This window comes from Telopea speciosissima, chromosome 2, assembly GCF_018873765.1.
Source record: "Telopea speciosissima isolate NSW1024214 ecotype Mountain lineage chromosome 2, Tspe_v1, whole genome shotgun sequence".
NCBI classification, from domain to species: domain Eukaryota; kingdom Viridiplantae; phylum Streptophyta; class Magnoliopsida; order Proteales; family Proteaceae; genus Telopea; species Telopea speciosissima.
The window spans coordinates 13,124,425-13,196,513 of NC_057917.1; the positions used below are offsets into that span (position 1 = coordinate 13,124,425).

The following is a 72,089-nucleotide window of genomic DNA, read 5'->3' on the forward strand; positions in this document are numbered from 1 at the left end:
AGCAGCATTGCATTAATGGTAGAAAAGGGAATGGAGAGTGGGTGAAGAGAAAGAAAGATTTATAAAGGGAAAGGACAGAAACAGGATGAATTTGGAAATGAAGCCTACCTGCAACTCATCTTCCCCAATTTCGATTTGGGGAAGATGAGTTGTAAGGGTGATTTTGCCAGTTCACATCATATTTTTAACGTTGTTAGTCATGAATTGACGGAATGGGTGTATTTGTTAACATTTGTAAAGCTCAGCAGGTATGCAGAATTATCCAAAACGGGGGAGGTAAAATTATACTTTCGATAAACCTCAGGGGTGATATGTGTAAATTACCCTTAATACAACCAATGGATCAGAAAAGAAATCCAAAACAAATAAGTAAAGGAAGGCAATTTTGTCAAACCATTTAAATCCTTGTGTGTGATTGTTTGTTTACAATTTCTATTCTTTTCAGCAAAATTTTAGATACTCAATTTTCTACGATTCCCTCCTTGCGAAGTGGATGTTTCAGTGTTTGATAGTAATTAGTGTTGTAAATGGATAACCAAAAATCCAAATTCGATCAACATCCGTATCCATTTAGAGATATTCATATTCGGTTAGAGATATCAGGGTTAAAAAAAACTGAATACTCTGATAAAAATCCATCCAAAAAAGATTCGAATACTTAATAATAAAAAATTAAGTATATAATGATCTTGAGGATTTTTGAAGATTCAAAGGTTTAAGAATATGAGGAAAAAAGAATCATGATCTAAGAGATATGGATTGATAGTGAATTGTATCCTTGGGGGAGGAAGATCCAGGTTACACAAAGCAAAGATTAGGGCTGCAATAGGGTTGGATCGGGTTGGGTTGGGCCTTTTAAAACCCCAGCCCAACCCTGAGTACTCTTAGGTAGGCCCAGGCTCCAACCTTGACGCGCCCTCAGGGTCAGGCCGGGCTGACCATGGGGGGCGGGGGAGTAAGATGCATGGGCTGGCCAGAATAGGAAGAAGAAGCTAGGAAGAAGAATAAGAGAAAGATGATGAAGAATAAAAAAATAAAAAAAATAAAAAAAGAAGAAGACAAGGTCAGGTTGGGCCAGGCCAGGCCAGGATCGAGGCCTTGTCAGGGCTGGAAATTCCCAACCCTGACCCGCCCTCAGGGCCAAGGTATCTCAACCCAGACCTTGTTCGGGCTCAGAACGGGCCTAGGCCGTTAGGGCCAAACTTGCACCCCTAGCAAAGATGTAAATGGATGGTTGAAAATCTGAATTCGATTCACATCCGAATCCATCTGAATCTGTTTAGAGGTATCCATATTCAGCCTGGGAATATCCAGATCCGATCCGAATCCAATCTATTAAAAGGCCTAATAGTAATCCATCAAATGATAAAATGAAAAAATAAAAGAGTCCCAAAATAGGTTACCGACATAGGCACTGACTTGAAGATCCCTTCCCATTTTTGATAAGGGATCAATAAAGCAACTTAAGATTCTATGTATGTATAAGGGATCGATAAAGCAACCTAAGACTCTCTGTGTGAGAGAGAGAGAGAATGAAATGTGTTTTTGGATCCTTAAAAGCAATGACACCCATGCGTGGGATGTTAATCTTCATTTCCATATTTTATATTGGAGAAAGTTTTCCAACTCTTTGTGAGAGGGGACACGATCTTGCATGCTTACACGGCTTAGTATGAAAATTTACTTTTTTTATATTTGTGAAAACAAAGAAATCTGAGTAATCATCCAGTCAAGTCAACCACGTGTGATTCTCTCTTCCAACTTCCAAGGGCAGCTGGAATGGAATTGAAGGCCGTAACCCATTCAAACTTGAATCTTGAGAGAGAGAGAGAGAGATCCCTGTTCAGATTACAGAACCCCAATAACTTGCACTTGGTCTTTGTCTCTGTCTCTGGACCTTTCTTCAGTAATGGGTTTCGGCGTATCTCTATAGGAAGAATATCCCACGTTTCTATTCTATACTATGCACCCAACCGGTGTATGCACGTATGATGTTTGATAAAAGTATTTATCTCCTTTAGAACAAGTCAGTCGTCGAAAAATGGATGCTGTAAAACACACAAAAGAGAATTAAAACACAGTTCAAAAGGTATATTAGATTCCTCATAGAATTGGAAGAATGGAACAATTTTTTTGTTTTTTTTTTTTTAAGGAATAAAGTTAGGGGGAGTGATTGGGTTCTTTAGGTAATTAGGGATCCATCAAAGAGGTAGAGTATCTGGAGAAAAGAAGCGAAGCAATCTACTTTCCCTCCAATGGAAGGTTCTATTGTTGCAGTATGATGTCTTTATATTCCGTCGCTTGCATAAGTGGACTGATGCGGTAAGCAGATTCTAAAGGGCCATTAATAGGCTGTTGACCTCGAGGTTATATAAGTTTTTGGTAAATTATATGTATTGAGTCATACTATAAATTTATAGCAAATGTGTGTACATAAGAACAAGCGGTTGTAACCCTATTAATAAACTCTATTGATAGTAAAGTAAATCTCATCTTATTATCAACATAGACAATCTTACCGAACCATGTAAATCGATCATCTTATATACATGTGTTCACGTTTTCTCTAGTAGACAATCTTACCGAACCATGTAAATTGATCATCTTATATACATGTGTTCACGTTTTCTCTAATAGACAATCTTACCGAACCATGTAGTAATGAAGGAACAATGCCAAATTCCTACATTACTACTAGTGGCCCAATTCAGACAATCATTTCTTGGTGAAACATGCATGAGTGGGCATGGTGGGTTTGAACTTTGAAGCTGTAGAAAGCAACTAAAATCTATATTGCACCAGCTTTGCTCAACAGTGTTTCCCTCTTACCTCTTTTGTTAACTTGTGGGTTGGGCTAGAACTCAGCTTGGCCAAGCCCAATGGTTCAGCACTTCAGCCTACCCTACTCTATCCTATTCTATGATGGTGGAGCTAGGGAGGGCACACTATGTCACCACTGCCCTACCCTCCTCTTCTTCTCAATGCCGTCTCACCCCATCCTCTATTCTATGGTGGTGGAGGGAGGAGACATTATGTCACCACTACCCCCACCCCTCTCTTCTTCCTCTCAATGCCGTCTCACCCCATCCTCTGCAATCTCGCCTCACCTCCTACCCCTTGTTTTTTAATCGGTATCTACTCTATCCTATTCTATGGTGGTGGAGGGAGGAGACATTATGTCACCACTATCGATCCCAACCCCCTCTTCTTCCTCTCAATGTCGTCTCACCCCATCCTATTCAACCTCGCCTTATCCCTTCTCCCTTTTTTTAAATAGCTAGGTACCTACTCTATCCTATTCTATGTTGTAGAGGGAGGAGCCGTAAAGGTGTCAAAATGAAACCGAAACCGTTGATCAAAACTGAATCAAACTGTTTACACTGAATCCATAAAACTGTTTAATAAATGGTATGGTTTTTATTTTAAAATTGAGACCGCAGTTAAACGGTTTAAACTGAATTGAACCATTTAAAGCGATGGTAAATCGTTTGAACCAAAACAAATATTAGTAAAAATGTAATGGGAATAATTAAACATTAATAATCACAATAAATAATTAATTAATAAATCTTTAATGGTACAAATAAACAATTATTTAAAGAAAACATATAGGAATTCAATTCATACTTCTATTTTTCAATAAAAAAAATTAAAAGACATGTAATGGAAAGTAGCCGTTAGAACAAAAAAAAGTTTTAAAAACTCATAAACCGTTTATAAATGGTTTTGGTTTCAACATATGAAACCGTTTATTAAACGATTCGATTATGGTTTTACCAAAAAAAGCTTGCACCGAACCAAACCGTTTAACACCCTTTGGAGGAGGGAGGGGGAAGATGAGAACCAAGAGGTTTGAACTAGTTTGAACTCAAGTCCTCCTAGTAGGGTGAGCTTATACGCATCACACTCTACCAATTATGCTAGGCAGTTGTTCTCCTCACTCTCTACAACTCCAACCCCTATTCTCCTTCCCAACCCTGCCTTCTACAACCCTGCTCCACCCCTGTTATTCCTCCACAACCCCCATACCACCCCCTGCAACCCAGCCCCACCCCTTGTTCTTCCTCCCCACCTTACCCTACCCTGCAACCCAATCCCTTGTCCATGTATTTTCTAACAATTGAAACAAAGGGTTGTTTTTTTTTTCTTTCTTTTTTTATTTTTTTCTTTTTTTTCTTTTTTTTTTATAGCTAAATAAAAGACTTTAATTAAAAAGAAAAGAGCAAACATTGTTTGATACAAGGATGCATTGTTGATTATGTCTGGCACTTAAAGCTAGGTTATGAGGTAAGAGAGAAAGGATATGTTTTTTTGACAATATTTACTTTGGTTCTGAGAGTGGAATGTATATCCCATAATAAGATGAAGATCTCTCATGGCCACTTCAAAATATCTATTTTAAGCCAACGAACCAGGTCTTCGCAATCTGTCGAAATCTTCAAGTTCTTATCTATCAAGCCTTTGATACAATTTATATTTGAAAGAATGCCTCTCATAACTTTTGCTTCTTGTGTTGTTCCTGTGAAACCAAAGTCCATACAAGCCAGGGTAAAAGAATGATTTAAAACAGCTATACCCAACCAGCTTGACCTGTATCATGTGAGAAACTTCCATCACAAATCAAAGATCACTTCCGGCCGTATGCTCACCAAGTATTGCTCCAGAGATGGTTTGTAGGTATTTGTTGGTGATGGTAGTGGGGTTGATATGGTATTTGGTTGGATTTTTAGGTCAGAGATCCATCATTTGATATCTTGCATGAGTTGGAAAGGGTTGGGTATTTATTGAAGAAAGGTGCATTGATTTCTAGTCATCCATATGAAATAAGATATAATGGAGAAAATGGATAAAAAGAGTTTTTTTTTCCATTATGTTGGTCTGGTTTGAGAAAAGTATATTGGATAAAAGATAAATCTATGAGGTGTTCAGTTCTAAGTCCCAGGGGTCCTGCCACCCAAATTTGTTTAGAGAAACGACAAAGAGATAAAAAGGTGTCAAGGTGTTTCTTGATCTGAGTTATACAACACACATGTAGTATCAATAGTTAAAAAATGGTGAATGATATCCTTAGTTGGAAGACCTTTATGTAAAAGTTTCCAAAGAAAAACCTTGAAATGTGGGTGGATGGGTAATTTCCAAAGTAATTTCCAGAGAGGGGATGGTGAGGGATGTGTATTGGTCATCCTTTCAATCAGTAAACTAAAGCCATTACAAAGGAATTTCGCGGCAATTTTTATGGTGAGAGTCTCATTCTTTGAAAAAGAACAGAAAAGGAAATCAGAAGTGATGGTGTTGAGCAATAGGAATTCCAAGAATAAGGGAAGAATGGAAAACGGGAAAATGGTATTAATAAGAGGGGTACTCCATGATCGGTTGATCATTAGCTCCGAAACAGTGGATAAAGTGGTGAGAGACTGTACTGGTGCAGTAATATACAAATTTTTCCATTTGGGGATCCATGCATCATTCCATATTGAAATGGAAGTACCATCTCCAACTTTCCAACAAGTAAGATTGCGAAGTTCTTATCAAAAAAGAAAAAGTAAGATTGCAAAGTGATGGAAGAATCGAAGAGATGCATTGTCAAATCCAGGAGCCTCTCTTGGGCTTTTAATTGTTACAAAGAGGGTTGGAACGAGAAAACGTATTTGACCTTTAAAAATTTTTTTCCAAATGCCATCAGGTTTTGTGAAAAATCTCCAACCCAACTTCAGAAGAAGGACCTGATTATGTACTGAGTTAGAGCAAAATCCTAAACCTCCCATTGATTTAGGCTTGCACATGGTAGACTAAGAGTTAGAGAATGTTTTTTCTCTGGTGAGGAACCTCTCCAAAATCGAGCAAATAAAGAGTCAAGAGATGTGCAAAATTTTTGGGGAAAAAGGAAGCAACACAACAAGTATGATAGGATTGAGCTTAGGATAGATTTAACAATTTGAAACAAAATTACCTCCTGGTTGAAAATTCAACCAGTTGTCATACCTCAGGACTCCATATAGCAAATATTTATATCATCACAAGAGAAATCCCAATAAAGGACTCATGGTACACCCCCCCCCCCCCCCCCCACCGGACATAACATTGTTAATTATTGATCAATATTTATTAGCAGAGAGTTGAGACCCTTTTTGTTTCCTTATAAATTTCTATGGCTTCAAGGAAGTGAAATTAAATCAAAATTATAAGCAAATCTTTTTTTGTAATCATAATCTAACATGATTGTATAATTAATTCTAAAAATCATTTCATATTTGATTATTAAATTCTACTATATCTTACAATCAAAATATTTTGATAAGAAGAAAAATAAAGATTTCATTTGAAAAATAATTAAAATTGAGAAAATTATACGTACACCCCTGTACTGTGTTTAATAGAAATCAACCCAAGGTTTCAAAAAGTGAACGAGTGCACACCCTGTAGTTTCAAAACCCTGCTAAACTAATTGACCATTAGCCATCCAACGTTAAGTGATAACGTGGCATTGAGGGTGGATGTGAAATGTCTCTTTTACCTTTTCATAACAAGGAGTGGGTGAAGAGATTCCCTCTTCATCCATCTTCACCCACTCCTTGTTATGAAAGGGTAAAAGGGACATTTCAAATCCACCTTCAATGTCATGTCATCACGTAACGATGGATAACTAACGGTCAGTTAGTTTAGCAGGGTTTTGAAACTACAGGAGGTGCATTCTTTCACTTTTTAAAACCTTGGGCCGATTTCTATGAAACCCATAGTATAGCGGGTGTACGCGTAATTTTCCCATTAAAATTTAATATAATTAATAGAATCATGAATGCAAAAAAAAAAAAATCCATTCTTTTTAAATTGATTTCATTTCCCTTTCCTTCCCTCTCATTGCAACCAAGCATATGGTTACATCTGATTGTAAGAATAATTGGAAAACAATGTTTTCATTGGGATGAATCGTCCGAGTCAAGTCAAAATTTTGGAAAACCGAATAAAGAGTCGCGTAGACTAGGTCAAGGAAAAAAATGATAAGACTGGATCATAAATCGTCCGAATCAAATAAGACTCAGTATTGTACCCGATTCATGACAAACTCGACGAGTTTAATCGTTTTTAAAAAAATCATAAATCCAATTCACTTAGAAATGAAGTTGAGTAAAATAGTAACTCCATATTCTAAAATAATAAAAAAATCTTAACTCCTCTCTTCTCTTGTTCAATAGTATAAATTCAAACTCAAATTGCATTGATAAACGATTTCCTTTTTTTTCTGGTTTTCTCATTTTTTTTTTATTTTTTTATTTTTTACTAATTTATGTATATTTATTACATTAAAAAAATAAATAAAAAAGATATGACTTGCTTTGCCCAGATTTAACAAGACCAAGTCACCAGATTTTTCTTAAAGACAAATAGAATCAAAAAACCTGATTTTCCAACTATGGTAAAAAGAAAAAAAGGAAAAGAAGTGGATTAAATTAATAATAAAATATTAATTAAAAAACAACATTGAAATGGAAACTTTATACTCATTACGTAACACAATTCTAAAACTTTTTTTTTTTTTTTTATAAGAACAAAAAAAAAAACAAAAAATATTGCCTTGTTGCGTGTCCCTGGACGCATACACAGAAGTGCATGAAATTATTTCACCTTCACCTATGAAATCAAATATCACTCCCATTTTGATGCCACTGCCGCACACTTTCTTTGGGAGGGAACACTCCCCCAAAATATACATTTTAAATAGGTCACATGATCGATCCATCGTGGACCCTGTTGAGAGCTCCTTTTTTGTTACACAAACCATAACTTGCAGCACTGTCAGTTCAAAACAACCATCGTCCGTCTGTTTAAACTCCATTCCAAGATCCCTACCAGATTCTATTCACATGAACCCACCAGTTTGCAATGGTAATAGAAAATGATATCAAATCAGAAGCGTCTGTGTTGTATCATGATGGAGTAATTGTCTGTACAGCCCTGCACATCATTTTTGTTCCACCAAAATGTCATCCATGGTTTTAATGGTGTAGATTTTTTTCTACGCTACTCATCAGATAAAGGAGTACATATCCTTACTTCACTGCAATCAAGAAAAGAGAACACAAAACAAATACGTATAATTCCATGAATCAGTTCAAGTAACCAGCTTACTTTCTATATTAAAATTTTAAAACTATGGTAGTCTAAAAGAAGGAAGAGAAACGAAAATAACAATTCCCAGAAACAAGAATTCTCAAGTGCAAACAAGTACCCTACATAGATACAAGCATCTAAAACAGCTTAAAGAAACAACTGCAAAACCACCTTAGTAGCGCTCATAGGAAGATGGCCGCCCTCCCCTGCCTGGGCGGTCATATGGACCTGACCTTTCCCGGTACCCTCCTCCCCCATACCTAGTTGGGCCACCGCTCCCATACCTGTCACTGCCTCTTGGGCCACCAGTTCTGTCTTTTCCATACGTATTCTGTGGGATTCGGTCAGAACCCCCATACCGATCACCAGCAAAGCGATCCCCACCAGAAGGATACCCGTCACTAGCATAGCGGTCACGGCCCCCATTTCTGTCTCTGCTGTCAAAGCGGTCTCTATCTCCAGAGCGTCCACCATCATAACGATCATCAATGTTGCGATCATAACGGTCCCCAAAGCGATCCCCACGACCACCACCACCAAACCTAGAACGGGAAGAGAATCGGCCACCACCTCCAGCTGTACACTCTCGTGCCCAATGCCCTGGGCGTCCACACTTGAAGCAGTCAGATCGTCCTCCAGCCCTATCTCCACCACCATAGCTGTCTCTGCCACCAGATGAGTAGCCTCCACCATAGCCATGCCCAGTATCATCACTTCCCATCTTGGGCTCAGCCTTGTTCACCGAAATGACCCGACCACCAAGCTCCCTTCCATGCATATCTCTGATAGCATCTTCCATTGCCCGGTGATCTGCAAAGGTTACAAATCCAAACCCACGAGGACGCCCTGTATCTCTATCCAACATGATCTACAAAATACAATGCAAGAGACAAAAAGAAAGCAACAGTACTAAGGCAACAGTGAAAGCATTTAACCAAAGCAGAAATTACAATAACAGTCCAAGAGTTGCTTGTTCTTTTCCCATATTTCCAGGATAAAATTTATGTAAGATTTTATGGTTGTGCTAATGCATTTGGTACGTAAATGGACTTGGCCAATACTGGATGACGCTTACCTGGAGTCATCTGGGTGAGGGAAATCATAGCCAAAGTCAACTCAGATGAGTCTGGTCCAGGTAATTTACAGACCACATAAATATAGGCTGATGCGTAAATCCATATGCATAAAGCCATAAAGTATACATTATGTTCCACCCGGAACCAAGAGCAATACCATAAAGAATACCTTTGAAAGTGAAGAATGACCATATTTTTCCTTCCCCTATCTCTCTCATAAAAAATTAATGTCTACAATATTTCTACATTACCATCAACCCAAGTTTTGACAACCTCATCAAAGTCGATTCAACCTAAAAATATTCAGGGTTTGCCCAGAGGGAAGGTGGCTTCGATCATTTTTTATAAAATGCTATGGGATGAAAAAAACACAAATCATTAATAGAGGAGAAAACTGTTTTGAAATCACAATCACAACTCACAAGAATTTTTTTTTTAAAAAGGGTGTACCAAGTGCACGATGCTCCCGCCACTGCAGGGTCTGGGGTGGGCCATAATGCACACAGCCTTGTATCCTAGTCATTCAATGCATGGATGATGGAACAGTTCAATAGACTTGGTATATCAGAACCCCAAAGAAACTTTATTGAATCACTTTCCCAAACCAAGAAAGCACTATCCACCTAAAACCACAGTCTCAAATTGAATTTAGGAGATTTGAATTCTACTTAGGGGTTAGAGGCAGTTCCATAATTATGGGCACAAATAGAACAGTATGGGAATATTACTCAATAATAATACGTCCATAAAAGAAGGGATATGGATGGAGTTATGTTAAAACCAAGAAATATAATGTTTTTTTCACAAAAAAAAAAATTAGGTAATCTGGACTTTAACCAAACAGGGAAAAACAAGTGTAGTTAAGAGTAAATGATTGCAAATTTCAGAAATATAGAAGAATTGGCCAGTGAACGAGGACTGGAAAAAATAGCTCTAACCTTCTAAAATTAAACAGATTGCCTGGGCCTAGCGTGTTGATTAAGTCGGACAAGAGAGAAGTATTAATGGATTTGAAGGTGCAATTGAGACTGATTGCAGAATATTAGAAAAAAGAGCAGGGTTATCAGATCTGATACTATAGGCAATATAATCCTAAACTAATAACAGAATTTAAAGGGAATGTTCAACGCTGACAAGGACTAGCAATGAAATTTCAGAACAAAAGGTAGAGAGATGAGAAAAATTGATAGGACAAAATAAACCTCAGAAAGCCAGCAGCAGAGAAGAAAGACTAAAGAAAAAGAAAAAGCATAGAACAACTGACCTGGAGAAAAAGTCTATTAAATCAGAGAAGAAATTGTCACAAACAACAACGGTTCAGTAGCTAAAAGCCATCATAAATCAAAACTTCAACAATTCCAACAACATGAAATTAATTTGGATGGATAAATACTGTAATACTCAAAATGTAAAACCCAAATCTAATAACTCTTGAAACAAGTACTAAACTAACACCGACTAAAAGACTCGACTCCTGACAGTATCAACACAAGGAAATACCCCAAGCAACAGCTAATGACTCCAATTAACAAACCCTTATTTTAATACCTAAAATTATGATAATACCCCACCGAAACATAAATTAGACAAGAATTGACCGAGACTAAACCGTTGCTCTTTATTAGGCATTTAGGCCCAAGACATGGCCCACCAGACCTGTATTTTGTACCAAAACGCTTGGGCTTAGGCTGTCATAGTTTGCCTCTCTTATCAAGCCCTGCATCAAAGCAATTGTACAGTATAACATAATTAACATTGCAAGTATGCAAACACTATGAACAGTGATCTCACAGACAGAGATCCCTGAGATGGAAAACTGAACTTAAATTGAATCCAACCAACGGATAAGTCTGAAATTTGGATCAGACCTTAACCTCAGTGGTTTGTATCAAAGCCATAAGGTTTCACAACAATCCAAAGGCTGCTTTAAAAGTAATTTTGAAAATCCCAATTCTGAAGTAGAGAAAACTGGGAAAAAAGAGAAACTTTGGTAACTCAAAAACCAGCATACAGAAGGACCATGAACAATGGTCGAGTACTGTTCGTGGGCAGTACTTTGATTCCCAAAGTTTCAGGGAAAAACAGATCTAGAGTTTGGATTTTATGGACCAAACAATATAAGCTGAAAACTAACTAAAAAACAGGGTATCCGCTGGTTGTTTAAGTCAGTCAATAAAGAAGGAATTAATAGCAAGGGTCAAAACCACTATTAGAAGAAAGATCACAGACTAAGACCCAACCAAAATCAGACTTCAAATCAAATCTGAGAAATAGCAATTGATTGATGGTAGTAGCTCTACCTGCAAATCGCAAAACAGGGCATAAAGATAAGTATTTAGAAGTCAGGTTTCCCACCCTCGATCAGAACAGAATCCCTCTGTCTGAATTGGTTCCTCACCACTGATTCTCTCAGTTATGTAGCCAGAGCAAACATTCTTCTTCATTAATCAAAACATAAATGGCTTCAAGCCTTGCTACTAGGAAAAGTGAAAGCAAACCCCTACTATGAACAGGAGTACTAAAATGCTGTTACAACTTTGCTGAAATAAAAGCCACTGATAACTAACTATTCCTACTTGGACTAGGAATGAAAATAAGCTACTACTAAGTCTAATCCCGTATGCCTACATTATACCCACATTTTAGGACCATTAAAGTGGCTCAACACAAAGAAAACACATGGAATCAAAGGTCCAATGCATACATAACCCAAACCAAGGCTTACTATCCACTAAAATAAGCCCTTTAGGTGTTATCTGCATCACATAGTGAAACAACAAAATAATGTCATATTTCCAGATATAAGTCAGAAAAAGCTAACAAGAACCTTAGTACCTTACAACACACACAAACTTACAATGGATCCTCAGCCAAGTTCCTCCAAGCCAATACACACACTAAGAGAACCATATCATCAATCAAAACTACCACACCCATGCCAATGGTGGGCATCAATGTGTATCTGGAAATACCAGCCATCAGAAAGGAAACTCGAGAACACCAAAAATGCAAACAGAAAAGGACAGGTTTCAGATAGAATCAGTTGTTTTTATCTTCAAGAAACAAGAATATCTACTTGCTAGGAGAACAAAAGAGCTAAAAAAGTAGAAAGAACAGTAAGTTCGCAATAAGTTCATAATTATTAACATCAGCTGAAAAAGGGAAGGTACGGTAAATAAAAATCCGCCCATTCTCATTCTACAAATGAACAGAAAATTAAAAACCAACCAAAAATTGCGCAACATATTTGCTACAAATAATTGAAGGAATGCCTATTAAGGTTAACTTGGAAAAAAAAACAAAAATGCATTGGAACTTGTTTGATATTTGGCAAAAGTTCTTACTCTAGATAGCAGGATCTGCACAGCTGAACATGTCTGTCATATGACATTATACATGAAACTGTGATCTCAACTCTCCAGTGAATTAATGTCCATGAACTATAATAAAACAGACGTCTGGACAGCACCAACACACTAATGTATCGCATCTCTCTAACATAATTTCAAATAGCAGCTTAATCTGACAGACACAAAAAATTGTACTACTTCCTCAATGTGATTATGTTGCAATCTTTTCATCTTGCACTACAGCAATGCAGCAAGACATGGAAAGCTGTTTCCACAAAATCCAATTTTTCCATGCTCCATGATCAGATGGACTAGATGATGCAACTTTCAAGAATTCGACAATTTTTCCATGCTCCAAATATTCAGCACCTTTCAAATAGCATGTCTCTATTGAAGTAACAGAACATCTTTCAAACATATGCACCATCTTCCAAACTTAGTGGAGCCAGGACACTGCTATCCCTGTTCTCATCCCTTTCAAACGGCAGCCCTACTTAATGGTATCATCTTAAACAGCCGAACCTCCTCTTCTCTCAGATTGATTCATAAAGCCTATCAGTCAAACTCTCCCATCTGATGACAACAATCAACAAATGCTAGGAACAAAACTCAGGTTCACAACTGAAATTGTTCTATCAGCATATCACCAAATAGCACGACATTGAATGAGATATTCTCCATCAGCAATCTGTAAGGATACTTGTAAAAGTAATGTGGAATCACCATAGTACAGTTTATTGCTTATTAGAAGAAGCCGAACTGATACAATTGTAACCATTCTATTTCTTGCAGCAATTACCAATCGTTCCCCACCACATTCAGAGGAAACATTGAGCATTATTAGCCTCAAGAGTTCCAGCAACAACCTACAGAAGTGCAAACTAGAACAAAGCATGTAACAAACCAGATTGCTTGCATGGAGACAGAAAAGCAGGAACTGTAGCTCTTGCCACAAAGAAGCCGCCAATTGAAGAAAGAAATTGCAGAAAATATATGGTTGCCATCAACAAGCATAAAAAACAGTCACTGCCTCGAACACACTTGTATCCTTTTATATCCAGTATCTGAACTTCCCAATAACTTTGGGTGGACAGCCAACAGAAGACATTTCTTACACAAAACAAACCAGAAAAAAAAATCAAAAGGACACTTTTCAGGTAAGCATACGTAACAGGTTTTTCAGGCATCAGGAATTGGGCATATGAATTGCTCTGCAGTTTGACGGAAATGGCTACTGGATGAAATCAAAATGTCATATAAAGTACAATTCTTCGAGGAGACTCCATAAATGGTGGGACATCACATGCAATTTTGAAGCACTAAAAAGAGCCCTTGAACTCTGGAAATGGATCACCATACAAACAATGTCTAAGGAATGACATCTAGCTGCAGATCTTGTTCATCTCAACATATGCAACCATCTCATCGCTGTGTTTCAGTGGAATGTATAAGCTAACATATGACTGGCCTTCAACTTCAAACATGAAGGACTTTCTAACGGACTGAAACAAAAATAAATAAAAAATAAAAACTAGATGATATTACCACAATGAATATTTATCAAATAGTTTCTGCAATCAATGCTCTTTAATTCTTTCACTGTTGGGTCCAGAGGGCCTATCTGTGTGTTAAGAAAGTGACTCACAACAACAAAAAAAACTTCTCAATGTTTGCTACATCATTATGTCAAGCCGATCCAACTCTTGTCTGAAAGCACTGAATCAGAATTCAAAGCCATATGATTGGGTTCCCTTATGCACCAACCAAAGCTCAAAGCTCATTTCATGAATAATTCTTCCAACAGACTTCAACCTTATCAGATAACAAGCATCTAACCATTGCTGCGTCCAGAAAACACAATGCTAAACATATCTAGATATCATCCGTTGACGCTGATACTTCCAACCTTTGTGAATCTCAAAAAAGAAACATCTACATAAATTGCATCACACAAATGATCAAGCTTCTCAACTCGATGCCATCCAACTAACCAAATATCTCTCACACAACCCATCTAAGGCATCTCAAGAGATCATAACCAGAATCCCACAAAGAGAAACAAAAACAAGAAGGGTAATTAATATAATGAATGTTGAAAAAGGGGAAAAAGTAAACAATCACAAACATCAAGATAAACCTATAACAAATTACACATTTAAAACTATAAGTCACATGAAGTAAACCAATTTATACACACACACACACACACACACATATATATATATATATATGATAATTGAAAATATATTTGTGAGATTATTTCTGTGATCATGTGCATTTCCATATTTCAGTTGGATTGCTTTTGGGGCCGATAGCTTTCCAGACACGAGACTTTTGCAGACTTCTAAAATAGTGAAATGAAGTAGCATGGTATTGAGAAGAATGACAATTCTTTTTCCCATATCATTATTTTTAATTTACTTCAAATAAAAACTTTTATTTTTCTAAAAAAAAAAAATCTGACTTTTAATTATATGTTAACAGTACAAAAAATGAGGGATTGTGAATTGTAAACCTCAAACCTCTTATTATGTTATCCTAAGACCTCACTTTAGTCTTTAAACCTTGATCTTCTCACCATTAGTAAGAGAAATCCCCTCCCCAAAAGAAAAAAGTATATCAAGGAACAAGGAGCTTTACCAAATAATTTTCCATCTAACATCAAATAGTTCGAGTCGAGAAACAGCCTCTCCGCGAAGTGGGGGTAAGGCTGCATACATTATGACCCTCCCCAGACCCCCCCAGTGGCGGGAGCCTCGTGCACCATGTACACCCAATTTTTACCAAATGGTGATGCAGTTGCAAGACTGGATTGATGCAGATCGATCAGATCTGATGCAAATTGATCAATGGATGTACAGGTGATGGGCTCACTTATGGATTGGAGGTAGGAGATGCTATCTGAAGGATAGATTTTTTATTTAATCTGATGTCAAATCTAACGGTAATATTTCAAAAGATTTACCACCAGATATCAAGGAATATTTCCAAAAATAAAATAGAATTAAAGCAGCCCAAGTAATGGAGATGGATGTGGTTCAGTTGAGAGGAAAGAGAAGAGGGGGTTAATGGGTGTTATGGAAGAGGTAAAATAGGAAAGCATTCTAAGATTTAGGAAATTGATGGGAGGAAGAGACGTAACTACGTGAGAGAGGAATAATAGGAAGCATTGATAAGAAGTGGAAAGGAAATAACCAAATTGTGAGAGGGAAGAGAGAATCTTTCTAAAATAATAGGATTTGAATTAACCAAACCAATGGACAAGAGGAAAGAAGAGAAGGGAGAAAGTCGATGGGATGGAGGGAGAAGAAAAGCGAAGAGAGATGAATAACCGTGGTGGAGAAGAGGGGAGAAAAGAAAAAAGGCGAGAGAGAAAATCTCTTAACAAGCCAAGGGGCGAAAGAAAAAAGGAGGGAGATAATTAACTAGCATGGGGAGGAGAGAAAGCTTCAGCCATCAATGGCAGCAACCAACTCAATTCATTCCATTAATTCCATAATCATAGAGGGGATTGATTACATTACTTATTTATAGAATAGAAATAAAATCCCCTAGATTGCCTCAACTACTAAGACTTTCCTAACTATGCAACTAAGGACTCTAAATTTCCCAAACTAACTCAAAAGACTAACTTAAGATAAGATAAACCCCTATCCAACTACCACCAACATGGGCCCCACTATAAAATAATAACTTCCATGCACCCCTTTAAAGTCCCCACTCTTGGGCTTTATATTTCAGCCCATTACTATAATAAAACCCAAATACTGGGACCCAACACAAACTAATACCAAAACCTGGTCCAAATTTAAACAGGGCCTGCATTAGACCTCAATATCGATATTTAGAGAAATTTTCTTTTTTTATTCGGGGTATTTTTTGCCACTTGTTTACCCAACGATAGGAGTTGTAGGAGATAGAGTTTGCGTTTAATTCAGTTTCAGTTTCAGGATACAATTAGGATTGTTTCAGTCTTTAGATTTGAATAGTAAAAAAGTTATACTCAAATGTGGCTGTATTCTTCTCCTATTCTCTGTTCAAGTTCTTGCGCTGTTGTGCTCTGAGGTTACGTGCATGGCTGTTTTCTTCTCCTATTCTCTGTTAGACACAGATTCTCAGGTCTGATATCTTTATTTTTCCGAATTACTCCTTGCATTTCCTCTTTTATTTCTGCCCTCAATTTCTGTTACTGTTCCCCTATGTCCGTTAGGGGTTATTATTGGGACTGAGACAAAAGCTTGCAGACCCACCAAATAAAACCTGTTTGCCCTGATATTTAGGCAAAGTTTGTCATTCCTTGTCCGATTCAAGCCCTTGAACTTCATTCCCAAAAATCCCCTTCTATTGGGGTTCATTTACCTGCAACCAACAACTGTGTCTGAAACTACCGCCTGGTAGCACTTGCAGCAGTTCTATTTGATTTCCTGGCCTCTATTTTGAGTGCTAACTGTGTGTAAACAATAGGTCTTCAAGATTCCAACCTTCCCCTAAAGTTTAAGCTTAATCAGAATCCAAACAGGTGAGTTCTCTCGTCAGAAGTGGGAACTGGTTACTGCTAGTTGCATGCGTAACGTGAGGAAGATCTCTTCTTATTTGCTACTAAAAATAGATTTTATAGTAATTACCCAAAGCCCCTCCAGTTTTTACCCCCTTTACAATTCATCCCCAGATGCAGTTGCTCTAGCCTGGCTAGACAAACTTCACCACTTTGGAGGCCTCAACCAAGAACCGGTCTTAAACCAGTTTTCTGGTCCGGCAAGGGTTGGCAGATTACATAGGAAATTTATTTCCATTTAATAAATTCTCTTTGTTTTAGAAGGTTCGGTAGTTTCTTTGTTTTGAGTCATTGCTTACTTTGGTTAGTTTCCTCTTTTAGTTGGTTTCCATTTTTGCTAGGTTTCTATTTTGGTGTAATGGAGTTCTTTATATTCATGTAATACGTAGTGTGAACTCAGATTTGAAGATTAGAAAGAATGAATTGAGTATTTTGGTTTGAGAAGCCTGTGTGGCTGTGCGCGTGCGATTCTTTCCTCCCCTCTTTCTTAGGTGATCTCTTCTCTCCCCCTGCTACTCCGATTCTTCCGAGTTCCTCCTCTTCTGCCCTAACCAGCCCTCCACCATCCCCACTTCTAAGACAAAGTCCATATTGGTCTTGTTTCTTAAATTTATTTATGATTTGGTCCTAAGTTCTGTTTGCCTTACCCAAGAAGTCCCAAAAAGTCCTGAATACTAACAGAACCGCCGCAACTCATTCAATTTGAGTTAATTGTCACTTGTAGGCTCATAGCGATCCCAATTTAAGGACTTCAAAACCCGGGATCGCATTACTTGGTATCAAAGCCGAATGTAATCATGACAGGATCCTCTCACATTACTAATCATGAGCTTCACAAGATGTACAAGGAATTCAAAGAAAACCAACAGAGGAATGCAGCTAAACTTGATAAATTCATAGAAGACACAAGTTCATGGCAAAGACATTGGCTGAGCGGGAACAAACTCACAAGACTTTCACCGAGATTCTTGCCTCTGTGAGGAGATTTGATAGGCAAGATGATGCAGGGCTATCTACACCAATTCCCAGTTTTGTACCTTACAGATTATGGATACATCCTCGAGACAATAAACCAAGCCAGTTCCTCCCCAGGATGTCACATGATAGTTCTCAAACAGGAAGAGATAACAACCCCAGCCAGTTCTTCCCTAGGATGTCACATGATAGTTCTCAAACAGGAATTACAGCATCAAGGTCTAGGTTACAAAGTTCGACGGCAAGAAGAGATCCAAAATTTTTCTTGATTGGTTGACTAAAGCCAATAGGATTTTCGCCTCCAAGTCTTTTTCAAATGACAAGAAGTGCAAGTTTATCCTCATCAAATTCACTGGGTATGCATGATTATGTTAAGATGATGACTTGCTAGTAATTGGGAGTTTAGGATAAAATTGTTCCTCCTAATTTTCAAAAGGTCCTCTTCTACAAGATCGTCAACTTCCATCAAGGCAATAAGATGTGGATACCCACACCACGGAATTCCACAAATTATCCTCCAGGTGCAAATCCATGAGACAGATCAGCAAGGGTATTGAAGTACATCAATGGGCTGAATATAGAGATACGGCAAGAGCTTGCTAACAGGGATTTTAGATCAATCGATGTGGCAGCAAAATATGCCAAAACACCCAAAGAAAAGTATAATCAAATTGAAAGAATAGTCAAGACTTCTTCAACCTACAGCTACACCCAAGACCAAAGAAAAGAAGATTGAGGCTTGCAAGGTTGAAGAAACGAAGCCAAAGGTCCCCAAGAGTAACGAGTAGCTGAAAAACATTGTGTCATAATTATGGTGAGAAAGATCACTTTGACATCAAGTGTCCCAACAAGACCCATTCTCTGACTATGGTTGAGAAGTTGTTGGCAAATGTGGACAGTAAGGATGATGTGGCACATTACGAGCCTTATTCCCCTAATCCAGTTGATATCGATTATGATCTTGATGATGAGGTCAACACTAACTTAGTTTTATTCCATTCTCCAACGGACTCGTAAAGAAGACTTCTCTTCCGATAGAAAAAAAAAAAGAAAGGGAGTAGTGCACAAGGCTCCTGTCACTACGAGGTTTGGGGAGGGACATAATGTAGTCCTAGATAGGTAGGAGACCTACTAGGAGCCAGACAACCATGACCTGTAGAACTGTTGGTTTGATGGGGGCAGAATTGAGGTTTTAGGTCAAATTTAGGTTTAGGGTGAGGGTAATGGGGATGAGTCTTATATGATAAAGCTAGGCAGGTTTAGGGGAGTCTAATGAACTAGGTTTTATTGGTTTTGGAGTAGTAGAAGTAGTTTAGATGTAATTGGGCAGCAACTAGGGTTAGGGTTTTGGGAAATAGGAAAGTGATGGAATCTAGGGTTTAGAGGTGGAGTTAGGGCAAGGGCTTTAGGCCGAGTGTGGGTAGGGTGGAGGGCAATATACGCTGAAAGTTACAGCTACATCAGATGGTTAAATCTGGAGGTATGGAGGTTTCCTAATAGAAGTAGGAGAGGGGTAAAACTGCAATTTCAAACAATGGGTTGGGTTTATGGTGCCGAAATTTGAATCGAGTCTCTCTTAGGGTTTGAGGAAGATTCGATCAAATTTTTAGCATGTTCTAACGATTAAATTTGGCTGGGCAGAATTCTCGCAAAAATCACCTTGCATGTGACCTCCTAGAAGGGGAGAAGAATTATAGCAGGTTTGGGTTTTAATGGTGTATAGCAAGGGGAATCAATGGGGATAGATAGGGCTTAGGTTGGAAGATGAGAAGAAGAAGGTTGAATGTTGTAACAGTAAACCTACTTACTTGAAAACTGATTTTCAATGGCAGCAGCAGCTTTGAAGATCGATAAGAGAGCCTCCCGATCATAACAGATGCGAGGGGTCGATTGGAGATCCATCAATCCCTTATAACAGATCCTCCCGGTACTACCAAACGCAAGGAGTCAACAGGAGATCCACCAGTCCCTTCACCTTGATATGAGTCACAAGGCAACTCTCAATAGAGCAGAGCAAAAGCTATGGCAACAAGCAAAAGCTTTTTCATTAATCAAATTCGTGTTCAATGTTTGCCCTCCTTACAACCTTATATAAAAGACTCAAAATTAGACTCATACACTAAAACAAAAGGCCTAACCCAGTCCTTAACCTATTACCTAATTTAAACTGACTAGGAAACTGAATTAGACTCAAAATAGAGTCCTAATCCAACCCAACTAAACAACTAAAAAAAACACTAATAAAATCACTTACATTAAATTGAACCACTAGTTCAAACCAACTTTGGACCGGTTCAATTTAAAACATTAAAAACATGAAAATAAACTAAGTATAGGACTAATCCCATATGCAACTCATGTACCCCAACTTTAGGCCCATAAAAGTGGCCTATTACATAAAAAAAACCCTTGGGATCCAAGGCCCAACATACATATATACCAACCCTAGACTTATTTCTAAAGAAAGAAGCCCATTTCGATGATGAATCTACATCAACTCTCCCCAGCTTGAAAAAATTCGTCCTCGAATTTTGCAGTGACGAGGGAGAAACAACATATAAGTAGCAGCTTTAACCATTCCCAAACAAAATTCTGATGATGCAGGAACATTAGGGATACAGTCTTTAAGGCGCGGAGCTTTCTCTTCAAAGAACCATGGTAGCATAACAATTCTATGTGTTCGACCTCTAAATCAACCATGAATGCTCTATCCATAGAGTCTTCAGTGTTAGTAACCTTCTTAGACACAAGTTCCACCTCTTCAAGGACAGCATCTTGAAGGTCATTGTTCTCCTGCGAAATCACCTCTTCATTTCATGTTGTATCAGCACAAGGACTTGAGCTCTCTTGAATGAAACCTTTTTAGAGCAACTCTCCAACTTGCTTCTTGAGCTCATCATGCTCTATAGGACTCATTCTGTAGGCTAGCAGATTTAGTAAAATAGAACCAGGCACCAAATCAATTACATGTTGAATATCCCTCAGTGGGAGTGACTCGTTTGGTAGCTCCTCTGGCACTACATCAGAAAAATCGTGCAATAACTACTTGATGGGCTTTGATACCACTTAATGTAGTCCTAGATAGGTAGGAGACCTACTAGGGGCCAGACAACCAGGACCTGTAGAACTGCTGGTTCAATGGGGGCAGAATTGAGGTTTTAAGTCAAATTTAGGGTTAGTATGAGGGTAAGGGGGATGAGTCTTATATGATAAAGCTAGGCAGGTTTAGGGGAGTCTAATGAACTAGGTTTTATTGGTTTTGGAGGAGTAGAAGTAGTTTAGATGTAATTGGGCAGCAACTAAAGTTAGGGTTTTAGCAAATAGGGAAGTTATGTAATCTAGGGTTTAGAGGTGGAGTTAGGGCAAGGGCTTTACGTTGAGTGTGGATAGGGTGGAGGGGAATTTATGCTGAAAGTTACAGCTAAATCAGATGGTTAAATCTGGAGTTATGGAGGTCTCCTAGTAGAAGTAGGAGAGGGGTAAAACTATACTTTCACACAATCTGCTAGGTGGATGTTGCTGAAATCTGAATCGAGTCTCTCTTAGGGTTTGAGTAAGATTCGATCAAATTTTTTAGCAAGTTCTACGGTTAGATTTGGCTAGGCAGAATTCTCACGAAAATCACCTTGCATGTGACCTTCCAGAAGGGGAGGAAAATAATTGCAGGTTTTAGGTTTTAATGGTGGATAACAAGGGGAATTAATGGGGATAGATAGGGCTTATGTTGGAGGATGAGAAGAAGAAGGTTGAATGCTATAATAGTAACCTACTTACTTGAAAACTGATCTTCAATGGCAGCAACAGCTTTGAAGATGGATACGAGAGGTCCCGATCTTAACAGATGCAAGGAGTCGATTGGAGATCCTCCAATCCCTTATAACAGATCCTCTCGGTACTACCAAACGCAAGGAGTCAACTGGAGATCCACCAGTCCCTTCACCTTGATATGACTCACAAGGCAACACTCATTAGAGCAGAGCAGCAGCTATGACATCAAGTAAAAGCTTTTTCATTAATCAAATTCGTGTTCAATGTTTGCCCCCTTACAACCTTATATAAAAGACTCAAAATTAGACTCATACACTAAAAAGAAAGGCCTAACCCAATCCTTAACCTATTAACTAACTTAAACTGACTAGGAAACTGAATTAGACTCAAAATAGAGTCCTAATCCAGCCCAACTAAACAACTAAAAGAAAAACTAACAAAATCACTTACATTAAATTGAACCACTGGTTCAAACCAACTTTGGACCGGTTCAATTTAAAACATTACAAACATGAAAATAAACTAAGTATAGGGTTGATCCCGTATGCAACTCATGTACCCCAACTTTAGGCCCATAAAAGTGGCCTATTACATAAAAAAACCATTGGGATCAAAGGCCCAACATATATATATATCCCAACCCTAGACTTATTTCTAAAGAAATTAGCCCATTTTGATGATGAATCTGTATCAAGGGTACTGACTGCATGATGAAATTCTGTAACATGACTGTCTTCCTCGAGATATGTGCCACCTTAACATCAAGTTCACTATAAGGGCATCTTGGCCTAGCCGGCTAACTCAACAAAGTTGCGTTATTTTAAAAGCAGAAGAGTTGACGCAGTTGCAAGGCTGGACCATCCTCAATAGGGATATGTAGGATATTTTTTTTTCACAACATTAGGGTCATCCCCTCATTCTATGCTAACCGCGGCCTGGGCTGGCTTTTTGGGAAGCACATTCCTACCGTGCTCACGGCTCAGCTGGCCTGCCAAAGGTAGTGGGAATTCTCCAGTTCCGTGGTCAATGGCTTGGTTGGAGCTACTTCACATTTGGGGTTACTTTTGTCATTTATATTTTATTTCTGTTTACCCAAAGATAGGAGTCGGTTTTATTTTGAGGATACGATTAGAATTGTTTGAATCATTAGATTATGATGGATGCAAACAACAATAGATTTGAGTATATTGAAAACAGTTCGCCTTTGGGTTCTTACACTGGTGTTGCTCAGTTTACGTGGATGTATTCTTCTTCTCTTCTCTGTTCAACCTAGATTCCCAGGTCCAATATCTTCTATACTCTCTCCCTTTATTCTTCCTATTTATGCCTTGCTTTACCTCTTTATTTCTGCCCTCTATTTCTGTTACTGTTCCCCTCTCATTGTTAGGCGATATTCATGGTTCCGATAAGAAAGCTTGCAGACTGACCAAATCAAACCTGGTTGGCCTGAAATTTTAGGCAAAGCTTGCCTTTCCTTAGGCAATTCAAGCCCTTGAATTTCATTCCTGAAATACCCTTCTATTAGATGTTATTTACCTGCAACCAACATTGTCTATAACTACCGGCTGGTAGCACTTGCAGCACTTTTATTTAATTTCCTGGCCTCTATTTTGAGTGCTTATCATGTATAAACAATAGGTCTTCAAGATTCCGACCTTCCCCTAAAGTTTTCGCTTGATCGTAATCCAAAAGGTGAGTTCCCTCGCCGAAAGTGGGAACTCATTACTGCTGGTTATTTGCGTACCGTGAGGAAGATCTCTTCTTCTTAAATTTATTTAAAATTCAGTTCCAAGCTCTGTTTGCCTCTTACCAGAAGTGGTCTCAAAAAGTCCTGAATAATTACAAAACAGCAACTATTCATTCAATTTAAGTTATTTGTCACTTGTGGGCCCATGCAATCCAAATCATAATTGGCAAGGCGTCACCTAGGCATCAGCGTCCGGCACCTTGATCACCTTGTTGGTGTCACCTTGCGTCCAAGCCCCCTCCAACACCTTGGATCACCTATATGGCATGATAACTATGATCCAAATTTAAGGGTTTCCAAACCCAGGATTGCATTAAATGGCCTTTTAGACAATAAGGGATTATCTAAATACGTCCATCCAATTGACCGTTAAATACATCTCTTAAAATGTCATGCTGATTGAATCCTTTCCATTACGAGAAAATCTAACTTACACCAATGATGTAATTTAGGGCAGTATACTACAATGTCTTGCCAAGTAGACATGGGTCAGTCCTTGTGACAGAGGACATCACGCCCCCATCGAATTACAGCTTCAAGCAATAAAAGGAAGTAGCTACAAGGTGAATGTAAAGTTTCATAAATTACAAAAATGGTGTTTCATATGATGGCATATTCATAGTATTGTCACTTCAGACTCATTTTTTAGGCTCTTCCACTGCATTTTTATGGGGCTTGAATTTGATGAATGAGACAAGTAGAGTGTTGCCTATCAGAAGGACCCACCAATGTTTAAAACTTGGCATTTTGATATCAGCCTAAACAATTAAGACAAACCCTTCAATTATTAAGGAGTCATGATCAATTAGCAATTGTGAAATTGAAGGGTCTCAGACTGATTCATGGGGATCTTCTTCACCGGTATCTGCTGGGGAATCCGACTTCCATTATGTCTGGTGCACCCACCCGAAGGATCTTAAGTTCGATACAAAATCAAGACCCGGGATAGGAGGAGGGAGCAAATCACTGATTCATGCACCACCTTGAAAGTCCGCTCACATTCCACTCCTGATCCAGCTAGAGGGCACTACTAAAGATAGGAGGAATTCTCTGCTGCTCTAACTCTCCCGCGGACAAGAGATCAGATTCCCCTTCCAGAGGTATCAGTTACCAGTGACAGGAGCTATGAAGGCCTTCTAATCGGTGCTCGGATCGGAATCAGTTCAATCGAATCCCCTTGAATGACACCTATCAGATCTATTATCCCCCGTGGAATAAAAAACAGGAGAAAGAGGAAAGGAAAGGCGCCAGTAAGGCGATCTTGAAGACAAGTTGCAGAGTTTCCCTCATTTTCCAAAAATATTGATTCCTTTGCAAAATGAAATCAAAGATGCCCAAAGGAGTAACCAACATCTTCAAACTAAAAGGAAACTGAGGAAAAATGAAAAGACCTTGAATGGATCCTAATGGAGGTGAACTCTTAAATAATGAAACTAGAAGGCTCACACAAAACCAAGAGTGAAACGGGAAGTTCCTACTAATATAAGTTAGCCAAGAGGAAATTGACATGAAGCCCTAATCAACATCATCAAACATTTTAAACTCAGATTCTTTCCAGATGATAGGATTGCAGGTGAATGATATAATAGAAAAATATGCTTGAATCCAAAAACAGGCTACGGTAATGTTGCAGGGAAGGGGAAGGAGAGCTAGACCCCCAAAAAAAAAAAAAACTAACTAACAGAAATTAAGGTATCTTGCGGTAAGAACTCAGAAGCACGAGAAAAAATGATCTGAGGCCGATGGATGTGGATGTTTAGTAAATCTCTGCACATTGACCTAAAATACCCAATATCATTAAATTGGGGACATTAGCTCAACATTTAAACCTCTTTACCCCGTATTCGCATATATAAATTACGAATAGTTCTTCAATCATTCAAAGAGAAAAAAAGACAAGATACAAATAGGAGCAGCTCCGAACAATGTGATACCATAATGTCATAACGATTTGCAGACCATTAAATCGCAGTTACAGAGTGGATCAAAGACAAAAAGATGAAATCCGTACCTGAGTTTCAATAACTTTCCCACAGCGACTGAATGCATTTTCGAGCTGCCGTTCCGTCGTGTCCCACGACAAACCGCCGACAAAAATACGCATATCTTCCTTCCCAACCATCTTCGCAAACCCTAAGAGCCGAGCACGTAAGGTTCTGCTTAATCCGCCAAACGATAGAAACGAAGATTCTATAGCGGTAACCCTAAGGGCTAGGGGGAAGGGGTAAAAATATCTAAGGGCATCTCCTGTAATAATGCGTATCCAAGTAATGTATTGTCGTAAATATCCTTAGATGCTTCTTTCTCTCATGTGATACAATCAATCAAGTGTCCAAACTGGGTCCCTGTGGGTGACCTAATCTGCCAATTTCACTCGCCCTCCAACAACTTTGAATATCTTTTCCTCTATTCTTTCTTGGATCAACAATTAGGTATAGGGAAGTAGTTTTCTGGTTGGAACTGGAAGGGTGGTCTACGCTAGTACTCCCATGTCTTTATGTTTCTCCTCCTCAAAACAATGAGGCATATGTGTCTTTTCATATGGGAGGAGAGAGAGAGAGACTCATAGGAGTGCTATTGTAGGCCACTCATGGACAGAATTCTTTTTTCCTTAGGCATCTAACAAAGGAGGTAGAGACTCTCACGAGTTGGGATCAGCTACCCACATGGGGAGCAGTGGGGAGCAGATCCCAACCCTCCATGGGTTGTGGGACCCACACCCCATGGAGGATTCAGATCTATCCCTACCGTGCCCAAGTGGGACGCAGATCCGAACTCGTCTCTCACACCCACAATGAAGAGAGAATCCATTATCCATTGGTTATTTGTCTTGAGATGGGTATCAAGAACAATAGAAAATGGTATAATTGACTTTGTATAATAGGGATAGAGTAATAATGACCCTAGATGGATGTGTGAGTCTTACGCCGTGGGTGCAGGAAAACATTATCTTATATCAAAAATCATATTTACCATCTAAGTTCAAACTAGGATTCCATCTCAAACAATCATGTTCACAGTAGGGTTTCATCCATAAGACACAATGCTTTCATGATTTACAAATTTTATGTTTTGCGGTTTAAGTTTAATATGTTTGGTGAAAATATAAATTTTATATTTAACCCTCAAATCCGCCCCCCCTCCTCCCTCCTTGATGAAGTATGGGAATCAATCATATGACCTTCAAAGACCCCTTCTACATATTGGCAAGGGTACCACCAAATGTGTTGTAATTGTCTTTAGGTTCAAGGTTTAAGGTTTGATTTTCACAATCAACTCTCTCCACAATAGCCCACATGTCAAGCTAAGTATCTTTAGCCAACTACTATTACCATAAAGACTTGTTCAAAATTAAATTCTATTAGTTCTAATTTTTAGAAGGGAATAGGTTGTGTTGCCCTAAATCTCTAGGTGGTTTAGGTTTTAGAAGATGATTGACCATAATACGGCTCTTTTAATAAAGTTAACTTAGAGAATTTTAACTTAGCCTAATCAGCAGTGGGCCAGGATAATTAAGGGGAAATATTTCCCAAACCTCAAGCATATTTTGCTTTTCAAGTAGTGCAGCTAGGGGCTTGGTTGTATAGAAAGGGATTGTCAAGGTCTTACCATGTCTTAAATACCTAGCATGTATAAAGATTAGAAGAAGGGGACAATATATCTATTTGGTTTGACCCATGGATACCTACCCTTGCAGATTTAAAAGTCATACTAATCACTCAAACAAAGATAGTGAACTACCCACTTAGCAACATTGTGAGAAGGGAAACATTGAGCTCTTAATTGCATAACTAAAAGGTGCACGTACAATAATTTTTGGGTCGATCAAAAGCTGTGACCTGCCTCTCTAATTACAAAGAACTTGTCTTGAAAACATTAGCATGGTAATTGATGGATTGTGCATGGCAATGAGTGAGTATTCCATTCGAGGTCCTCTCAATAGATCCAACAATCAATCACAACCCCCCCTTTTAGTATAATTAAAGGGAAGGGGGGGGGGAGAGGGATCCGAATCTTGTCCTATTATTTGGGCGTTAAACTCCTCTCCAATCACCCATCCAAATACTAGGAAGACTTGGAAACGCATCCCAATACTTGCCAACACTCGGGGATGCATGTCCAAGGCCTCATTGTTATTGGATTGGTGGTTGGAAAGGAGTTGGAGTTGGAGTTGGAGTTCGAGAGGATCTATTCTCGAGGGAGGGAGGTCATCACATAGTGGGAGGAAAGAGATAGACACATGGGTCTAGGATCATAGGGTGCGCTCTGGACAGAGAACATTGTACCATAAAAATATATAAGAGAAATGTTTCTCCGAACAAAGAACATTGTACCATAAAAATATAAGAGAAATGTTTCTCACAACTCCAGAGTGGAAAGAGTACCAATGGAAGGGCACAATCGGTTTCATACATCATGGGAAAAAAATTCACAAAAAATATGATAAGCTTAGGGAATATCTTCAAAAATTTTAATTATCATATGTGAGAATATCTTCAAAAAGTTTAGACATTGTACCATAAAAATATAAGAGAAATGTTTCTCACAACTCCAAAGTGGGAAGAGTACCAATGGAATGGCACAATCGGTTTCATACATCGTGGGGAAAAAATTCACAAAAAATTATGATAAGCTTAGAGAATATCTTCAAAAAATTTAATTATCATACGTGGGAATATCTTCAAAAAGTTTAATTATCATATGGGGAAGATAAGGCTGCCCGATTGTTTGTAGGAAGGGTGACATGAGCCTCCACGTGTGCTTTCATTAACCCCATGCCAATGCAAAGGCCACACAACTATCTGACTTATACCATTTATGGAAGCGAGAGTATGGCCTACTTCCATGTGCCTATCTCTCTCCTCTTCAAAACAAAGAGATAGATTTTTCTCCCTAACATTTAATAGGTTAAGATTGTAGGACCCGACCACATATGGGAAGGCCCTCCAAAAATAGGCGTATGCCACTGAGTGCGGCGAACACACGGTATTCTTTAGTAAAAGGCGAAAGAATAGTTCGCTCTGTGCTCACCGCGTGGCTGCGTGATTTAATACAATGATTTGAGAGGTCTTATATCCTTCCTGGTTGCGTTCTTATTTCTCTTCTAACCGATGTGGGATTATCCAATTCTCGATGCCATTCTCCCCCTCCTTGTTATTTAATCATACACCAATACAAGTTGTTGGGAACGCGGGCCATTATAGAAGAAACGGTCTGGACTTTGAACCATACCATTGACTTGCTCAAGTTAAAAGGTCCAATGGTTTCTTGGCCCCATTTCAACCTATATATATGGGCCGAGGGCTTTAAAGGACCAGCCCAGGGTACCTTAGCCATGGCCTAAGTCCGGTCTGGCCCGATGTTAGAATGAGATGGCCTTACTCCAAACCCAGCCCACTGGGCTTAAGGCCAGGTTGGGTCAAGATCGATCTTTGAGTGAGGGTTCAATTGTCCACCCCTTCAATTTCAATGGAAATCCACACCCCTTATTAGTGCAGGTATTATCTTAGATATGTTAAATTAATGATTATTCTATCGGAGATATGCTAAACATATGTACTTAAGGTCGGGTTAGGCTAGATCGGGCTTAGCCCAGGTCTTAACCCAAAACCCGCACCGGCCTGACCTCGGGTTGGGATTCCTGTGCCCACCGCAACTGGCCCAAGAATCATAACCCAAACCCAAGCCCAAGCCCAAGCCCAAGCCCAGAAATTTATGTGCGCCGTACACTAGTGAAAGCATAATGGTCCAGTCTAGATTAAGAATAGGAGGTGGGTGAAATATGCACTTAATTGGGTTCTGTAGATAGCCCAGTATCCCTAGAGTCTAGGCCCATCATCATCAGGTGGGCCTCGTTTACAATGGGATAATATTACGTAACCTGATTTGGTATAATTTATGTTTCAATTTCAGGAGTGATTTCTATTTCAGAAGTTGTTTGATTTGACTTCTACATCTTATTTCAATGAAATATAAATCAAGTGAAATAGAAATTTTGAAATAGCAGAGGAGGTGTTTCAGAATTTTTATTTTATTTGATTTCACTCTTACAATCTTACTCTCTGTTGAGCACATGGGCAATTGATGGGCGAAGTAGTAACTTCATGTTAAAAAAAAAATGTCACCCTTCTTCTCCTCCTAATGCTACCATGCCACCTCCATCACCCCACCGAAACCATTGCCACCGCTACCACCACCATCGCGGCATCGCTGCCACCACCACCACCACTGCCACTGTTATCACCACCACCACCGCCGCTGCCACAAGCTTTCGCCATTACTACCACCTCTACACCGCCACTGCCGCCACCACTAACACCGCCATTGCCACCAGCTCCTGTCACTACCACCACCCTTCCCAAAGAAGTATAGAGAATCTATTTTCAAAAATTGAATTACTAAATGGATTTTTTTATTCTTAAAATATTTCAAATTGATACAACCAAAACAATCTCAAATGTTTGATAAAAAAATTATTTGTTGACTATTTCATGAAATCAATCCAAAATTGAAATAGATATCATACCAAATCTGGTCTAATAGTTCCATTAGAAAATTCCATCTATGAAATAGTTCGTTCATATGCCCCATTCTTTCTACGGTATCTAATTACACCTTAAAATAATACTTTTAGGTGTTCCCCCAAATGTTCCCAAACAGAGCCTTAGCGTTTTAAGTGTTAGGTCACCTACACACAACAAGTTGTTTGGGCTCCCAAGCAACTTGGCCCAGTGGGCCAGGGAGCGTCAAACAAGGAGTTTTGTATTTTTTTCTATTTGCTTCCCGTGAGGCCTAGTTGTGGAAAATGGGTTCCTCCAATAATTGACAAAACAAGTTCTCTCCTCAGACTCCTCTGACCTCTTCCCCTATTATTCTTTTGGGAGAAAGAATGCTAACCGGTGTTGTGCCTCAAGTGTGTACCTGTGCCCAGATACAGCCCAACGTAAAAAGACTGATGCACCCCTAATCGTTTCTTCTTTTCAGGGGTGTGCCGGTCTTTATGCACTAGGCTGTCTCGAAGTAGATCAGGGGTGTCAATTTTGGACCGGAACCAGAACTGATCCACCCAATAGCTTAATGGTCCGGATCTGGTCTTAGTGATAGGTTATTGGTCCGGATCTTCTAATCCTAGTAACCGTTAGAACCGGAAGAAATGACTAGGACTGGATTATTATCTAATAAAATCCTTGTTTGGATTGCATGGCTTGGATTTTTGTGGATTTATTAATGAAATTAAAGTGGCAAGCCTGAGTTACTCTTGGGTCATCTTAGTTCCATATTTTCACAAATCAAACTCGATAAAAATTGTACAAGAATGTTTGGTAGCAACACACAAATCAAACTGTCGCATAGTGAATATATGCCCGTATTTTTTCTCCTGGATTTTTACAGAGCAACCGTATTAAATACATACCGTATCATTGTCGTACCATTGTATTGCGCCAGATTTTTTGAAAAGTATTATTGTCATACAGTCCATTTGATCGTCGTACGTATCCGTCCCCGTATTATTGTTTTTCCCGAACTTACTAACTATACTCATACCTAGCAATTGCAATGTATTGATTATTATTTCAATAAAAATCTTTATTCACAAACCACCAAATTGGTGATGACAGATGGCGAAGTATTATAATAAATTTCAAAACTCTCTCTCTCTTTCTCTGCATAAACAAAGTCTAAATATGAGGAATTAGTTCAAGTCTAACATATATGTTTGCATGAGATGATAATATATACATTGACACATTGGAACGTCAACCGTTTTTCTAGAGCAACTCCTATTGTCCTTGTTTTGGGCTCTACATTATAATAATGTTTGGACCCGCTTAGGAACCGGAACCGGACCACCCATTACTTAATGGTCCTGGATCTCAGATTTAAAACCGATGAGCTTATTGGTCCGGATTTGGTCTTGACATCTTAGAATCGAAACCGCTAGAGAACCGGACCGATAGCCCAGAACCGGACCAATTGACACTCCTAACGCAGATACACGCCATGCTCAGTGACCTATCAGCATTCTTTTTTCTCTTTTTTTATTTAATTTATTAAAAGCAGGTGATTGGGTTCATTACTATTTGTAACCTTCTCTCACAGTCTCACTGCTTGGTCCCCGTGACGAGCTTTACGTCATTGTCCTTTGTTAAGGACCTTTTATTGCCCCTACCTGCCTTGAGTATATTTTTAACTCGTACCCATTTTAAGATTTAGATGTTGGACTTGTTTTATATCATGCTTTGTCTCCTCTTTGAACTACCAACTTCCAATGAATTATCTCCCAATATGTGTGATTGTGAGTGTGTGTTTTAATGAATTTCGATGTCAAGTCAGTTCCATTGGACTCCCTATGATTAAAATCCTCTGCAGTACCGACGGGGTGTCGGGGCATATTTGGCGGCATAGTAGAGGCCATGTGTGCCATGTGTGCCACCTAGCCTCTACTGTGCCGTCAGATGTGTACCGCCACCCCTCCGGTACTGCAGAGGGTCCTGGTCTGATTTTGGCATCCAAAACCCCCAAATTCTAAACAAATTCCGTAGGCCAATATGGGTCCTCAAAACAGAATATTTTTCTTTGGGAGTCCCATCGATGCCCAATCAGTTGCTTTGGACTCAGTTTGCCAAGACTAGTTATTCAAAGATCATAAATCACCAATCCTGAACTATGTTCGATCTAATCCCTAGTAAAATTACGTAGGCAACTATATATATATATGCTCATGTTTGGTTCCCCTATCTCCTTTTATTTCCCCCCTTTATATATTACTATACATAATCCGCAATTGAGCAACCTAGATTAGATTTACTGCTTCATCATACATGTTAGTTAGTAAATTTAATAATATTAGGAATGGTCCAAATAGAAAGAGACCAGCCTCAGGTTGGATGGGGTTGGGTGTATAAAAGCTTCTTAGCACGTAAATTTGAACCTATCTATAGATCAGGGAAGACCCTTGTCATATACAATGTGAGTCAATTGTATGAGTCCTAGACTCTTATCTGGATAACGACTCCTAAAAAGATAAATCCTTATCCCTCTCCTTCAACAATCTAAATCAGACTACGAGAAGACGAAGGTATGAAAATCCCTTGTGCATACATCTCTTAATAAAGGGTTGGTGCCTTAGGCTTTCGAGATTTTAAGTCCTTCAAAATTTGTTTGCTATGCAATGTTGGAGGATTATAGGTAAACCAGAACCTTTTTGAGTAACAATGTTGAAAGGGAAGTATTTTCTTGATTTCAATTTTTTAAAAGAACTAATTTTGGGTGTGACAAAGCATCCTTAAGGTTAGAAAACTCCTTCAAGGCCTTAGGATGAAAAACGGGTCTTTAATTGACATCTACAATGATGTTTAGGTTCCTAGAAATGGGAAATTGCTAACGAGTCTCTGAGTTGATTGATCGTGACTCACTTCACTGGAGAAAGCCTATGGTTACCTTTTCGTTTCTCTGCCAAAGCTCAAGCCATTCTTTGTATTCCTCTTACCCTATCATGCACTGTTGACCTCGTGGTATTTAGGTGCTTAAGCCATTCATTTGCTTCTTGTTGTTGGTTGGCTTTCTATAAGCCCACTGCAAGGAGATTACTAGGTACCACATATAAACAGATTTTTAATCATTCGAGCCTCTCTCTTATGGGCATAATTTAGGTTTTCAACCACTCGGTTATGAGGGTTGTATGGGTTACAAGAAAAGGACTTAAGTATCTTCATTCCACTGTGATTTAAATATTGTGGTCCAAGTTTTCAGTCTATAATGGTTCCTCATTTTTTTTATGAGAAAAATGCTGGGTATGCTAGCGGTGCAACAACCACCCTACCCGTGCCTGAACACTCTGTCCAAGTAGGGTCCAACCCCCCTTATTAGAAGTATTGGGGAACTGGGCCGGACAAGGAACTGGAAGAGATATTTTCCCATTTAAAGAGATGGTAAGGGAGTCATTTCAAAGGAAGGAAGAGAGAGATAGACACAGGGTGCTAGTATACGGTATACCGCTAGCATACTTATCCCTCCCCCTTTATTTATACAGGTGGTGCATGGTAACCAAATTTCTATCTTTGTGGGTGTTTACACCTAGATTTCGCTCAACCCTTTCACGGCCGAATGGAAGTACTTGGTCATAGTTTGACTCGACCAAGGGGCCATGACCGAGACGCCATTGCACTTTTCGGTCAGACAGAGCAAGGCTGGATTCATCGGCCAGGAATCAATCGATTAGCGTCAACGACGATTTTCAGCAGTTAAGATGTGGGTGATGCACTAACCTGGACGTGATTGGGATAGTGGTCGACAAATAAGGAGACCATTCTCATGGTTACTTCTACCATATAAAATAAGCAGGCAAAGCAAAAGAAGGGGATCAATCAAACACACATCAAACCTGCATTTACTTATCTTTACTTTCTTGCACTGTTTTACTTTTCTACACAATGGTGTGAACTTAAGGTTTTTCTTCTTTGCTTTATGCACCCTTATGCTTTGCACTGTAGATTGTTCACTTTGAGTAATTTAAAGTGCAATTACCATCCATTTTCAGTTCTTTTCGTTCTGCTGTCTTTAAGAAGTCCTCGGATTACCAGGGCACGAGTAGAGCTCTAGATCGCCATGTCGTAACAGGGTGTTCTGTCCTCATTCCGGCCATAACTTGTTGGCCGAAGGAAATTTGACACAACAGTGAGAAACATCGTTATTAAGGATCATAATGGTCGGTTTGTTGTTGCCAAATGTGAACGTAGTTGGAGTTTCTCTACGTACTGCTTCTATGGAAGCTATGGAAGCAGAGGCTATTCATCTGGACTTGTTCCGCTTACATCTTGGGCACCTTACAATGTTATCAGAGTCCAGGTCTTTGATTTCATTTTTAAATCATTATACGGGTACGTTAGATTGGCTTTCTGGTGTAATTGTTGAGGATATTTCGTCTCTTAGTTGTAATTTTTCTCGTGTTGTATTTCTTTTTGGGGCAAGAGATCTCTACTTGGGCGCATGGTCTCTACACAAGCGTTTAGGCTAATGGATGAGCATGCCTGGGTATCTACCCAGGGGGCAGAGACATCATTTCATGGTGTCCACTGAGAGGGTGTAAGAAACACCAAAGTAGAGATCTTTTTCCCTTCTTTTTGCTCCTAGTCTTTGAATGTTGAAGCTCATACTCTGGGCCTCTGGCTAAAGGGACTTATGTTCTAAAGTCGTATTCTATTTGGTGGATCCACCTACTCTTCTTTCTATTACCATTCCCCCCCCCCCCTCTATTTCTATAATATCTTCAGGGGAAAAGAACAATACTGCTTGGTCGTGTGGCTCCTATACCCAGACACAGGAGCACACAAAATTACCATCCCACTCCCTCATAAAATAAAAAATCTCATCCTTGTTGATACTTGGGTGTGCTCTCATTGACTCCCATGTTGGTGTAGGGGCTACTCAACCAGACATCAATCTATTACCCATATATTTATTGGAACTGCATGTGTGACCTTTCCTGTTGACTAAAACAAATTCATATATATCATACTTTATCCTCCATATATAAATGATTCATCGCAAAAAATAGTGTAAATAGAGTAAAAAAAATGATATCCTTTTTCATTATTATTAAAGTCTAAACATTTTAAACTTCAAGTGCAATTTCTTTGGGTACTCCACTTACAATCATAGTTGAAAAACCGGGTTTTGGCTAGGGGAGTCACCCGACTCGAGTCAAAATTTTGAAAAATGTTGACTAGGTCTAGGTAAAAGATGTCGAGATTAGGTCATAAATCGTCCGAATCAAATAAGATTCAGTATTTTTACCCAAGTCATGACAAACTTGGCAAGTTTAGTCGTATTTAAAAAAATCATAAAACCGATTCACTTAAAATCCGAGTTGAATAAAATAGTAAATTGATATTCTAAAACAGTAAGAAACCCTCAGCTCCCATATCATGTTCAATGGTATAAACTCAAAATGCATTGATATGTGATTCCTTGAATTTTTTTTAGTTTTCCGTTTTTTCTGTATTTTTCTGATATTTTATTAATTTATATTTATTTATTGTATTAAAAAAATAAAGACATGACTCGCCTTGACCGGGTTTGACAAGACTAATAAGTCATCAGGTTTTTCTGAAAAAGGAGTTGAGTCAGAATATTTGGTTTTCCAATTAGGGAAAAAAAAAACTTCTACACATCTTTTACAGAACTTTACAAAATTAATTTCTTGAACAAAGAATCTAGAAGCCTTCTTTATGGATAAGCACTAATTACAGTCTTACGAACAGAATAAAATGGTATTAGTGGCAACCTTCCATCCTAATCATTGCTTATTAACAATTCTATACATTAGTGATCGGAGTAAAATCCAGGTTATCAATTTATTATTGTAAGCAAAATTGACTTTATAGTGATAGGATAAATTTAACACTTGAGAGGGATTTCATAGATCTTTACTAATTTTTTTAGACATTTTCGGAATAAACATAATCTGTCTCTAATGTGGTAATATGTTCGTAATTATTGCATTATATTGGATTGAGTGTTAAGACATCGATATGTATTTAGTTTTGCTATGCATTTTTTCCTCCAACCATAAAGGACGGTTCACCCACCATCCTAGGTTCATAAACCCCTACTAGGATTTTTGTATGTTTCAAAATATCCTCATGATATTCATTCCTGCCCTCTTCTGCCCCTCGGTGAATGGGATCCCATTCACCATGGGTGGAGGGAAACTCGATCCTTCGTTTTATTCTTAAATGTTCTTTAAATGATGAAAATAAAATAAAATTGGGGAAGTGTTTCCTATGGGGGAGCATAGCCCATGTGTGTGCGTAGAAGCATCAACAGAGGCAGCATTTTTGCCTTTCATGGGGCGGGAGGTCATGGTGCAGGTGCCACGCTCGTCTCCCCCCCCCCCCACAGAGCCCCCACGGAGTTTTTTTTTTCCAATAAAATTTCAAGATAATTTGAAACTGTTCTTACTTTAATATCATTTTCAAAATCTGTAATGGTTTTATTCATTTTTTTCAAGTATACATGAAAAATGACAAGATTTACCCTCACTTAAGGAAGAAGCTTGTTCTACTTAAGAGGGCAAAAATATAGGATTACAAATAAGAAAATCCCTAAACAGTAAATGTTTAAAAAATGTTTGAAGTTTTATTCAATCTTCACCTTGTGTTAGTAATAATATTTTTAGGGGAAAGGGTTCTTGAACTAAGCATTTCTCACGCCTTCATACATTCCCATTTTTTATTCATGGGAGAGTGTTCTATGAGCAAGCAAGGTATTCTCCACCCTCTCACATAAACATTGTTTATTCATTTATTGAAAGAGAAAGTAAAAAATATGTGAGGAAATGTAGTGTACGTCTTAGGCTCAAGGAGCCTTTGCCTTTCATTCATTTATGCAGAGGGAGAAAAAAAATAAAAAAAGGGATTGTGTGTAGGTTTAGGGTTCACCTTAGGCTTGGAGAGGCTTTTTCCTTTTTTTCTTTTTTTTAAGATATCCTACACATTCACAAATAAATAATAATAAAAAATAAAACAAAACTGTTCATGCACATCAAATAAAACTAAGAAGACAAATCCATTATCCTTGTTTATCATTTTTTAAAGCGGTGCACCATCCTTGAATATCATTTGCTACAATTTACATAACTTACTCAAAAAACCAAAATATTATGCAATCCTAGAATTTCTTTCCCAAAAATAGTACGTCTTACAAAATAGTATTTTATTAATTATTAATTATTCACCGTACTAAAATAATTTGTAATTGGTGGGTATAAGAGGTCTTCTCTCATGCATAGGTCAAGAAATCTTATTTATTCTTCCCCCCCCCCTCCCCGGACTTAACTCCTCTCAGGTTCCCTGCTCAGTCAGGTTTGTAGGTTCCTCTCATAGGGGATAGGAAATGACGACCTCACCCCCTACCCGAACACACTACCCGGGTGGAGTGAGGTTGTCATTTCCACCCTCCCTATGAGAGGAACCTACGAACCTGACCGGGTTGGGAACCTGAGAGGAGAAAAATTCCCCCTCCCCACCCCAAAAATGAAATCTTATTTATTGCCAAAAAATTTGTTGACTGTATCTATTGTCAGAGACAATTATCTTGTTGAATGTTTGTTATAGAGGTCTACATTAATAAAAGGAGTGATTGAAATTCAAACTTGTATGAAAGATTCATATTTTTTGGTAATAAAAGAAGGGAGAACGGTTCATACAACACTATAGTGCAGTTTTACACCAATAGGAGAGGAGGGTGACAAATTGTCCGGCAAGCATATCCATTCAATTAGAAAAGAGAGTGTGGGACACATGGGTGGAATGTGAGAAGGTATGCACAAGAATTTGCACATTGGCATCGTACACTTCCTTTTCCTTAAAAGGATTTCTCTCGCTTTCATCTTTGCATTTCACGGTGCCTAAATCCTTAAATGCATTCTTGTAACTTACTACATTCAAACAAATAGGTGAAAGTTTTCGTTCACTAGTAGAGATGGAAGAATCCCTTCACCATTGGTGATTTGACCTTGTGTCATCATAAACTTGATAGATTTATTCCATAAGATCAGTATGAAAGAACAAGGAACAATGAACACAAACAATATGAATAAGAGAGATTTGATCATGAATCATATCCGAATACATATCATTTAAAGAAGAAATTTTCATTGTAGCTTTTTTGCTTTCTGTTGATCTTGTCTGCTTCATTCTCTACGCGATTGTTAGGATTAACAACTAATTGGCATTGTGGGAGTTTGAACCAATCATGTCATTCTGAACAATAGATGCCTCTCCCATAATGAGTTCAGTTGTCAATAAGTTCATACATAATAATAACACGTTACACTTTTTTTTAGTAGAAAGAAAATCTATTTAGATAGAAGACATGTGTTACACAAGGTTTCAAAAACCAAGGATTGGAATATAGCCCTATCTTACATGCCATAGACGAGACCTTTGGGGTTAGGTAATCGACACAATCATTAATATCCCTAGAAACGAAGTTGGTGTGGAAAATATATCATCCAAATAATACATGAAAATACATGTATCAAGGGATTTAGATTACTTATCTGTTTTGTAGACAAACCAAGGTTGATGTCAACAACTTAAGCACAAAATATAATGTCACGAACTTGAAATTATGTTAAGAAACTTAATGGGCTAAGTCGTATCAATAGATACTGTTGGTAAGACTGCAAACTACAGACTGCAGACGCTCCTTATGGTGCAAACTAGGTTATTGTGAATCAACCTTTAAGATAAAACAACCCTTAGCCCCTCCAATAGTCATTGAATTCGATTACTGGACCTCGTCAAGATACATTCGGGTTGTGCTTAGTCAATAACAGGAATAGAATAACAGGAACTCTCAAAACAATAAAACTAGAAAGAAAACTTGAGAGAAGTTGAATACAAGAGAGAGTGTAACAACACTTGTAATTCACTTACAAAGTGTCAAAAAAATCCTCTATACATAGAGATGAAGGACCCCTTGGAGATACCCTTCCCAAGAGATGTGTCCCTTCAAGAGACACAATGAAAAAAGCGACATTAGACCCTTTGGAGACACCCTTCCCAAGGGATGTGTCTCTTCAAAATACTCAGCGAAAAAAGTCGACAAACTGATTAATGCCAAACAGAACCGGAAACATATAGAGGTATTTTAGAACTTCATTTTATAAAATACAACAATTGGAAATCTTAATAAAACAAGAAGATATATTAAACATATTCTTCACACTTTATAAAACCACAGTGGGCATTGGAGCACCGAGCTTGACAATTTGAATTGTCACATTTGCTTCATTGAGGATTTTGCCACCTTTTTTTTTTTTTTTTTTTCTTGGCATGATAGACAAGAACTAAATTCACCAAAGACTAACCAAATCGGAATCACAAGCTATACATAAAAGCACATTTGCTTTATTGGGATTGTAATCACTGACCACAAATGGTAATTGTTAAGCACTAAATGTAGATGTTTGTGAAGCACTAAGTGTACACTTTGGAAGAACACTAAATATAGACACTGGTGGAGTTTTAAAGCCGTGACCGACGAGCAATAAGAAGAATGATTGCCTCTAGGAGATGTGTAACTGCTTCCTAATTGAATGGATTGATGAGCATGGATAAATGTAACTCTTTGTTGTTGTCCTGAAACAATTGAATCAAGATAAATGTGCTGGCCAATGATGACAGATTCACGAACACTACCATTAGAACCCCATGACATGTTGGTTAGAAGATTTCTCCCTTTCACCGTGTGAAGAAAACTCTAGCAAATTATCCGGTGGAAGTGAGGGCTAGAGTTTTAGATTACATTTCTTCTTCTTAAAGGAAATCAGAATGCAATCCCGTTCACCTCTCTTCCTCCTCTGACTTATCCCCTTCTTGAAGGATAAAAAAGCAAAAGGGAAAATTACATGATTAGCTATTTTTGGGTTTTCATTTACAAAACTGTCCACCCTATGTTTGAGTTAACAAAAATAGATAAAAATAAGTTTTGTTTTACAAAACTAGACAAAACAATGACTCTCCTTCCTTCCTCGGCAGTTCCCCTTTGAAAAAATCTCTATTTTTTTCCTCTGTTACTTGGGGTAGCAGAGAATGGCGGTGGCTAGGATAAGGGTAGGGTTGCAGGGAACGGAGGATGCCTGGGCGAGAAGGCAATGACAGGGGTACAAATGTCTAAAAATGTAAGTGTGGGAGGGAGAGACACTATTTTGTCCAGTTTTATAAATCTTAACTTGTTTTTGTCTATTTTTGTTAACTCAAAAATAGGATGGACAATTTTATAAATGAAAACCCAAAAATAGTTAATCATGTAATTTTCCCAAAGAAAAAAGGGGGGGTGGTGCTCAAGCAGTTTGAGTTGGATTCTACTTAAAACTCCATTATTTTTACTAACAAAAAAAAAAAAAAAAAAATCCATTATAAATAGTGCGACATGGACCCCATTAGCACACGTCATCTGCATCATAACGTAGAGTGAACGCACGCAGTTTGGTCCACCCGCCTCCACCATACGTGTCACCGGCACAATTAAGACAAGTTACCCTTCTTATGAAGAAGCTTTGTCATCATGGATTTATTATTATCTGGAAAATCTAAACACCAAAATAAATAAAGAAATGATGACCCAATTGGCCAATTCTTGAGAGCGTTATATATAGTCGTGTTAAGAACTTTCTTGTTTGTACACCCAAAATCAATTTTCAAATTAGGAAAATTCAAAGCCAAGTCCACCTCAAATGATGGGTCATATTGGTCACTCGAGTATACTTTGAGGAATCGGTATTAGATCGGTCGATTCGTATAGCTATTGGTTGAGATTGATATCAATTTTTGATCGATCCCATCAATATGAATAAGAGTAAAAATGTAAAAATTTTTAATTAACAAGAGTAAATTTGTCTAATTCCAATCAATCAAGATCAATATTGGATCAATATCAATCGAGATCGATACCGATTACTAAAACCCTGCTTGGGACCAATCAACTCTTAAACATTTTAGGAGTACAACTTTTATGGAGGGACCGTCATGGCACTGGTTGAGTGGGTAGACCTTTTCAAGGTTAATCGGACATGTAAGCTACGTGCTTCTCCTATTAGTGACCCACTACTAATTAGACGAGTCAAATGAAGAACCTCTGCTTGGCGTGCACGATAGGAAGGCCCATAATATATTCTCATACATTCATTCATCTTTGTTGTTGATTAATGTCAATAAAATCCAAACACCTCTTCCCTTTACCATCCCAAGTTAAATGGGGTGTCAAAAATTGGCCCGCACCAATACCTTATTTCTGAATCGATTTATTGAAGGTTGAGTTCGGTTTGATTGAGTATTAAATATGTCGGGTTCAAGCATGATCAATCAACAAAATCGTTCTCGGTACAAGGTAGTGGCTCGACAGTTGCTTGAATAAGACCGTTGAAATACTGTGACTGATCAATAATCGATGCTCATGATCCATTTAAAACCTGATCAACCTAATTATGGATTGATAACTGACCAATCGAATAGAAATATGTCCACGCCTTCGCGTAAGAGGCCCAATGGGTTGACACCACTAATTGTATCCACCATGACCCGGTTCGACTCTGGACGTTCTAATGGCAGTCAGGGGGAAGAAAATGAGTTCTTTTCTGGACCTTTTCGAGTACGTACACTTTTTCACACCTATAGGGAGTCGGAACTCAGGCGTTTCAAAGTTCACTTTATCGAGCCTTCCGCCACGTCTGTCAGTAATCCTGACCGTCCATTGGTAGCATATTGTGCCTCTCAGACTCGGTCCCCACTAAAGCTGTAGTTCTTATGCGACTATCAAGGATATTTTAGTCATCTCACATCTCTGTTCAATCTTTCTCTCGTTCTAGTTTTACCTGACTACCCTGCAAAAAATTAAAAAATCAAGACGAAACAAAAGAGCACCAAAACCCCAACCAAACCCAGAAAGGAAAATCGAAAGCAACCAATCTCATTTTTTTTCAAGGCAAAAGAGAAATGGAAAAACGAAGCACCACCAACCAGTCTCTTCAATCTCTGTTTCTTCGTTTTCACTTCAAGCTTCAACCAGCACTGAAAGGCCCTTCTTATCAACAAAATCAATTTCACATATCTGATTTTTTGGTTTAATTTTTTTGCTTTTTAAATCATTGCTGAGATGGAGTTCAGAAGAACAACCAAGAACAGGGGCTTTTATCTGAGGATGAAGCTCATACACCGTCATGGAAGACATGATAAGAGCTTCTGTTACAGATATTTCAGATGGGTTCTCTGGTTTTCATTATCCCTCTATTTCTTCAGCTCTTATCTCATCAGTAGCTCCACCAGAACCACACCTCTGCGTAAAACCACCGTCTCTACTTCTCTAACAAACTTCATATCTCGAGCCATGTTCGAAACCAATACGACGATTTCGCAACAACCCAGAATTCAGAATCCAGTCTTTTCTCGAGGTTCAATCATTTTACTTCACCTTCTCCGTTTATTTCTGATTATTTCATCATTCAGGCTCTGTCATCTCATTTGATTTCCTCTTTCAGGTTTATTCAATGATCTGAAGGTTTATGTATACGATCTCCCACCGAAATACAACAAGGATTGGCTCGCAAACGAGAGATGCAGTAACCATTTATTCGCTGCGGAAGTCGCGATACACAAGGCCCTATTGAGTAGCGATGTACGAACGCTTAACCCATTAGAAGCAGATTTCTTCTTTGTCCCTGTTTATGTGTCTTGCAACTTCAGCACTGTAAATGGGTTTCCGGCGATTGGTCACGCTCGGCCTCTGTTAGCATCAGCAGTGCAACTAATCTCTTCGGAAATGCCATTCTGGAATAGAAGTCGTGGGGCTGATCATGTTTTTGTTGCTTCCCACGATTTCGGACCTTGTTTTCATACAATGGTGAGTTTAAAAGCTAGTTAGTTCCCATTTTTTCTTTTTCTGTTCATTTAAAATGGATCTTTATAAAACTTTGATGGGCTGATGGTTTAATCTGAAATGTGGGTTTGAAGGAGGATGTAGCAATTGCAGATGGGATTCCAGAGTTCTTGAAGAAATCGATTATATTGCAGACATTTGGAGTCAAATACAAACATGCCTGTCAAGAAGTAGAGAATGTGGTGATACCGCCTTATGTGTCGCCGGAAAATGTACGGTCGACGCTGGAGAAGGCGCAGGAGAACCGCAAGAGGGATATATGGGTATTCTTCAGAGGGAAGATGGAAGTTCATCCAAAGAACATCAGTGGAAGATTTTACAGCAAGTAATAATCTTCTTAAAATTCATATTCTATAATCTTGAAAACCTCAAATTACCCATGGCCATGGACCCCCTCTGCCGTCTTCCTTCCTCAGGGCCCGGCCAAGTCGACATTCCAACTTCCGAACATTGAACCGGAAAATTGGGTCAAAGTTCGTAAATTTTATGACGAAAATGCCCATGTTAATGACCTGTTTATTATGTGCCGACTGCTGAGCACGTAGCTACGTAAAAATCGTGGTCCGCGTGGACGAGATTTTTTGTTTTTTTTTTTGTTTTTATTTATATATTTCATCGGGGGTTGTTTTTGTAAAATTGTCTTAAAAGAATCGTCTTTGTTTTTTTTTTAAGGCGAGTACGAACGGTGATATGGCATAAGTACAATTGGCACCGGAAGTTTTATCTGAAGCGGCACAGATACGATGGTTATCAATCAGAGATCGCACGGTCAGTATTCTGCCTCTGCCCACTGGGGTGGGCCCCGTGGAGCCCAAGACTTGTGGAATCGGTCGTCCTTGGATGCGTTCCTGTTATTATCGCCGACGGTATTCGGCTTCCCTTCCCCAGTGTAGTCCGGTGGCCGGACATATCGCTGACGGTGGCGGAGAAGGACGTGGTAAAGCTGGGGAAAATACTGGAGCATGTGGCAGCGACCAATCTCTCTGATATACAGAGGAACCTGTGGGACCCATCGACCAAGCAGGCCCTACTATTCAACCGTGATATGAAAGATGGAGATGCCACGTGGCAGGTCTTACATGACCTATCCAAGAAGCTAGATAGGTCGTACAGGAGGCGTTCGAGGCTTCGTGGCGAATCATCGTCCGACGCGTGACGGTTATGTATCGGTTGAAACGGGAGGTGCCAGCCCAGCCCATTGGCTGTGCTTTTTACACAGCGTGGATGCTGATTCAGGCAAAAAATAGTGGAGGACAGCCTGTATGTATTATTCTTCACAGGTGGGCCCCACAACAGAACAGAAGAACCATCGTCCACTGTATATTTTGGTAGGAAAATATTGGAGATTGTATGTATAGCTGAGAGGGGGGGGGGGGAGAAGAGTGTGAAATAAATAAATAAAAAAGATTTTTTTTAGACAAAAGAAATTGAAAATGGAAATACGAAAATTATTTTAAGGTAAGAAATCGAATCTATTGGTAAAAAAAGGGCGAATCCATCAAGGGGAGCAGACGAGCAGCTGAAGTGTCAGAGCTTTAAAATTGAAGTTAAATGAGCGGGCGAGGGAGTAGGATGGTATGTCGTTGTGGCCCCACGGAATCATAAAAAACCGTACAATAGACAGTGTTTCGAATTCTGGAAAACTGTTCCCTTCCTCACCCTCCTTATATTTTTCTTCTGACACCTTCACTACCTCAGCTCTGCCAAAGCTGAGAGGGGTTAGGTAGTGGCTTTTTACCTCAGTTAGTAAGGTCATATCGTAATTCTCTTTTATTTTCTGTGGAACTCTGCAAAAGTCTCAATCCAGTCAGGGTTCAGGAAGAAAGAGACGGTTCATGTTTATGTAATTTCAGAAGAATCCCAGTTTTATTTTTGTTATAAGGCCATCTTTATTACCTGCCAGTGTAGATTGTGGAATGGAGTGGGTCAGGATAACATTGGATAAAATTGGGCTGGACTAGATTTTTGTAGCCCTACTTGGCTTTATGAGGCCAAAATCCAGGTATTTTTATCCAAATTGCATTTAAGAAGTTGGAGAACGATTGATGGATAAAGAACGTAACAAGATGTAAGTGGATTTTAGTATGTTCCTCAAAATTACTTCTAAATTTTCCATCAGCCATGTTGAATGGGAAAAAGATCTTCTCTAACCACCTATGTCCTATCCAATGGCGGGGAGGATTTCAAATGTATATTCACATGTTGACAGGTGTTGGGATATGTGTTCAAGTCATCCTAGTCGTTGGATGGGTGGTTGGAGAAGAGTTGAACGTCCAAGTAGTTGGAGAGGATCCATATCCGCGAATTGATTCATAGGGCTTCAGATTCATGCGAAAGAGTATCAGTCAGGTATTTTGGGAAATATATTAAAACCTTGTAGGGTTTGTGAAGCTTAAGATGATTTGATGAATCTTATAGTGAAGGAAAACTTTCTCCATAAATGAATTAATTTCTTTAATATCATGGATAAGTTCTTAATTTTTTGGGAGCGGGGTATTGTTGCCAAACTGCATGGCCCCTGCACCAACACGGAGCCAGTGAGAGCCCATGTGAGGGCATCTAATTGGGATGAGATTTTTCATTTCATTTGGGGGGGGGGGGGGGGAGGGGTAGGGCAGTCATTTTACCGTTCTCCTATGTCTAGGTGCAGGCACCAAACAGCTTAATAGCATTCTTTTGACCTTATCACTTTGTCCAAATTTTCCATGATGAAGAGAGAACCTCTCTATATCCAGATGATCTAACTATCTACTTTGATCAAGAAAAGTATTTCTAACCTTCGACAATAGGGGATGATAATTAATGATAATACTCATTAATCCAGGAGTCCAATCACCACGTCAAATAAGCATGGCGGATGACGACATACGTACTTTGTCTTATTTATTAACAAAAAGAAAAAGGAAGGAAGATGAACATGCTCCAAAAGCAACAATAAATAAAATTAAATATGTCCATGCAAACAAACCTTGATGTATCAATCACTCACCAATACTTAGCAGGGAAAAAATATAAATATCAAACTCACCAATACTTAGAAAGTGATATTCGAATTAAAATGAAGTTAGTGACATCAACACATAATAAAATCTGTTATTGTAAAATTAAATTTAGAATTAATTAAAAATCATCATCATTGTCATCATCTAAGCCATTGTTTTGTTCTACTATCTTCCTAAATAATTAAAACAAAAAAAGACATGTTGTCTACACCTAAACACAAAGGGAGGCAAAATGACCACCATTTCCCCATTAAAGCAAAAAATTCTATCCCTGTTTATGCTCCTATACGTACCGTAATTGGCCCCTGTGCTGGCACAATGACCTTGCTGCCAGGCAGAGAAACCTCTCCCAATAATTAATTAGAGCTTGCTTATGAAAATGAAGGACAAATTTTAATTGGATTATCAATGCCAATAGCATCACTCAACAATTAAACAATTAAACAATTATACTTTACCAGCTTGTAATATAGCCCCCCCCCCCCCCCAAAAAAAAAAAAATTTTAATTTTTCCACCTATCCAAAAAAATATATAAATATATAGGGCCCCCCAAAGCATGGGCCTTCAATGTATCCCCACTCTTAGGCTCTTAGCCCTATTTCCACAACTTTGAGTCTAGGCCACGAGTTTTGTACATTTTGGCTTGGTTAAAATATTATATTTGCCCATGATTTACATTTATGAATCAAAATTAAGCTTCCCACAAGGTTTCCTTTGCATCAAAGCTTGGCGCTCTATTTGGAATCTAATTTGGTTATATCTGATTCAACCATGGATTGATCTAAGGGAAAATTACATGATTAGTTACTTTTGGGTTTTTATTTATAAAACTGTCCACTCTATGTTTGAGTTAACAAAAATAGACAAAAACAAGTTAAGGTTTACAAAACTAGACAAAATAGTGTCTCTCCCTCCCAAAATTACTTTTTTAGACATTTTTACCCCTGCCATTGTCTGCTCTCCCAAGCATCCTCCGTTCCCTGCAACCCACCCCTGTCCCCGCCACCGTCATTCTCTGCTACCCAAACCCGCCCCTCCCTTCCATTCCCTTCCCTTCCCTGTGATTACCTAGGATGCCTGGGCGAGAAGGCAATGGAAGGGGTAAAAATGTCTAAAATAGTAAGTGACGGAGGGAGAGACACTATTTTGTCCAGTTTTGTAAACCTTAACTTGTTTTTGTCTATTTTTGTTAACTCAAACATACAGTGGAAAGTTTTTTAAATGAAAACCCAAAAGTGACTAATCATGTAATTTTCCCTTGATCTAACCCATGCTTAGTTTTTTTTTTTGCTTCAATTTTAACCTATCTTAATACACTATCAAGTTTTAAACCACCCCCCCCCCCCCCCAAATAAAATATATATAATATTATATAATATCAACTGACCTTTCATTATTTAGACATCGATCTTGGGCTGTGAAATGACAAACACAAACCCAGTCAGTTCAGGCTTAGCATAACTAGGGCCCAGCCCAGAACTGAGGTAGTGCTGAGGCTCTGTTACCTCTGTATATTTCTACTCTTTCATCACCCTTTAAGTCTTTGAAGAAATGTATACATCATCATGCATCTACAGTACGAGATAATAAATTAGAAAAGGAATTAGATTTGTGTTTCTTCCCTTTATTTCCAGTTTTAGAAAGTTTAATATCCATTTGATTTTTGTTTTAGTAGCTAGGGTGAGAATAATAGCCTTTCCCATGTGAAGGAAAAAAAAAAAAAAAAACAGTTTCAGTGGGGAACTGCGCAATTCAGGTGAATTCAGAGTGATCAGCTAGCTAGAAAAGGGTCTGGAACCCACAAATAAAACATGATTCTATTTACAACAAGCTTAGCCAACAGATTGATCCAAGATAGATTATGGGCTGGGAAAGCGGTTAAGCACCTAACTCATTTGGTTGTACTAGTCTCTCTATATTTGCTTAATATTTTATGGGAAAGAGAAGAGGAAAGAAGCTAACAATGGAATGATCACTATGAAAGACAAATCACAAATATAAAAACATCTTGGATAGAAATCTTAGAATTATTTCATTTCATATACAATGCCATTGGAGCTAATAATACTCTTCCATCTAATTTCTATCATCATATCTCTTCTGTACACAGGTAAGTTAGTACCATAAGACAGATTATAAAGCTACTTCCCAATCACAACATATATATGTAATCTCAAGGTTTACATTTAGGATAAACCAGGGCTCAAAAAGGGGCAGGAAAAGGTATCTTTCACTTCCAACCCATCAACATCTTTGTGACTTCCTCCTCGATCTTCTTCCTTGGCACTGAAGGCCCGTCCCCTTCATCAAGAAGGATTCTATAAACTTCCCACTCCCGATCACCAATCACATGCCTCCCAATCTCAGCCTGGAAAAACGATCAGCACAATTTGTTTTAGATTAATATTGGAAGGTCATTATCAGTAGAAGTAAATCCATCAATTGCATGGAATAACACAACACATCGGCTCAGAAAGTACCGAGAAGATGCATGTATTGAGCATCTTGAGTGCAAGGGTGATGTCATGAAAGACAAGGGGCCGACCCTTGCCACATAACTCTACAGGGTTTGCAACCAGAAGTTCTGTATCAGGACCTCGGCTAACCACAGCTACTCTTAGAGGACGAAACAGCTCCATCAAAAGGCAAGACCTCAATGCATTCTGCTTGCTTGGATCGGCTATCTTCTTTCCATCCGATTGCATGAACAAATCCACCTCACATTGTCCTCTTTCATTCAGGGAGAAACGACCATAAGAAGTCTGGAAAACAACATAAAGACTTATAATGACGATTAAAGAATAAAAGCATCAGAACTTGACCCCAAATAAACATTGTTAAACAAAAGAAAGGCTTATATATCACCAAAAAAACAAAAAAAAAAGAAACACACTGCAAGACCTAAGTTCTAAAACCGATTGGAATAGTTGGGACCTAATGTACAAAGTATGACAACATGGTGTCAAAGTTCAACATCGATACAGGTCTGATACAATGGCATCAATTATGTATATAATTAAAATTTTCACCTGGGAGATTCAAGATTGACCATAATTACGCTCTCTCTCTGATTCTTCTTGTTTTTCCCCCTCGGTCCTCTCTCTCACACACTTCCTTTTTTTATTTTTTGCCTTTATAAGGTCACAAATAATACATGAAGTCCCCCTTTTGCCATGCATAAAGTGAACCTACAATTAGGATAAGCACGAAAATTAAAGCTTCTAATAATACAAATAGACCCAATACATCGAAATTCATCACCCATAGATAAAGAAAAACCGTTTCAACATTAAAGACCGGTATGGATTCCTCTCTGTCCATTGACATTACTGGAATACGGAAAGGCAGATAAAAGATGAGATTGGCGACTAGGTGGGCAGTACTAAAGCTTTGGGGTCAGAGGCCGGCCACATTTCGGGATCTCTTTCTAGCTGACCTGCTATTTATGGAAGAAAGATATTTAGAAACAGATGGAAAGCTTTCTACTTCAAGAACAAACATAACTCTGTAACTGGATAATCAGCACTGAAAACTGTCTTAGATTCGGTGGTTTGGTGTTTTGATGATCCCTACCTTATTGACTGCAACTTCTGTATTATGTCCACTGATGTTACATGAAGTGTCTACTGATGTTGATTGTATGTAAGATCCAACACATATTGACACAATTCTCATTAAAAAAAAACATGTGGACACAATCAGAAAATGACAAATACAGGAAAACTGATTCTCCAACTCATCAGTCATTAGCTTTGGTCTTGGTGTTCTTCATGGAGGGCAAAGCAACTGAATGGCATGAACATGGTTAGCAATTAAACCAACAAAATTCGTTATGGTATTATTCAAGTGTTATTCAGTTCAACAATCCAAGATTAGAACAAAATTTGGGAAATTTTATAGGAATTGTGTGCACCTATGTTTCCCAATTTTCTTGGCCATATTATTTTGCTTTTTTCCCAACTTGTCAATTTTAAAGCACTGCAAACATGGATATAAAGATATGAACATAAACATGTAATACACAAATTTGTAAACTGGGGTTCAAACCAATGCACATCACAAGGGTAGCAGATGGAAGATGATGCATGAAACTTCGTACCGTTCACATTACTTCTGACTTATGTTCAGTATATTATAATTTTTTTAAATGGTCTAGATAAAATCCTACAAAACAAGAAATCAGTTTTATTACCTGCAATGAAAACATAATCCACAGAGCAGCAATACAAATGCTTGATTTAACAAACTCATAAAAGAACTGTAATTCACATATCATATTTCAATATTCTTACCTGTATATTATAATCCTTCGAAGTTCTCATAATGTCGTAGAGGAGACCTTTGTGATCTTGGCAATTGATTTGCATGAGTGTGTGAGAAGGGCTGAGGGTATTGTCCATCATAACAGAAACATTGTTGGCAATTGCAAACCCACTTTGAAATTCTTCGGTAAGCTCTAACCTGAACATCTCTTCCATGGCTGCAACAGGGAGAAACGAAGAACCATGTGAACATGTGGCAATTTCAGGACCAGCCAATTCTATCTCACAACTGATCATTGCATCTCCCAAAACACCTCTCAATCGATCATGAGTATCCTCCTTCCTCTTCTTTGTATGCAGAAGTTCCCTGATTGAAGAAAAGTTAGCAAATTCCATAAAAGCGAAAACATGTTACTGCCCACATTAATGAAATAGGTTATAAAAAAACCCAAGCAATGTTTAATTCTACGAAGAATAGTATAAATATGGTAGAAAAATTGTATGAAAACTTTGATGTGGTAAATTTTAAATGCTGCTTGGTTGTCAAACATAAGTGAGACAAACAGTAAGTACTCCAGAAAATTGCTAAAGAAACTTAAGAGCAAAAGTTCAGCATAAATCTTCTAGGATGTGATGGATTGGCGTTAATTGAATATCTTTACTGAAATAACCCAATCCTTTTTTTGCACAGAAATATGCAACTGATGTGAGAAAAAACTAATCTGCAACATGCAGAAGGATAAGTTGCAGGTGCAGGATAGGTATGGGACTCAGTTTGGTGCTGACTGGACAAGAGAAGCACCTATAATGGGAGGCAGGACAGCATACATGGCAAGAGGGTTGCAGCTAATGCAAATGGGAGAAAATGCCCAAGGTAGCATGCTTGAATTGATTTAATTGTGCATTCCTGCACTCTGCAGATTGACCCTGGGGTGCCTTCTAAATTCGCCACAGCTAAAAAATTTCAGCAATTGCATAATCCAAACAATGTGTCAGTTAAATATTTTGTAAAATTACTCCCAGATTTTTCACAGAATCCAGTCCATTGATTGATTCCAAATTATTCGCCATGTAAACTAGTTGGTGGTGGACATGATTTTTCTGTTAAAAACAAGATGTCTCTAAATGCATCAGAATTCTTTCCAATACCATAAACATTTTAATTGCAGATCCGATTTTTCACTGCCTTCCATTGTCCCAAAGTAATCACCTAATACGTAAAATAAATTTTACTAACAACATTCATTCAAGAAAACAAAAGAAGGAATAAAATAGAACAGATGAAACTTTTCTTCTAAGTGGGGGAAAATTGTAAGGAATGAAGCACCTGGTGTCTGTGATGAAGAAAAGATCCATTACTCTTCCATCTGGGGTGGTCGACACCTTGACTTTCCTGATTATGAGCTCAAGCTCGCAGAGGACTTCGGTGACATCTACCAAATTACACCCCCCAAAAAAAATATAATAAAAAAATTTTGAAAAAAAAAAGAATATCAAAATACAGGGAGTAGGAAAGAATAATAATCTAAATACCCAAATCCAAGAGATTTCTTGCTAACATCCAAAGCAAATTTTAGAAAAACCAGTACAAGAAATTGAACAACACAATTCGCCAAGAAATCAAACTTCCAACCCTCAACAAATAATCACAACTCCAGTTCTACAGCCCAATCCAACAATAAAACCAGGAAAAATGGATGAAATTAACCCCAAAAAAAGGAAGGCAGGAAAAAGAGGGACAGAGGAGAGGATACTTACCGTGCAAGAGACCTCTTCGATCAAAGCAACAGAACTTCAACAGGAAAACATCTGGAGGCTTCTGCTGCTGCAACTCCGATCTGTAATAATAAATTGCCGAAGCAGAATTACAAGAAGGGCACGCCCCAACCAGTCTCCTTTTCAACAAATCCCACCTTGTGGTGGGTTTTCCGACAACCCAGAAGACGATGTAGCACCATTTCCCATCCGTTGTAACATCTACACCAGGAAATCAAATGAAAAATTAACATCAGAAAACCAAAAGGAAAATGCCCAGAAAAGAAATATACTCATTCCTCTTACCTCCTTTTACGATATTCAACCCAAAGAAAAGCAATAAACGGCAGAGGTCACAACCCAAGCCAGTCTTGTCTGGGCAGTTCACAGTGATGACACTGGGATCTCCTTCCTTTTCTGGTGGTGTAATGAGAACCAGGTCGTCGTAAGGAATTCCCATCCTTCTTCCTCTCCAAATGTTCCAGAAAGAAAATCACAATTTTCCTCTTTTCTTGCTCTTTCTTCTATTCCTGCTCAACTTTTCTTGCTTTGTTCTTCTTCACTGAACCATGAAACAATGTAAGAAGCAGAAAAAGACGGATTAAGTAAGCAAAACGTATGTATTTTCTTCCTTCTCTAACCCACCAGATGATCTTTACCACCTGACTTCTAGATATTGGGTTTCCCTTCTCTCCTTCACAGATTCTCTTGGTTCCTCTCTCTCTCTCTCTCCCTCTCTCCCTCTCTCCCTCTCACACGCACACACACACTATAGACAGTGAGACCGTATCAAATATACGTTTGATGACACCTACGTTTTAATTAATAGATGCAGTAATGACGAGAACTCGGGAGAAACTCTGTAGGGAAACTCACTGAGTCGACTCGTTTAGAATTGCAAGACCAACCCATCCTAGGGTTTTAGTATGCTCCGAAATACTCTCCCGATAGGCCGATACCCATTCCCGCCCTCTCCCACCCCTCGGTAAATGGAATCGGGTGGAGGTAAACTCAGTCCTAAATTGTTAGATCGGTATCTTATACCACCTACATACACTATGGAGAAATTTTACCAAAAAAAGAAAAAACAAAAACAAAAACAAAAACACTACCAACTCTATTTGTTTCGGCATTAAATTTAAAAATTTTCTAAGGTATGTTTCCATAAAAAAACAACAAACATTGGAACACTTCTCAACATTTAAAATTTTACATCTAATTTTTTTTACTTTTCCAAGTAAAATTTTATGCTTCAACAAACAAAGCGGAGAAATTTTACCCAAAAAACACCCTATGGGGAAATCCTCTACATGCAGATAATCTATGAGAGAACTTTTGGGGCGTTGTTCTCTATGCAGCAGCGTAGCCTATGCCAGGCACATTGGGGTGGGCGCAATGACCACCCTACTCCCTGCACAAGCTGAGCTGGGCAGAGAGAACATTCTCCCTTAACTTTTTTCACAACTTCTTTGCAAATTTTGATAATGATCTAGATAGGAATTTTATTAATTTCTATGTTCATACCACATCTCTTCCAAGCATATCTCTTTCCCTATTCCTTGGAAATGATAGGTATTATTAATTTCTATGTTTATTCTAACCCTTTTCTTCCAAACATATCTCTTTTCACTATTCCTTGGAAATGATAGGTATATTTTTACCAAAAAAAAATAAAAAATGATAGGTATTCTCATTTCGCACGTGTTCATTTCCACTCCCATCTAATTTTTTTGTTTTTTTTAGACACCCCCATCTATTTCACAGACAACCCAAAGGATAACTTACACTTACTATAAGAAATCAAGTGGCCCTTTTTTTTTTTTTTGTCCCCTCCTTTGCAATTAATTTGAATTATTTATTCCTAATATTTAAATATTAGATCTGCAACTAGGATTTATATTATTAATGATATAGCATTATTTAAGTTCAATATTTTACAAATCATACAAATTTCAACGGCAAAGTGCAATAATGATTGATAAGATATTCCTATAAATATCAAGGGCAAAGCTTAATGTGGTTAAGCAAGTTTAGAGAGTATCTTAAGATTCAAGCATAAGATAATCTTACATATGATGATTGGATAAAACTAAATCTTGTGGACAAGCAAACCGCAAACCGAAGGTTTTTTGTTAATAAGTCAAATTTTAACTTAATTATAATAGAATTTGTCAAGTGATAAAATAAAATATTAAAATTTTTAAGAGCACCAATCGGGTTCAGAGACTACCAATAAGATACATGGACGTATATGAGACAATGTATAGTTGATTCTGAGTTTGAATTTGACATGTAACTAATGATCATTTTCTTAGGTCAAAGGAAAATAACATAAATACATGGAAAGGTATATGATTGAATTTGAATATGAAATTTGGCATGTGGGAAACATGGATAATTCTCTGGATATTCTGTAACCGATGTTGTCATATCATTCTTCCACATGCCACAATTAGGTGGACCGTCCTAGATTCTATAACTAAATGCAATCCAGTGAGAAATTTCAACTCATATAGATCGTATAATAAGGGATGTCAACCGTGGGTTGGTGGTTGCCGCCACTCTTGGTAGTGACTGCCTGAGACTTGTGTTGTCGAATTTGAGACACCCTTCCCCTATCACATGTATGTGATAAGCCATGGCACTATGTCTCCGTAAATAAGTATTGGTACTTCTTGGTTGGCTCCTCCTGAGGTTTTTATTGGCGGTGGATTCGGCCCTGTTGTGGACAATCAATCTTTTCATTACCAAACAATAGGGCCAACCTAGCAAAGATTGTTAGATTGAGAATCAAAAATAGGCAAAACAATATGTCTTCAAAGGTACTAAGACAGTTCAATGATCATAATTACTATCTTTGGAAGTCTCTAAAAGATGTTTCAATGACCTAAAAAACAAGGGCACACTGGCCCCTCTCAAGATATTTGAAAATACCGATTCCAATAACCCTGAAAGGGATAGGGCTTGAGTTGAATGGGACGATTCCGAGTGTGACTCAGTGTGGTGACTGTATGTAAATAGAAGCTATTTAGATATTCTGATTAACAATGATGATATGATCCCACCATCATCATCATCCACTATCATAGTATGATTGACTATGATGATTTCATTTATCATCCATCATCCATCATCATCCACTTCCTTGAATTTAGGCGCCGGCACGTGTCGAATTTTCTTGATAGTTTGTCACGTGCCCACTTAAACGCTTTGCCTTCTACAATAAAAGTTCCCATTTCGCTTTCTTTCTACAGTCACTTGCTGCTCTTCCTTTTTTTTTTATTTATTATTTCAGTTCTTACCTAATCGATCCCCCACAAACCCTCGTGATCCAAGTCTGAACAGTTTCAGATTCGAATCTTCCTCGAATGTTATAAAACCCCAACCATTAAGTACGAATGGTGGGACCCATTTCAAGAACCTCAAACACCGTCCGATGGGAATCCAAGTAGTTGGGATATTTCTTAAACCTTTAAATCCTGCACCAATCATCAATAGGAAGGTGACAATGAAATCCCACCAATTGTTTTTTGTCTTTTTCTGCTTACTGCGTTGGCCCATGGGCTAATTTTAATATCCATCTAAAGCAATAGTTATTTGACCTTATCCCCGATTCCAGCCGTTTCTTGCAATCTTTTTTTTGAATCAAAAGCTCTAAAAGAATCATAGATTTTGACAAAAAACTTTGCTTCTTCCTGATTCTGATTTCTAGGGTTTTGGTCCATTTTGGACCGATTTCAATCGATTTTCGATCCGATTGGAAGCAATGGAGATTGATCTTGGGGGTGTCAAATGCTGACCTACACCGATAGGTGCGATCTATTAAAGGCCGACATTAGACCGACCGGTAAGTAAATGGTCCTATGCCAGGCTAACCTAATTATGGACTGGTTATTTTCAGTGCTTTGTTGTAGCCCGGCTGAGACCAGTCGACACCATTATTCGACTATTAATCAACAATTTATAGCCTAATTAACCTAAATAACCTAATTATAACCATATTATAGCCTGATTAACCTGAGCTCCATTATGAACAAGTAATGACCCCGATTAACTTAACGGTTAGAGTAACAGTGCAGGACTTTAAAACTAGACCCGATCAATTGACACCTTTTACTGATCCAATGTCTTATTTCATCTACATCAACACATCCCCTGCTTCCTATCACAGTCAAGGAAGAATATCTTTATAGATGTTTTCAGATGGTATTGAAAGGAGGATATCATACAAGAGATAGAAATATTATCGACTTCGTCTAGTAAAAAGAACATAAATGATTTTAAATGGTGATTCAACCCTACTATACTACACAGGTGATGGAAAAATTTACCATTTAAAGAGAGATGATAAAGACGTGATCGGTGTTATACAATTTCAAGTGGGGGGTGAATGATTTGAGAGGGAGACCACATGAGAAGTGGCAAATATATATATATAGGTTTTGTCCTAAAGTTGCTACTTTATAATTGCCTTGTGGGCCATCTGCCCTGCATTATGAAGCCTTTTTAGTGATTGAATGCGACGACAATATAGAATCTGTGACGTACCTTTCCTCCGCAATTGTGCTGTCGTGGCTAAATCCGACCATTTTGGGCAATTTCTAACATTCCCAGCCAAACATTACCATCTCATTCAATTCCTTCTCTTCACTTCGCACCTGTTCTTCCTGATGTGCAGAAGTCACAAGACTCACAAGTCACAACTAGTAGCTGATCCTTAGCCAGACCGAACCTACCAAAGCCGACGTAGAAAGGAAGAAAACTGTTGTCACTTTGTCGCTGTTAGCCAGGGTTTGGAAGCCATAATGGTACATAGTTGTGGCCCAGTAAGGAAGAAATCTCTCTCAAGTTGGATAATCTCTAGTATGCATAAAAATGGTCCATTTATGGATGATTGACACGTAACATAAAGTCGGATTACTGATTTTAATATTGGAGAGTCCACCTAAGAGCCCGCTCTGACCCGCTCTCTCTTGCTTAACTCTTAGTTTGGGGTGTGCAAGTCTGTTATTGATGAAGCCTGATTTCTGTATAGAGAGTGGTTGAGAATCTTCGGAGGGCCATTTCGGCCTTGAAACGATCTCAGATGGCCTGAAAAACGGATATGTCATTGCCAGAGGTGGTGGATTGTATAGAGCTTGTCGAGACCTTCGAATCGATATATTTTGAGACATATGTTATGTTTTGGACCGACCCTGACTAGTTGGTCATTTTTGGGCTCTAGAGGCAATTCTGTACTTTCTGGGGTAGGGCTTCTCTATATAATGTTCTTTTCTCTGGGAGGGTTGTATGAGAGGTTTTGCAACATTCAAAGATAGTGAAATCTGTTCTTTTGCTCAGCCGTAAACGTAGCTTCCCATTTTGGGGGTGAACCATGTAAATCTTTGGTGTTGTGCATTGTGTGTCTTCTTTATTTTTCGTTTTCTTCTACAAATCGCTACTCCTGGGCGTTGTTTTCTTAACAAGATTTCCCCCATACGTGGAAGTTCAGACTCTAGCAACAACAATCTCCTTTTCCATTGTTTCTAAATCGAAGTTACCCAATCAAAGTTTGGAAAGTACAACTATATCTCTCCCTCTCCCAAATCCACATAAATTGGAGTCATAGAATGATTACCTATGAGCCCATCAGTAGCGGATCCCAGTGACCAACACAATGTAAAGAATTGGAACTTAGTTTACTCTTAATTTGCTGATTCAAGGCACTCATAAAATAAGTGAATGCATTCAGACTAGGATTTTTGTTTTGCTCCTTGCCTCAGTCAGGCTTATGCAAGAATAGAAGTATATCTTCACTCTTTTTCAACACTTTAAAAGAGCCTTAGGGCTGGCTAGCCCATGGAAAGTTTGGGCTCCAATAATTAATTTCCATTTTTTTTAGACCACTATAGTTTTTCTTTAGTTCTGAATTATCAAAATATAAAATTTTTGGATCAAGTTTTCCTTCACCCACGATGAAGAGAGAATATCTTAATACATGGGATGTGACATTTTAGTAATAGGGGATGAGAGTTAATTATGAGTTTATAGCATATTGGCATTTACTATTCCTAGAAACCAATAAGAGCATCAAATCAGCATGGTTGAAGAGATTCACTCTTCCCCGTAGGTGAAAGAAAATTTTGGCCATATTAGACTAAGTTTCCTTCGACCCATAGAGAACGGTTCACCCACCATCCTAGGGTTTTAGACTTTAGTATATATGTTTCAAAATATCCTCCCAATGCCTTTTCCCACCTTCTCCCGCCCTGCGGTGAATGAGACCATATTTATTGTGGATGGAAGGAAACTCGATTCTTTTCCTATTGGGTGAATGAATATTTTTTCAAAAACTCTCAAAACGATCCAAATATCTATCATGTGGTGTGTACCAAATGTATTCTAACTTGGTGGATAGATAGACCTTCAAACTATATATACTTGCATCAACATAAATGACAATAATTTAATTGAAACTTGAATATGAAACTTTGACGTCTCTATCAAACAATCGAAACAGCCACATCATTTGTCCATATGGCATAATAATGAAGATGGACCTTGAAATCCTCCTCAAAAGAGCTTCTATCTATCTCCTTCCTTTTCCCATTTTAACTTTGCCTTCAAGAGTTATTGGAGTTTAAGATATGGTTGTTGTGGGGCCTCCGTGAAGTGGTAGTAGAACCACCTAACCACTCTCTCTATACATAGAAACAGAGCCACATGGCCCACATCTACCCACTACTTAGATTAGTAGATTCTAACTAATTAATGCAGAGTGGTTAGATACATAATTGATAATTCCTTCATTCTTATTTGCTAATCCAAAATGGAAGTGCTATTAAATTAAGTGAATGCACTCGGACTAGGATTCCCTCTATGGCTTTTTCCCCCACTTGGCTCATGCGAGAATAGACTATATATAGAGGTTTAATTAGATTAATCTTCTCTTCTATCAAAAAAAAAAAAAAAGATTAATCTTCTCACCTCCTCAATAATTGGAATTTTCAAGTATATAGAGAACCGTAGAGAACCAAGAAAGATGTATCAACCTGCAATCGAAGTGGCAAACTACCTATACCCAAGGTTTAAAGTATTGGTATCGAGTATCAGAGGCATATCGTATTGTATCGTATCAAAGATATTTATCAGAGATACGTATTGATCGGTATAGAAACGCATGAAAATGATCAAAATACATATTTTTTTTGGGTACACATGGAAATACATTTTTGGACAAAAAAAAATAATATAAACAAGCAATATGTGTCATATATCATGCATATACACTAAGAATTGTGAATAATGTATAACCAGACAAGTATGGCACTTCGACCGATACATATCGATATATTTAAAAACCCTAACAAACGGTAATCTTGGTACATATCGAGTGTATCGATACATATCGATCATATCGTACTGACACGTATTGGTCGATACATATCCCCGATACACTCGATACAATATATATATTTTTTAAGAGAGGTATCGGTCAATATCGCATCGATGCTAATACGTATTAGCTGATACGATACAATACAGGCCGATACTTTAATCCATGTTTATACCATTTGCGTTAACATAATGAGTATCCTACACGGTTCTAAGAATCGGAATCGAATCGATTGAGTAAGATTTCCAACTGACCCCGTTTCAGAAAAGTGGATTTTCTATAGTTCAAGTCAATTCGGGCGAATTCTAACCAATTCCAACCGATTTTGTAGAATCGAAATCAAAATCAATGAAGACCGATTCGATTGTTTCCTGGTGGGAAAAACAGCCCCAAGAAGGCGATCGGAGTCAGCCGCCAGGACAGGGCAGGATCGGACGGTAGGAGAAGGGCCGAAGGATCTAATCAACATATCTGCATTTCTTTGAATTAAAGCTTGACATATAAAGCTCATTTTGCAGAGAACTTTTGGGGAATGGCTTGCAGCCAGTGGTGGTGGTGGTGGAGACCTCGGAGGTGGCACCATCAATGGCGATGGTAGACGAGATGAGGCAGTATAGGGAAGGGGAGCTGTACAGGAAGAGCACTGTTTTGGATAATTTTGAAAGGATCGAGTTTTCTTCCAACCACGAAACGGGAGAGGACCAGAAAGGGCATCAAGAGGGTATTTTGGAAACACACTAAAACCCTATAGGGGTTTGTGAGCCCTAGGATGAAGAGTGAACCATCCTTTATGGGTGAAAATTTTCTCCATTTTGTAATACCAAATTTTATTTTAAGCAACTTAGATAAAGGAAAGACTGGAATGAAAATTTAGTAAAATAAAACCCAATTTGAGTCATCCAAGTAGTTGACCACGAAACTAAATAGCTAATATTTTTTTTTCCCCTCCGGAGCAAATAGTTTATTTAAATCCCAAATAATAAGATGGTCCAATCACACGAAGGGGTTAGCTTAGTTGACCCCATGGTCCTCGAGTCTAGTACATAGGTTACCCTTAAATATGGAAGAAAAACTCGATCGAAACCACCGAGTTAACTTGGTTTCGCAGGTTTCTGAGACGAGTTGAAGGGGGATTTTATAAAATCCCTGGATTCGACTGGGTTTTGATGGTTTGGACCATATTTCCATGATTTCGATATATATGCCCATCAAAACTAGGGGAGACTTGACTCGAAACTAGGACAAACAGGTTTTTGTATTTGTATTTCATTTACTTAAGATATTATTCATAATAAGTAAATACTCTCTATTTGAATCCAATAAAAATAGTTAAAAAATCAAATTCCAAGAATCAAAACTAGATTTTCGACGGTAACGGTAAGTATAATTTTTAACTTTCTAATGCTGAGGTTTTTCTCAAATCTAAAAATTCCATAAATCTTAATATGGTAAAACATTGCTAAAAATCAAAAGTGCTGTAAAATATTCATTTGTTTTGATGTCCAACAAAATATTTGCATTCAGAGCGATTTTGACAGAATTCGTGCACACCAAACTAAGTTTGACTGGTATATAACTCCTTCAATATAAATCAAATTTAAACAATCTTGGACTTGTTGAAAAGCTATCAAAACAAAACTTTCTAACAAATCTAAAATTGATTAAATCTCATTTATATTGAAGGAGTTTATGTTCCGGTCAAACCTTATTCAATACCATGTCCAAGAACAATATACAATATCAAACTTGGATCAAAACCACAAGTAATATTTTTAGTGTTTTTTATGAGAAACTAATGCATGGACTGGGTTTAAAATATGAAAAATAGGTAGCACAACACGAACCAAGGCAAAAAAACAACTTCTGGGCCTCGAAACCAAAGTTCAAGTTAACCTGGAGAAAGTCTCATTTTGACCGAGATATTCGTCTCGATTTCTAGCTGGTCGAAACCTAATCCAAACCCGAGTTTTAGAACTTTGCTCTCACATTCTATGACAACTCATAATTTTTTAACAATGGATACTACTTCTAGGTCAAGACGATCTTTCCAATAAATCCTATGCCCCCTATCAAAAGCAATAGTAGCACTATTTCATTTGTTTTATGGCAGAAATTTTCATGTATGGTTGTGCATGTGCACAGTCTCCATTGAGGCCAACTGAGTGGTCATAAATGCCCATCCGAAATGACCAAAAACACCTCCGCCCCCTATGGACAGTGTCGATGGGAGGAATCTCCCGTGTACGAGTCCTGTCCCCTTGTTTTATTTTGATACTTGGTAGAATCAGATTGAAATCAAAATTGACAATATGTACGACAGTGAGACCTAATTTTCTTTTCCCCACTGAAGTATGCCGATCGTTCTTTGGATTCAATATGTTCTTCCTCCTGGAATTGCAAATAGTTGGGCACTTGTGGTCTTGTTCTAATCGCTTGATCTATTATAAAATTGTAGACCTAAAGCGGTTGGTGGGTTAGGTTTTCGTAAAAGCTCCATGCACAACCAGCAACCAATCCCTTATCATTAAACTTGTTTGGAGACTTTTAACCTCTCCTGATTCTCTATGGGTCCAGATTCTAAAGAATATATATTTTTGAAATAAGGATTTTCTTGATTTATGTTTTTCGCCCACCCTCTGGATTGTAGGTCTGGAGCAGCATTAAAAAGGTTCTCAACTCAAGAGACAAGAGAATCACCAAGAAAGATGCAGTAGCATATTGTAGAATGTCGATCAGTAGCATCACCTGTCCAATCAGCATCAAAATAGGCTTGCAACGATGTAATTTCTTTCTTATTTAATTAATCTTTTTTTGGTAGTTATCAAAAATAAATAAATAAATAAATAAATAAAGTTTTCAATTCAAGAGAAGAACTGGAAGAGTGTAGTAAACCATATCGATGAATCCAAAGAACAACTGCAAATTGAGTGGAACGGGGGATAATCATGAACTGACTGACAAGATGAAGAACATAAGCAATGTTGGGATGAATGGCTGTCAAATATACAACACTACCAACAAGTTGATGGTAGAATGTAACATCAACTGGAGGTTCTACATCAATAATCAATCGTAGCTTAGCGTTGAACTCACGAGTGTAAATTTTGTTATCAATGATCTCAACACAAGTCAATAGATCAAACACATACTTGACTTGAAACAAAAAAAAAATATTCATTAGTGGCAAAAGAGATTTCAATGCCAAGAAAATATCGTAACGGCCCAAAATGCTGACTGAGAAAGAGCTATAAAGACTGGATTCCTGCAATGTCATCCCATGTAATAAACACATCATCCACATAAAACAACAAAAAGTACAATCCCAGAAGTGGTGTGACTAATAAATAGAGCATTGTCATTCTCTACCTGTTCAGTCCCCTCTCTCTCCCTATGACATTCTCGATTAGATCATGCATCAATCTTTCTCTCGTGTTCACCCTTTGACTCTTCTAGTGGTAGTGGTAACTTAGACTTTATTTGTTTGATGATTTTGATTGTCCTGATTGCATCCTTGTAAAACAACATGGTTACCTTTTCGTCAAAGTACTTATGTTTCATCTTTTCCTCTTGATCTTCTTCATTTCGATGTTTGGAGACTTACTTTCACTCCCTCCCATCAAAGTTGGTTCAAACTATTTTGTAATATTCATTAATGATTATTCTCGTTTTACGTGGATTTATCTCCTTTCCTTTACTCTTGCTATCAGATTTTGTTCATCTATCAATATTAATAACGACCATTATGTATCTACTGAAGTTTCTTCAGATTGCGCATTTCAACATTTTGTCCATTAAAGATCCAGATTGATCCCAATTGATTTCAATCCGATTCTGACTCGGATCAGCCTAAATAGGTTTTAAAAAATCGATAAGAATCAACCAGATTCTGCCTAATCCTATAAATGCAGTACAAATTGATCACTTTGGATCAGCCGGAGTTGATTGTACTCAACAGATTCCGATCTGAATCAGCATATCCGATCCATCTGAACCCAAGTTTTAAAACCCTAATAAGGAACCACTCACTTAGTCAATAGGGGCGGGGGAGAGAATATGAGAGAAAGAGAGAGAATGCAACCACGTGTAAGGCCCATGGACTAAACCTGCCTACGTGTAACCTTGAAAGAGCAAAATCATTGCATGGTAGCCACGCACTCTATGTTCCATTTCCTACCACCCGTCGTCGCTATTACAATATTACCTCTCTGTTTATCTGTCTTTCTGGCCCTAAACTAATGCAGCCACCAAGGGTAATTCTGTAATTCAAGCCACCGCTTCTTCTAAGTTCTACCTCATGAAGACTACTACTACATGAACTGATGAAGCTCCACTCGGTTTCTCTCGGTCACCGTCCCTTCCCTTTTTCTGTGTTTTGGACGATTTTACTGACGGTGACAAGAAGAAGAAGAAGAAGAAGAAGAAGAAGAGATCAATGGGACGAGCTCTAGCTTCAGCAGTGGGTGTCGTAGTACTAACCTACGCACTCACCATTTTTGCTGTTGCACTTCAAGTTCAACTTGAAGGCATTTCAGAAGAACCAAAAATTTATCAAGTGACAGACGATCAAAGAAACCAGAAATTCACCGGAGGATGGCGTCCGGGAACGGAAAAGCAGTTCCATATATTCATGGAGAACTACGGAAAGAAATACTCGACGAGAGAGGAATATCTTCACCGTCTCGGTGTGTTCGCCAAGAACATTGTGAGAGCTGCAGAGAACCAGGTTTTGGACCCAACTGCTGTTCATGGTGTCACACCCTTCTCTGACCTCTCCCAAGATGAATTCGAGAATATGTTCACCGGATTAAGAGTTGGGTCTCCTCTGAACGAATTAGTTTCTTCAACCGCACCAAGCTTGGAAGTTGATGGATTGCCTACAAACTACGATTGGAGAGAAAAAGGAGCTGTCACAGAGGTCAAAAAGCAGGTTTGATAAGCTTATTATTCGTTTTTTCTTAATTTTCCCTAAATATAATAATCACTTCTTATACTCTTCTTCATTGAGATTCTGGATCGATGCAGGGCATATGTGGAGCTTGTTGGGCTTTTAGCACCACAGGGGCTGTGGAAGGAGCCAACTTTTTAGCAACTGGGAAGCTTACAAGTCTTAGTGAGCAACAGCTTGTAGATTGTGATAACACATGCGACGCCAAGAAGAAGACATCATGTGACAAAGGATGCAGTGGAGGGCTAATGACAAATGCCTACAAGTATCTGATGGAAGCTGGAGGTTTAGAGGAAGAGAAGTCATACCCTTACACTGGGAAACGTGAGGAATGCAAGTTCGACCCTGAGAAGATAGCTGTTCGGGTTGTCAATTTCTCCACCATCCCTCTTGATGAGAATCAAATTGCAGCTCATTTAGTCCAGAGTGGCCCCCTTGCAGGTGAAGATGATTGCCAATCTTTTTTTAACTGCAATTCTGTTTCATTATTATTTCTTCATGCAAGCAAATTCAAAATCTTGAAATAAAATGGAATGAAATGTGCAGTGGGATTGAATGCGGCATTTATGCAAACATATATTGGGGGAGTTTCATGTCCATTGATATGTGCAAAGAGAAGGGTCAACCATGGAGTATTGCTGGTGGGATATGGTGAGAAGGGCTTTTCCATACTCAGACTCGGCTACAGGCCATACTGGATCGTCAAGAACTCATGGGGAAAGCGATGGGGAGAACATGGGTATTATCGTCTCTGCAAGGGGCATGGCATGTGTGGCATCAACACAATGGTCTCTGCTGTTGTGACTGCCACCATCCCTGCAACTAAATCTACATGAACTTTGTATAATATTTACATTAAATATGCTTGCAGTTATTTTGTATGCATCTTTCATTTTCTTTCAAGTTATATCTAAGCAGACAAGTAGGGCTTGAACTCTTATAAACTGAGTCCCTTCGTTTCCTCTGTTGTTGACCAAATCACAGGAACCACAAAGGTTGGAGAAACATTGGAAAGCAAAGAAGTTGTACAATAGTGATGAATGGAATTACATTCTCTTTTCCTTTTTTTTGGGTAGTGGAATGGAGTTGTATTCTCAGTCATGCTTATCATGGTTAGTTCCCACCGTTTGGTTAGAAGGTTGTGTTTCAAGTTCTCCAACCTGCACATAACAAGAGAGACGTTAAGATCTGCTTTAAGACAATCATCCCTCATATTTTTTTCTGAGACTGGAAAACAGTATTTTAGAGGAGAGGAGAGAAGCATCAAAATCTTCAATAACAAGAGATTCTTGTCTGTAGGAGTTTTTGCCATGACGCTTTTTTAATCTAATACAATTTCATTACATGATAAAAAATTAGAAGGGAAAGAGAATGCTATCGGTGTCACACAAAATGACCATCACACTAGCGGAAATCTCCGAGGCCCTATGCTTCAAGCTAAGGATTTAAGAATTGTAAAATATGCAGAAAAGAGCTTTGATTCCAAAACTAATGCATGAACAATGAAGGGCAAAATAAAGCATATTCACAAGAAAACTAAAGTTAAAAAGGTATTTTGAAATTGAGACTCTGGACTCTTTACTTAAAGAATAGGGTTAGGGTAAAGCTAGGTCTAGTTTTAAATTTTTAGTGAGGAAAATCCCTTAGGTTTTGGAATAGAATAAAAGGGTACCATCAACTGGCCTATATGTGTAGGGGTGGGGTTAGATGAGTTTCAAGGGGTGGGTTTGCAAAGGGACTATATTTTTAAGACTAAGGTTTCTGAAGAGGCAGGTTAAGGTAGAGATAGAAAAGTAGGGTTTTAATACAAGTATCGTACAAATTACACAAGACGATGATGAATTAAGAAGTTCTATTCCAATTACACTCATAGATCTCTAAGCAACATAGAGCCTAGAATGCCATCTTCATGAGATTTGGGTCAAGAACCAAACCAATAAGACAACAGCATTAATTTTAAATTTAACTTCCATGAAAAAACAAGAAAAAGGGACCTTTATGTAGACTTCATATGATGAAACTTCTTCCCTGACACTTCAAAATTAACAAATTCCTTTTATGGACCAATACTTGCTAGTATGGTGTCCATAACTTTCTCAAATCACATAATAAGCAAGAACTTGGGATCATTACGCAGGGCAGAGAAGAGCCTCTCTCCTGACATCAAAAGTAAACAAAACAGGTAACTTACAACCCTTGAAAGTAAGATCTAAGAGAAGTGACAGGAATAAAATGGTGTCCCAGCCAGTTAAAAGACTCCACGGCATGCATTTTGTTACATCACTCCATATGTCACATTTTCTATTTTAAGGCAAGGTCAGCTTCCTCTATCGAAGATGATTGACTGTTAATACTTCCTCCAGAACTGGAATTCACATAAAGGCTTCTCCTCAAATTTTACAATATCAGAAAACCATTGCTGCCTCTTGAAATCGGAGATTGGTATACTTCACCATGCAGCACCCAAAATCTGAAGTTCTATCTCTCTCTCACATTTGGAGGTTTTCTAGAAACCAAGTTTCATACAAATCCTCCATCGAATTTTGTAGATCCCACGTAAATGGCTGTCTTACAAATCTTTGCTTTAGATTAGCAGATAGAGCAATGGCAAAACACACAATTTCCCTTTGCACCTTGATATTCTCACCACATCTTTATTCTTTTCCAATTCTTTACTATAAGAGAAGTTATATCCAAAAAATCATCTTGGGATTTGATGAATACTTTTTAGAAACACAATCCATTAACCAAGTTACTCTTTTCAGATCCCAGTCCCACCCCAACTACTTTTTTCCACAAGGCTTCTTATTAGTGGAGTCTGATTACCTATCAACAAGTTTCAGAAATCCAACCCAAAGGCAGGACCACAGATCAACCCAAATATACCAGAATTATGAGGAACCGATATCATCAATCTACCAAACTGATCTGGGGACAAATCAAGTCGAGTAGGCCTTTCAAAGAGTAGAAAATAATATCGAAAGTCGACACTAATCCAATGGTCAGATTAGGTATCGTGAGGTAATCTCAGAAAATAGAAACTTTTAGTTCCTAGGGTTATTCGTGAAGCCTGATTTTGGTCCAGAAAGTGTAGTTGGGATCTTTGGAGGGCCGTTTCGGCCTCGAAACGAGCTGGGATGGCCTAAAAAGAGCGTACATCACCCCAGAGGCTGTGTGTTGTGTTGGGCTTGTCAAGACCTTCGAATCGATATGTTTTGAGACATATGTTATGTTTTGGTCCGACCCTGTCCAGTTTGGCTTTTTTGGGTCTAGGGGCATTTGTGTACTTTCTCAGGTTAGAGCTTCTCTATATAATGTTCTAATCTCTAGGAGGGCTATAAGAGAGGTTTTGTAACATTTCGAAAAGATAGTGAAATCTGTTCTATTACTCGGCCGTGGATGTAGTAGCGTCCCATCTTGGGGGTGAATCACGTAAATCTCTGGTGTTGTATGTCTTCTTTGTCTTTTTGTTTTCTTCTACAAATCGCCATTATGGGCGTTGTTTTCTTAACACCTAGGATTAGGAACTGTGATTACACCCAATCAACAGACCTGATCAAGACGACATCCTGGTCAAATTACTCCCTAGGACACAGAATAACTCACCCAAGTTTTAGCCCAATCCAAGAGCCAGAAGTTGCTGAACTGGGGGCCATTAAACAGAGCATCCGCAAGTATCTATAGATCAATAGATCAAACCCAGATGGCCACCAATTAATGCCCTTCTGATCAGTAGTAATATGGTCCTAATTGAACAACAGAATTGCAGGTAATATCGATGCAAACTCAAAATAGAAAAGGTAAAAGAGTCGCAGGAACCAAACATAGAGAAATAGAATAAGAAGATAGGATTTGAAGCCTCCCACACCAAACCAAGGCTAGCATCCACTAACCTCACAGCATTCCACTAGGAAGATCACAGCATCACACTGCAGCTCTGCTTCTCACAGAATAGTTTGCACAAAACTAGAATTGTATTCATCTTCTTCAAAATCGTGGCTGGGGCTATGCCCTTCTCTTTATTTATCATAACAGAATAAAACCCAAATAGGAAACCCATGTCTGGAAAAGGGGATTTCTTACTACCTAGGTTTTCTTCAGAATTAGTAACCAACTACAAGACTACTAAAATAGAAACTATTAAGGCTTGGATTTAGAAATTAGAGTCCAGCCTTCTTAAAACATCAAAACAAAAAAAATAGAAACTATAAAAGGGAAACCCACGAGGCCACGACCCACTACTAGTAAAAAAACAAAAAACATAACCAAGGGCTGGACCAAATCTGGTCCAAACCCCTAACCTTTTATTCTGCTTCTTTTAAATGAACAAATGTCCTTTTGACTTCTTAGTAGGGATAATCTCAGGCATCAGTGGTTACTAACATCTATGTGAGAAATCAAGTCTGTCGAACAGTATTCCCCCCCCCCCTCTTCCTGTGAGTGTTTCCTCTCCTCTTCTGGCCGGTATGGCTGGAAGCCAATGTGGCGGCGCCACCACTAAGCCATTTTCCTCCTCCTACCTCCCCCCACCTACCCAATCCCGCCACCAATCTCCTCTCTCCTCCCACCAGTGTGGCTTGGAGTTCCCTCTTTGCTTAACCCTCTTCTTTGCTAGGGGATGGTCTCCCCCTCCACCTTGCCCCCCCCCCCTCCCTCATCAAGGACTCCATGGTGGCTCTCTGCCCCTCGGGTCTCTTGAACTCAGCAGCTTCGGAATGATCCAACTCCTTGGTCGGCCATTTCATTGGTAGCCCCCCCCCCTCCCCATTGTCAAGCTCTCTCTTACCAAAAAATGGAAGTTCATCGGGTCTCTGGACACTTACCAGCTGGACAACGGTTTCTTCATTTTGAAATTTTCATCCAAAGACGACAAGGTTTGTGCCCTGGAAGGAGATCCTTGGCACGTCGGTCGGAAGCCCATTCTACTACGACAATGGAATCGTTATCTGCAGTTCCACCGCATCAACCTCACTTCCATCACTATCTAAATCACCTTGTCGGGTCTCCCTCTGCACTACTGGTGTGAAGAAGGTCTAAGCATGATCAGTTTCGTTGGGGGAAAGCCGTTGTACTCTAATGCACGTACCCAAAAAAATGGACCGTTGGGCATTCGTTAGGATATGTGTTGAAATCTCTACAACTGACCCCCCTTTGTCTTCAATCACGGTCTCAAATGACAAAGGTTTCTCCTTCAACCAACCCGTTGGATATGACTAGCTCCCTCCACTATGCTACTCCTGCAAGGTATTTGATCATTCGACTGACCAATGTTGTCCCCACTCCTCAGATTTCACCACATCTGCAACACCATTCCCTACCACTGCCTTTGGGACTCCTCTCAGCTCGCCTTGTGAACCCTCCACCTCCAATAACCCACCTTTTACCGTTGGTTTCCCCCACTGGTCCTAACAACCACATTACCTCTCTCTGCCCCCTCCCCCTCTAGTTCCCCTCCCTAGCCCTTCCCTTAAAAACCTTCGCAGTTCCATCAGTCGGGGCCAAAGGCACAACTACAATCGCAAACCCCTCAGACTCAAAGAGAAACCAACTTCCGGATCTCCCATCGGCCACACCTCCCTACAGCTAGTCTATACATCCTCCTTACCCACTGGTCCAAACCCCTTCGCATGCCTGGCGCCTGTTCCCACTTCCAACTTCAACCCCTCAGTCACCCTACCAATCTGACATCCACCTCTCTCTTGCTTGTCCCCTGACCAGCCCCCTTCTCTCTACCTCCTCCCCTGATATCGTGCTTGTCCAGCCAACCACGTCTCTCCTGCTCATTGCATCCCCCGCTGTGACCTCTAGCATCCTCGATCCTCCTCCTCTGCTTCGCTCTCTTGTTGTCTTGTCTGCTGACAATTCAATCTCAATCCTCTTTTTACCCTAGCCCCCTTTGCACTTGCATGTGGCGCCTACCCCTACCAGGCCTCCTGTTTCTCGAACCCTCTCGCCTTCTGTTGTAGCGTGTGGGGCCTTCCTCCTTTGCCAGGATTTTGTAACCCCTCTGTTGGGCTTCCTTACCTTGGCCCACCTACTCCCCTCCCTTCTGCGGGCCCAGCTACTTCACCCACTCCTGAACCCACTTCCCCTGGCCCATCCTCACGCCCTCCTACCCTGTGTCCATATGTCTCCTCTTGGCCCCCAATAATTCTCCCTAGGACTTCTCAGCCCAGTCCATCCCCGCCTCTCCCAAACCTAAACTCTTCAGGGATGATTCCTGGGTGGGGCTACCAACTATCCGACCCATCTCACCCTCCTCCTTCTCCAGTTAATATCTGTGATAATCTTGCTTCGTTGGGTACTACTTCCACCTCCGCTACTCACTCCAAGCCTCCAACCAACGCTGGCAGTCATCCAGTCAAGGTTAGCTTACTACCTCCTCCGTCCACTCCCCTCTTCACATGCCTCGTTTGATGTCCCCGGTGTTTCAGATCATAGTCCTATCACGGTCCTCATTCAATCTTACACCTCCTTTGGCCCCAAACCATTCAAATTTTTTGACATGTGATCCTCCCATCCCGACTATCTCTCCATCATCCGTGATACCTGGAGTCTGCCAGTCCGTGCTTACTCTTCTCTACTCATTACCTTTTCTAGAACCTTCGGAATGTTAAAAGTGCTCTTAAGGCCTGGAATTCTTCCTCCTTTGGCAACATCTCCTCCTTTGTAGCTGCATGTCGTGCCATTCTCTCGGATATCCAGTTTTGTCTTCAATTTGATTTCCTTAATGCCTCTCTAGATACTGAGGAGAAATTTGTTTCCTCTGAGCTCCTTTCTCTATTGTCCCAAGAGGAGAGCTTTCTCCGTAAAAAACTAGAATCAAATGGCTAAACCTTAGAGACTCCAATTTTGCCTATTTACATTGATCCTTGAAGGCTAGAACTAACTTCAACTCCATCACCAAGCTCTTAACCTCTAATGGTTCTTTCCTCTCCTCTATAGAGGAAATCAAAGCTGACTCTGGTAGATTTTTCTTTAATATCTTCAACACTTCTTTTGTTCCCCCCTCCCTAGACATTCCTAACAGCCTTATTAATAAGTTTATTCCTCCCTCTCTATTTGTCTCCCTTCATTCCATCCCCTCTAAAGAGGACATCCTCTCCGCTGTCCTCTCTCACAAAACTAACTGGGGCCCCCAGTTCGGATGGCTTCAGTATAGGCTTCTTCTCCTCCTATTGGGATACCATCAAAAGACACCTTGTCTAGACCATCCGTAGCTTCTTTCTCAACCCCAATCAGGTTAAAGGCATCAACTAATCCTTCCTTTCCCTCATCCCAAATAAAGATGGTGCCTCCTCTCTCTCTCCTTTTGTCCCATCTCCCTTGGTAGCCTTCTGTATAAATTCATCACCAAAGTTCTCGCTAACTGTCTCAAATAGGTGATTGATTCCCTTGTCAATGATAATCAATCGGCTTTCATTTCTGGTTGAAGTATTTCTAACATCATACTTCTCTGCAACGAGTTTTTCAGAGGCTTTGACAACCATTCTCATCCCCCTGCTACTCTCATGACGATTGACCTTCACAAAACTTTCGATTCTTTATCTTAGGATTTCATTGCCAGTGTTTTGCATTGTCCTTTCCCCCTTGCCTTCATCAATTGGATCTTCCATTGGATTTCCTCTCCTCATTTCTCTGTGCTCATCAATGGTAGCCCAGCTGGTTTCTTTGCCTCCACAACCAAGATTTGGCAAGGTTGTCCCCTCCCCTTATATCTTCTCCC

General features: G+C 38.8%; 4 protein-coding genes and 1 non-coding gene across 6 annotated transcripts; 2 read left to right on the forward strand and 3 right to left on the reverse strand.

Annotated features, from left to right (window-relative positions):
• Window positions 1-8,211: 8,211 nt before the first annotated feature.
• LOC122651831 (glycine-rich RNA-binding protein RZ1C) lies at window positions 8,212-25,747 on the reverse strand. Of its 2 annotated transcripts, none has more exons than XM_043845380.1 (2): window positions 25,592-25,747; window positions 8,212-8,977 (listed from the first exon to the last, which is right to left on the reverse strand). In XM_043845380.1, the coding sequence occupies exons 1-2, from the start codon at window positions 25,700-25,702 to the stop codon at window positions 8,282-8,284; spliced, it is 807 nt and encodes a 268-aa protein (XP_043701315.1). In that variant the 5' UTR covers window positions 25,703-25,747; the 3' UTR covers window positions 8,212-8,281. The 2 variants fall into 2 exon arrangements, with proteins under 2 accessions (XP_043701315.1, XP_043701316.1); XM_043845381.1 differs by lacking the exon at window positions 25,592-25,747 and adding an exon at window positions 12,530-12,863.
• Window positions 25,748-28,504: 2,757 nt separating this feature from the next.
• On the reverse strand, window positions 28,505-28,620 carry LOC122653297. The gene has a single exon (XR_006331734.1). It is a non-coding gene; the product is annotated as a U5 spliceosomal RNA (small nuclear RNA).
• A 13,447-nt stretch (window positions 28,621-42,067) lies between these two features.
• LOC122651889 (probable glucuronoxylan glucuronosyltransferase IRX7) lies at window positions 42,068-44,323 on the forward strand. Its single transcript, XM_043845448.1, has 4 exons — window positions 42,068-42,538; window positions 42,626-42,987; window positions 43,098-43,348; window positions 43,696-44,323. The coding sequence occupies exons 1-4, from the start codon at window positions 42,244-42,246 to the stop codon at window positions 44,177-44,179; spliced, it is 1,392 nt and encodes a 463-aa protein (XP_043701383.1). The 5' UTR covers window positions 42,068-42,243; the 3' UTR covers window positions 44,180-44,323.
• A 3,908-nt stretch (window positions 44,324-48,231) lies between these two features.
• Window positions 48,232-52,688, reverse strand: LOC122651890 (ACT domain-containing protein ACR10-like). Its single transcript, XM_043845449.1, has 6 exons — window positions 52,350-52,688; window positions 52,047-52,265; window positions 51,616-51,721; window positions 50,319-50,655; window positions 48,507-48,788; window positions 48,232-48,394 (listed from the first exon to the last, which is right to left on the reverse strand). The coding sequence occupies exons 1-6, from the start codon at window positions 52,501-52,503 to the stop codon at window positions 48,257-48,259; spliced, it is 1,236 nt and encodes a 411-aa protein (XP_043701384.1). The 5' UTR covers window positions 52,504-52,688; the 3' UTR covers window positions 48,232-48,256.
• Window positions 52,689-63,835: 11,147 nt separating this feature from the next.
• LOC122650833 (probable cysteine protease RD19D) lies at window positions 63,836-67,542 on the forward strand. Its single transcript, XM_043844207.1, has 4 exons — window positions 63,836-64,345; window positions 64,441-64,804; window positions 64,910-65,233; window positions 67,533-67,542. Exons 1-3 carry the CDS (start codon window positions 63,851-63,853, stop codon window positions 65,197-65,199), a joined length of 1,149 nt encoding a protein of 382 aa, XP_043700142.1. The 5' UTR covers window positions 63,836-63,850; the 3' UTR covers window positions 65,200-65,233; window positions 67,533-67,542.
• Window positions 67,543-72,089: the final 4,547 nt, after the last annotated feature.

What these genes read in the sequence shown, in the direction of transcription:
- LOC122651890 (XM_043845449.1), bottom strand. Translation starts at nt 52,503, where the DNA reads ATGGGAATTCCTTACGACGACCTGGTTCTCATTACACCACCAGAAAAG. An exon ending in GTTGAATATCGTAAAAGGAG is followed by an intron (nt 52,266 to 52,349) that starts GTAAGAGGAATG and finishes TTCCTGGTGTAG; the next exon opens with ATGTTACAACGGATGGGAAA. An exon ending in TCAATACATGCATCTTCTCG is followed by an intron (nt 48,395 to 48,506) that starts GTACTTTCTGAG and finishes TCGTTTTTCCAG; the next exon opens with GCTGAGATTGGGAGGCATGT.
- LOC122650833 (XM_043844207.1), top strand. Translation starts at nt 63,851, where the DNA reads ATGGGACGAGCTCTAGCTTCAGCAGTGGGTGTCGTAGTACTAACCTAC. An exon ending in TCACAGAGGTCAAAAAGCAG is followed by an intron (nt 64,346 to 64,440) that starts GTTTGATAAGCT and finishes GGATCGATGCAG; the next exon opens with GGCATATGTGGAGCTTGTTG. An exon ending in CCAGAGTGGCCCCCTTGCAG is followed by an intron (nt 64,805 to 64,909) that starts GTGAAGATGATT and finishes TGAAATGTGCAG; the next exon opens with TGGGATTGAATGCGGCATTT.
- LOC122651831 (XM_043845380.1), bottom strand. Translation starts at nt 25,702, where the DNA reads ATGGTTGGGAAGGAAGATATGCGTATTTTTGTCGGCGGTTTGTCGTGG. An exon ending in GGAAAGTTATTGAAACTCAG is followed by an intron (nt 8,978 to 25,591) that starts GTACGGATTTCA and finishes TGTATTTTGTAG; the next exon opens with ATCATGTTGGATAGAGATAC.
- LOC122651889 (XM_043845448.1), top strand. Translation starts at nt 42,244, where the DNA reads ATGGAGTTCAGAAGAACAACCAAGAACAGGGGCTTTTATCTGAGGATG. An exon ending in GAATCCAGTCTTTTCTCGAG is followed by an intron (nt 42,539 to 42,625) that starts GTTCAATCATTT and finishes TTCCTCTTTCAG; the next exon opens with GTTTATTCAATGATCTGAAG. An exon ending in AGTGGAAGATTTTACAGCAA is followed by an intron (nt 43,349 to 43,695) that starts GTAATAATCTTC and finishes TTTTTTTTTAAG; the next exon opens with GCGAGTACGAACGGTGATAT.